Source organism: Triticum urartu, chromosome 5A (assembly GCF_056163025.1).
Source record: "Triticum urartu cultivar PI428250 chromosome 5A, HENAU_Tu73, whole genome shotgun sequence".
NCBI lineage: Eukaryota > Viridiplantae > Streptophyta > Magnoliopsida > Poales > Poaceae > Triticum > Triticum urartu.
The window spans coordinates 238,922,460-238,994,548 of NC_141877.1; the positions used below are offsets into that span (position 1 = coordinate 238,922,460).

Sequence of the window (72,089 nt, forward strand, 5' to 3'; positions counted from 1 at the left end):
CATGGAAAAGTCATCTCCGAAAGTGTACGAATTTACAGTGTCGCATCCAGTACCTCTACCGGCGTCTCCGGAATCGCCAAGGCCTGCAAGTCCATCAAGACCTCGACCACAGTACACGTGTATGACTACTACATGAACAAGCACCACGACGACCCTCGAAGAGTTCGGATTCGTCAAGTTCATCTACGTGCGTGCACGACTACATGTCCGGGATTCGTCTAGTACCTCTACGGGAGACCCGAACGTCTACGAACGGTGCATGATGCCCGGAGTCCTCGGATCCATCAAGTTTGACTACTTTCGTGTGTACCACTACCGTCGCCCTGAAGACGTTGGAGTCATCAAGTACCTCTCCGAACGAACGTGAACGACTACCGTCGCAAGAACGGGACCGGAAAGTCCGAAGACCCCAAGTACCACGACACTGATGACATGAACATCTACGGAAACTCATGCTATGATAAACATGTACCACTACCGTCATTGAGATCGCGAGAACCGCTACCCTCGACCCTAGAGCATGCGAGAACGACTACTTCCACTACAAACGTCCCGAGAACGTCTACTTACCCTACACCGCATCAAACTCGAACCCCTCCAATAATGCATGCTCCGAAGGTATAACCCCGAGACGATGCCCGTGGATGAATGCTTGCGATGTATGAGTTGGACTGTGTGTTGATCCGTGTCCGGGTTGTTCGTTGCACGAAGCCCCTCTTTTGCCTTGCCACCGTCATGTGGGAACCCGGAATCCGGGAGCACCCCATCTTCTTGCATGACACACTCGCACCCACTTCCTTTTGCACCGGTATCCCCGTGAGCTACCAGATCATCGGAATGTTGTCGCGGCATCATTTATGTTTCTTCGCCGTGGCACCCCTTTCTTTCTACCACGGTGACACAAATGCTCTCATCACGCTCATGTCAACTTTTAATAAAAATTGCATTAAACTTGCACATGTCATCCACATCATGTTAATAACATTTAAAATGTTTAAAATTGTTGTTTGCACTAAATTGCTAATGCATATGGGGAGTACCGGATTTTTTGCTTGTTATATCCGGCCCCATTTAAATTGTTTATATAATATAGTTTTGTTATGCTTCACCTCTTGCCATGTTTAACAACATTTAAATTTGTTGAGTACCTAACCGAGAGTGAACTAAATAATTGATGTGGTGTTCCGTCAATATGCAACCTATTGCATATTGAGCTCCACTTAACTTGTAGTTTTGTTTGTGCCCTTTGCCATGCCATGCCTCTTTAAACCGGACATGCATCATACTTGGTTGTGCATCATGCCATGTTTATGTGGTGGTTGTTTACTATGTTGTTTGCTTCTTTCCGGTGTTGCTTCTTCGGGTTAGTTCCGATAACGTCACGTTTGTGAGGATCCGTTCGGCTACGACCGTTTGTCTTCTTAATGCGCTCGTTCTTCTTCCTTGCGGGATCTCATGCAAGATGACCATACCCTCGAAATCACTTCTATCTTTCCTTGCTAGTTGCTCGCTCTATTGCTATGCCTATGCTACGATACCTACCACTTTCTTATCATGCCTCCCGTATTGCCATGTCAAACCTCTAACCCACCTTGTCCTAGCAAACCGTTGTTTGGCTATGTTACCGCTTTGCTCAGCCCCTTTTATAGCGTTGTTAGTTGCAGGTGAAGATTGGAGTTTGTTCCATGTTGGAACATGGATTGTTGTTGGGATATCACTATATCTCTTATTTTAATTAATGCACCTATATACTTGGTAAAGGGTGGAAGGCTCGGCCTTATGCCTGGTGTTTTGTTCCACTCTTGCCGCCCTAGTTTCCATCATACCGGTGGTATGTTCCTTGATTTTGCGTTCCTTACATGGTTGGATTATAATGGGAACCCCTTGACAGTTTGCTTTGAATAAAACTCCTCCAGCAAGGCCCAACCTTGGTTTTACCATTTGCACTAACAACCTATCACCTTCCCTTGGGTTCTGCAGACTCAAGGGTCATCTTTATTTTAACCCCCCCCCCCGGGCCAGTGCTTCTCTAAGTGTTGGTCCGAAACAGAGTCACTTGCGGCGCCACCTCGGGGAAACTTGAGGGCTGGTTTTAGCTGTACGTAGCACTCATCCGGCGTTGCCCTGAGAACGAGATATGTGCAGCTCCTATCAGGATGTCGGTGCATCGGGCGGCTTTGCTGGTTTAGTTTTACCATTGTCGAGATGTCTTGTAATCGGGATTCCGAGTCTGATCGGATTGTCTTGGGAGAAGGAATATCCTTCATTGACCGTGAGAGCTTGTGATGGGCTAAGTTGGGACACCCCTGCAGGGTTTTGAACTTTCGAAAGCCGTGCCCGTGGTTATGGGCAGACGGGAATTTGTTAATGTCCGGTTGTAGAAAACCTGAAAGCTTAACTTAATTAAAATGGATCAACCGCGTGTGTAGCCGTGATGGTCTCTTTTCGGCGGAGTCCGGGAAGTGAACATGGTGTTGGAGTTATGCTTGACGTAGGTTGTTCTAGGATCACTTCTTGATCATAGTTTATCGACCGTGCCTTTGCCTTCTCTTCTCGCTCTCATTTGCGTATGCTAGCCACCATATATGCTAATGCTTGCTGCAGCTCCACCTCATACCTTTTACCCTTCCTATAAGCTTAAATAGTCTTGATCGCGAGGGTGTGAGATTGCTGAGTCCCCGTGACTCGCAGATACTTCCAAAACCATCTTGCAGGTGTCGTTGTATCGTGCAGGTGACGAAACCGAGCTCAAGGAGGAGCTCGATGAAGACCTTGTTCGTTGTGATGTTTCGGTTTCTAGTTGATCAGTAGTGGAGCCCAGTTGGGGCGATTGGGGATCTGTAGCATTAGGGGTAGTCTTCTTTATTTTGGTTTCGTAGTCGGACCTTGATTGTATCTGGATGTTGTAATGCTTTATTCATGTATTGAGTGAAGTGGCGATTGTAAGCCAACTATGTATCTCTTTCCTTATTCAGTACATGGGTTGTGTGAAGATTACCCCACTTGCGACATTGCTTACAATGCGGTTATGCCTCTAAGTCGTGCTTCGACACGTGGGAGATATAGCCGCATCGTGGGCGTTACATGGTGATGACGAAGAACGAAGATACCCCTCTCTGGAGCCCCAAATGGACTCCAGATCTGGCCTCCCGATGAAGAACAGGAGGTGACGGCGGCTCCGTCTCGTGGATCGCGATAATTCTTTCTCCCTGATTTTTTCTGGAAAAATAGGATTTTATAGCGTCAGTTTCAGGGTCTGCGGGGCCACCAGGTGGGGACAACCCACCTGGGCGCGACAGGAGAGGGGGCGCGCCCTGCTGGGTTGTGCCCACCCAGGTGCCCCTCTCCGGTAGGTCTTGGCTCCAGAAATTCTTGTTTATTGTATAAAAATTCCTTGCAAAGTTTCGTTCCGTTCCGAGAACTTTTATTTCTGCACAAAAACAACATCATGGTAGTTCTGCTAAAAACAGCGTCAGTCCGGGGTTAGTTTCATTCAAATCATGCAAAGTAGAGTCCAAAACAAGAGGAAAAGCATTAGGAAAAGTAGATACGTTGGAGACGTATCATGTTACTTAACACACTTTTATGCTTTGGAGAGTTTATACTTTTTTGAAGAAAAAAACCCAACTTTACTCATTGGAAAGAAGGAATACATCGTTTATGAGGATCCATACAATTTCCATTAAGGGTTCCTCAAACCAATTAGATTAGAAGTCAAAAAAATCTAGCTAATCTAGAGAGCTCATGGGCAACTTTATTTGCTTCTCTCTTGTAGTGCTCAAATCTATTAATAGGAAAATCACAATAAATATTGAAAACAATCATCAAAAATTGTCGTCGCCGCTCCTGCAGACCGTCCTCCTTACTTCATGGTATGAATCACCTCCAGATTGTCTGAGTAGATAATAAGATGGTTGCATCCCGTCCTTTACGCAAGTGATAGACCAAACTTGAGAGACAAAGCTTCGGCCGTCAGGTCATCCATGCAGCAATCTATATTCCCATTCTCCCCAACGATAAATCTACCTTTGTCGTCTCTTAGTACCCCCCCCCCATCATTCCCCTAAGCAGGTCATGGTGAAAAGAAGCATCAACATTAAGTTTAACAAAACCCACTGGAGGGCACGGCTAGCTCCTCTTTTCATAGAAACCTTTGGAGAGTAGGCATTAACAAAGTTGGCATTAAGGGCTAGAATCCCCATAGACATTTGGGTTGCATTCTGGGTTGTCTCCTTGTGCACCAGTTTCTGCCTTTCCCACCACAAATACCAGGCTAAGATAGCAATCATTTCATGCATATTTTGATGACCCATAATACACAATTCATGTTCTAATAGAAGAAGTAAATACTCCAGCACCGCCTCATCACCACGATTGACTTCACTTGATCTTTCAATGATATCATCCAACCCCAACCTTTTCCAAACCTCCCTAGCTCTGTTGCTGAGACATAACAAGTGCTTCGTATCTTTTGGGCCAGCAGAGCAAGGACATATAGGCGAGATTTTCATATGTATGTTTGCAAGCGTAACAAGACATGTGAGAGTGTCATGTAGCGTACGCCAGATGAAGATTTTAACCTTTGTCGGGAAAGACAATTTCCATATCGGGCTCCAAATAGGATTAACTGTTTTTGTCCCATCACGTTCATGTGTCTCAGATTACTTCCATGTTGATAGTCCCATTCCACAAAATATGCAGACCGAATTGAAAACATAGCATTCTTGAAACAGTGAATACCGTGAAAACCCATACCGCCTTGATTTTTAGGGACACACATTATCCACCATGTCATCCAATGCATCCTTCTCTGGTTCTCCTTGTCTCTCCACTAGAAATGCACCATCACATCAATAATTCCTTTGCAATTTTTTAGGAATTATGGAAGAGCTTATACTCGGTGTACCTGTTGGGATCTACGGTAGGGTGTGTCGACTGCAAATTAAAATTTTCCTATGTGCGGAACAACCAAGAACATGCTACGGAGATGGATCACAGATCGTTATCACCACACGTGCAGTGACATGCAGCGAAAGAAGAGTTGGGACAGTGTGTCCGCATGTATCGTCTCCTCCTCGTCTGATCTCCCTCGAACAGCCGGTCGTCAGATCCCATGTTTGCCGGAGCGGCGCAAGTGCACCGCCGCTAACGGTATCCGCGTGTTCAAGAGGAACACTTTGCGGTGGTCTGCTAGGTCCGATCACATAGTTGGCGACGAGTGGAGGTGGCTAGTTGCAACACATGCAAAGCCCTAGTGTCAGCGCCGAAGCGATCAACCGAATGAGTATGCCACACCCCCACTTTATATAGGCATTCATCGCGGGCTCAACACTTGGGCCTCGCACGGATCCTAAAGCCCAAAGTCTGTTCGTCATGGATCCAAGTCCGAGTAGGATCACTTCTGACTGTGGAGTCGGATCGGGCCTCACAGGTTCCTTCCCTTAAGCGTGTGACCCCTTAGGTTCAAGTCAGCTTGGTCGCAGGTCGGATCATCTCCGACCTGCTCGGCTAATAGCGGCCTCTAGCAAGACGTGCCGACCACCAAGTAGACAATGAAGCTGGTTGGCGAACATGTACAACATCTCACACTTCTGTTCCCTTTGCCACACGATATATATTGTCGGGCTCAAGGCGAGTCTACCATCCTTGTGCTAGCTCGACCTCTTTCTCATTTCAGTGATGCCGACCACAAACCGAATTATCTCATAATCCTTATCGCATGGTCATGCTTATCTTGGTCGGGTCACACGAGGGATCCAGAGTATATCTCTCCTGATCGAAGGGGCAAATCACATCTTGCTCGACCATGTCTCGCAGCATGGGTCGGGACAAGTCCGAAACCTACCTTTGTAACTACTCAGTCACGGAGTAGCTTTTGGTCGGCCAAAGCAGGTCTATCACCATCCCGAGTACATGCGCCAGCTTAGGTCTTAGGACATAGAATTTATGTTGTACTAGAGACTCACAGATGACATATCGCTGTGTCTCATAGTTGGGTCTGTCCGACTTGGACCTTATCTCGACTCGGATCTGACCAGATCCTTCTGAGTCCATATTATCCGGCTAGCATCCAATGCTCCATGGATAGTGAGACCGAGCCATCCACCATGCCATATGCTAGTCTAGTCGGTTGCGCGTCCACACAACCCTTTCGACTATGGACCTTTTAGGACGGTCATCATACAATGTATAGTTCCACAAACAAGTCACGTACTTGCTGATACACATCATTGATAACATCCAAGGACTATCTTTATTCGTAAACACATAGGAATATCATCATACATGATTGCCTCTAGGGCATATCTCCAACAGTGCCTATGAACCCCGGTTCAGTTTTTAGCATAAGAAACACCTTCCAACACGTTTTACGTGTTTTTTATTTCGAAAATACAAAAAATAATATCTACCACATTATCTTTTAATTGCTTTGTGCAGCTAGCAAGACTCGCAAGTATTGACACCCCTTGTTCGGCTTGTTGAGGACACAGGTAAAGTTTTATTTGTGTTGCAAAGCGTTTAATTATTGCAAGATACCATATAAGATTGATAGCAAAATTAGGTTTGATATCTTGGTTTCTCACTGGAGGGAAAGCTTGTTGCTTGCTACAAACTCCTACAGTGGGGAATCCAACAAAGCTAACCACCGTTAGCACTCATCAGTTGTCTGGTCATGGATCCAATTGGCGCTTGGGGTGTTGGTGTAGGATCCATAGTGATATCCATACACTGGTCCGCACCATAGTACTTATCAGGATTATACTGCATTATGCAAGAACCCATGCATTATGGATTAGGGAATCTGGTTAGTGACAACTTATATATTTAATCTAAGCACAGAGATTCCGGCATCAGTCGCCAAAAAAAGGGAGATTCTGGCATCATTAACTCTTGAAGACCCAGGCTAGGGAATCTGACTTTATTTATTTATGATAGGCAACTGGGATAATTTTCTGAGTCTGGTCCTTCCTAAAGAAAAGTATAAATTTATATGATTGAGAGGATTCGTCTACGTACTAATGATCTTATATAAAGCAAAAGAAGCTTGACATGACTTAAGTGCGATCCATTAAGCATGGCACTATCTAAAAAAGGCTTTTATACCAACATAAAAAAAGGGGGGAGGGGGGATTGTCATCACATCATACAGGGAAGATCTCTTAATTACGCAACACAGAGTCATCACATCATACAGGGAAGATGTCTTACTTACGCAACACAGCAACTATGAACATTCTTTTCTACGCAAAAAAAAACTATGTATACTCTTTGACAAAATTCTGCACACCATATGTATGGGTGGCAAAATGTCCAAAATTCTAGCTGGAGTTGCAACACAGCATCATGTCCCGAGACAGAACCAATTTCCCAAAATGTCCACAGCTCTTGGCATGCCATTTAGGTAACTGCCTCAAGAAAGAACCGTTTTTTTTAATTCAGGGAGGAGTGCACAGCTGACATGGAAACCATTCAAGAAGTTAATCAGAGTAGGCTCCTTTGTAGCCTCATCATTATCTTATCGATTAGTAGTAGCTGCATGGCCTTAATCTTAAACTAGAAGTTTGTAGTAAGAAAAATAGGCCCGCTAACTAAAATTTGCAGCAAGTAAATAACCTCCTAAATTATCACAAAGAATCTTGTAAGTATTTGTGTAGATCTTCCCTAAAAAAAAGTATTGTGTAGATCCCCCTAAATTACTCAATTCTCTCAGGCGCCCGCGCAGCCCCGGGGGGCGGCTCGGGCGAACCCTAGCCGCCGCCGCCCCCAACCCACCCCGACCCACCCTCCCCCGCCACCGTCGGCGGAAGCCGGCCAGCAAAGCTCGTCTGGCGGACGGGGGTGGCGGGCTCGCCCTTCTTCCTAGGGGCGGACTCGGGCTGCGCGCGACGGCGACCTTGGGCGTCTGGCGTGGCGGCGGAGATAGGACGCTGGAGCGGCGGCTCCAGGGCTTGTCGGCGGGGCTGCGCCTCCATGGCTGCCGGGGCAGCGTGGTGGTCAGCCATGGTGGCCCAGATCCGTCCTGTTGTGGGTGGTGGCGGCCCGTGGTGTCGCTGGCGCTTGCCTGCGCGTCCGGGTGGTTCTTCACTCCGGCATGTGGAGGAGGTCATCGGCGCGGCGGGTGCGTCGGATCTGGGTGTGGCCAGATCTGTGGCCGGCATTGTTGGGGTCGGCTTGTTCGGCTGCCGGTATGCGCGGGCAGTGGGTTCTAGCGCCAGATCTGGCCGCAGTCATCCGGCCCTGATCAGTGGGCTTCTCTCCTGCGGGTTCCTGAGGTGCCAGCATGGTTGCCGGGACCCTGGCCGCGGGTGAAGCTGGTGGAGGAGATCCAGATTGGGGGAAACCCCTTGGGCGGTCCTGGTCGGCCGCGCCGACGACGACGCTCAAGGGCGCCGCTGTTCTTCTTGGAGACGTCGGTCTATGTCTGCTCCTGCATTTCCCCCCTCTCCACCTCTCGAGTGTAAACCCTAACTCCGGTGGGCGGCGGCGGCGTCCTTGACGTCGTCACCTTCCTGAAGGCGTCGCCTTCAGGGCTGAGGGATGGTGGGCACTGTGTGGGTCCTTGACGGTTGCTGGTGATGGGCACTGCTTCGGGGGAAACCCTAGGATCTGGTTCTCCAGATCGGACGATGGCGGTATTGCGGTGTCGTTTCTCTCCGAGGAGCATCGTTTGTGGAGCAGCGCTAGAAGACACAGGCAGGAGGTGGAGCGGCTCCGTCTTGCACGGAGCTTCGGTGGAGTTGTCAAGTCATGCCTGGCCGACAGGTGCTACGCTGAGTCATGCCTGGTTGGCAGGTGTTACGCACGATAGCTCTTCCAGAGTCTTCGCGGCTGGACGGACGAGCGCAGGGCGGTGGCATCGAGGGATGTCCGGACTGGCAAGGAGGATACGGATTTATCTTTTGAAGATGGGTCAGTGGTCCGATGAAGATGGCAGCTTCTAAAACGTGTGCAGGTGGTATGCGCTTTAGGTCTGCTGCACCGGTTGTTAGTCCCGATACGTTATGTGGATGGATCGGCGACGACACTGGTTGTAGATATGAGGAGTGAGAGCACTTTTCGTTATCGATTTTGTAGGTGTGAATGTTGGCTTCGAGTGATTTAATGTATATTTTTTGTTAGACCTTTGTGGAATAATTAATAAAAATGATTGCATACATCGATTGATGCAGAGGCCGAGGGCCGAACCTTCATTTCTAAGAAAATAAAAAAATAAAAAGATCTAAATCAAAAGCCAGCCAAAGGATTTGCTACTTGCTAATCCATATTTGTCTAAATCTACAACATGCATTAGTACATGTGTTTTTACAATATGCAAAGTACGCCAACTGATAATGAAAGGATAGAATATATATATACATACATATATATATATATATATATATATATATATATATATATATATATATCTTATTTTTCAGATTTAGCACAGGGCCAAAAAATAAGGTAAGAAGCCAAGCCTCAACGTTGGCTACAAGAACACGAGCCATTTTGTAAATCTGAGATGCTCCAAATGGGTGCAGTCCGCGCTGGAAACCTATACTGGGCAAACATCCTTTTTGGCCATATGTTGTTGAACCAATCCCTAAAACCGATCATGGATCCGGCAAATTTTCGTGTTTTAATTTTTTTCTGAACATATTCAAAATTTGACCCTAGTTTTTTTTTAAAAAAAATCGAGATCTAACCCTTTTCTATCGCCAGAGTCCATGACGGTAAAGTCTAACAGTCTATCGTCAGGGACTTTAGCGTAGGAAACATCGCTACCGCCAACCGGGCTGACGGTAGCCTACACAACCCTACCGTCAAGGTGTTTGGTGGCAGGCACAAGCATGCACTGTGGTCAATATTTGGGAGATTTTTAACGGTAGGGCATGCGATAGGTTGTTATATCCTACCGTCATGGTCCCTAACGATAGCAAAATGATCAGATCTCGAAAAAAATTCAAACCTTGTTCAAACACGAAATTTAGCCTCTATAGACTGCTAACTATACACACAGGTCATCATCGACACTTTGCGTAAACACACAGAGAACTTGGTACTTTGTTAGAAAAAGAAACGAGTCATCGTGGACTTACACCCCCCAAGAAAAAAGGTCTTCTATCTTTGGGATGGGATGATGATAACTTCATCATTCAGGAGACAGAAGCCAAGCCTCTATTTCCTAAGAGTAATTTCAATGGGGTGATCTAATTCATCCGCTGTCGTCTGTTTGGATCGGTGCGGATATAAAAAGCGGCCCAACACGTCGATCTAAATGCACGCGCGTTTGATTTTCGTCCGCGAGCGATTCATTCTCGATCCATTTTTAAGCCGGATTTGCATCAGTGCGGACACGCGACGGACGCGCGCACGCTCGTCTTCTCCTCTCCTCGGGTTCGCGAGTCGGTGGCACATTGGCCTCCCCCCTTCCAGCCAACAGCAACCCATGCCCGTCTTCTTCGTCGCCGACACCGCCGCCAATTTTTGCCGGCAACTCTGCCAGCTGTCGTCGCCTCCACATCCGCCCAGCAACGCCGCCCACTCCCCCGTCGCCCGCCGTCGCCGTCTTGCCGCCGGGGAGCAAACTGCTTCCCACCACCGCTTCCCCCACCGCACAGCCGCCCGCGACCAAGAAGCCGCCTCGCCGCCCCGGCCAGATCCGACCGGCACACTCGTCGAACACCGGCCCACTCGTCGGACGCCGGCAGGGCAGCTAGCTAGTCCGTGCGCGCCGTGACTCCCCTCGCCGGCCGTCTCCTTCGATGCTCGCAAGTTGTTCGACAGTTTGCCAAGGTACGAAATGGACTCCGCCGACGAGTTCTTTTTCCACAATTTCCTTTGCGACTCCGACGATTCGTCCTCCGACGAGGAGGAGGAGATATTGGCTGCCGTGTTGGTCCATCACCACCTTAACAGCCAGCGGCCTTTGTTTCGTGGCTCCATTCAGGGCCACCTTCCGGCGTTGAATCGCAACCGAGAGAGCGGGCATTTCCTTCTTTGAAAGGACTACGTTGATACAACAAACCCGTTGTTCAAACATCAAAAATTCCACCGACGTTTTCGTATGAGTAGGCATTCTTTCAACCGTATTAGAGAGGGGGTGGTCGGCTATGATGACTATTTCGAGTGCAAAGAGGATGCCGCCGGCAAGATCGGTTTCTCCTCTTATCAGAAATGCACTGCCGCCATCCGAATGCTTGCATACGAAGTGCCCAGTGATCTCATTGACGAGTATGTCCCTATGAAAGAGTCTACATGCCTAGAGTCCCTGTATAAGTTCTGCAAGGCTGTTATTGCTGTGTTTGGCCCTGAGTACTTGAGATAGCCGACAGCTGAAGATACAGTCCATTTATTGGCGATGAATGCCAAAAGGGGCTTCCCAGGGATGCTTGGCAGCATAGACTGCATCCACTGGGAGTGGAAGAACTGTCCTTCTGCTTGGCAAGGGCAGTATAAGGGACATGTCAGGGCTTGCACTGTCATACTAGAGGCCGTGACGTCTCAAGATCTCTGGATCTGGCACTCTTTCTTTAGTATGGCTGGATCACACAATGATATCAACGTGCTTCAGCGCTCGCCGGTGTTTGCTAGGCTTGCCGAAGGCAACAGCCCACCGGTGAACTTTACTGTCAATGTCCACAACTACGACAAAGGATACTACCTGGGTGACGGTATATATCCTCAGTGGACCACTATTGTCAAGACAATACCCAACCATGTCGGAGAGAAGAGGAAAAGATTTTTCCCAAAAGCAAGAGAGTGCTAGGAAGGATGTCGAGCGTGCCTTTGGTGTTTTGCAATCTCGATGGGGCATCGTTCGGTATCCTGCTAATACCTGGAGCACGCAAAAACTGTGGGAGGTGATGACTGCTTGTGTGATTATGCACAATATGATCGTAGAAGACGAGTGCCCGAAACGTCTATACGATCAAGGGTTTCAGTTTCAGGGTGAGAATGTTGTGCCTAAGCATGGAGTAGCGGCAACGTTTGAACAGCTCACCCAATTTCATCAAGACATGCGTGATTGAGAAACTCACGTGCAACTGCAAAATGATTTGGTTGAGCATATGTGGGCTCATGTTGGCAACCAATAGATGTATCTTTTTTTATTCATTTGCAAAACTACGTGAAACATTTTTATTTGTATTCGATTTATAAAACTATATTATTTTTATTTGGTTTATTTGACAACATGTTTGAATGCAAGTCATCAATGTAAGATTGGGCAGCCAGCACATATGGGTCGGGGCGTTGGGTGCGCTGCCGACCCATATCAAAAACAGGGCGGACGCCGGGCGGACGGTCGACCCAAACAGACAAAAAGCGGACGAAATCGCCGTCTGTTTGGGTCACCCGATTGAAGTTGCTCTAAGCTCTCTTTTGCATTGCATGCCTTTCTCATACATAAAAAATAGGTTTCCATGAGAATTTCATTTCATTTACTTTACTTATACTCCCTTCGTTCTCAAATATTTGTCTTTCTAAACATTTCAAATGGATTATAAATTATGGATGTGTGTAGACATATTTTAGAGTGTAGATTCACTCATTTTGCTTCATATGTAATCACTTATTGAAATTTTTAAAAAGACAAATATTTAGAAACGGAGGGAGTATAATATACTGTGCGTGACTTGAAAGGAAAGCGCAGTTTGCCGGGTGTGGGGCCCTGGGGACGCGCCAATGGGAGACCGTCCGGGTCCACTCCGATCTCGTGTGAAGATTGGCGCTGCTTTAATCCGAATCTCCTTTTTCTTTTTTGGTTGAAATGAATCTCCTTTGGCTTTTTTTATATAAGAGTGCAGCGTTCTGTCGTACGTAATTGTTTGAGGTGCCGGCCACTTGGTGGGTGCGTGGTGCGCACAGACGTCAAGGCACTGGCTGGCTCCTTGGTTGAGATTGGGGCAACTCCGCAGCTCAGCTTGTTGCGCATCGGTGCATGACGTTTTCATCCGTTTCCAAGTAGCCAAAGAGAAACGGAGTAGCACTGTTGTGCTTATTTGAGCTAGGGATCATGGTGTAGCCTACTACTAGATGGGAATCATGGCAGAGATGGCCATATCTCACCAGATTCGCTAAGACAAAATTTGCCTCGTCTACACCGTACCATTGCCTTCCCAAAGCGCGGCCTAGCTCCTCATGGCCAACTTGACTGTCTCATGGGAATCCTTACTGAGATGCAAAGAAATGACGAGCTCGGGTCATGTTTTCGTTAAGCATATATTGGATAAAGCAAAGTGGCCAAGAAAGCTAATGAATGAGATATGCAATGAGAGAAGTATTTCAGATCCAACTATTAAAGTCCAAAGAAAATGACCAATTAATTAAACAAATATACATACCCAAAAAGGGATTCACCATCATCAATCTCATAAATGCCAAATACTCCCTCCGTAAAAATATATAAGAACGTCTAGATCACTAAAGTAGTGATCTAAAGAAATATAAAAGCGTCTAGGTCGCTCTCTTATACTCCCTCCGTCCGGAAAAGCTTGTCCCAATCTTGTTTCTCAAATGGATGTATCTGGCACTAACTTAGTGCTAGATACATTCATTTGAGGGACAAACTTTTTCAGACGGAGGGAGTATTTCTTTACAGAGGGAGTAATTGTTAGTGCGCAAAAATTATTCCCGATATGGATAGTCATTCAACCCTCCATTCAGGTATCCAGAATGTTACTCGGCTAACTATCTGACCCTCTTGATGCAGAAACTCACTACAATAAGAAATGCATCTCACAAAAGTATATTATGGGAAACACATAATTCTGAACAAAAGATGACAAGCCAGGTTCCTTTGTGACATCTTCTTTCAACACTTCATTCATCCATTGATTCGAAAAACTTATCCTGCAGATAGAAAGGAAGCACATGTATGAATTTCCATATGCGGCTTAAGTGCTTAACATAAGGAAACTGAAAAAAAAAAACAATCCATTTGTAAACGAAAAGATCTCAATGTAATTAGTTAAGAAACATGACCCTTCTATTACTAAAAATTGACAAGTCGCTAGCAACCATACTAAACTGCATATTTTTGAGATCTCTAATAGAAAGAGAAACTAACTAAATTCCGATAACAGCGTACTTTCTAAAAGAAATCAAATTGTGCGTGTATACCAAAAGAAAATAGGGAAATGCATGTGTACATGCACACATGGGTATATAAGCCATCCCCACCATCCACTGTCATAAAGTTGCTTTCAGACTGAAGATCTAACCTAACTAAATTAGTGTGAACCGTTTTGTTTGAAGAGAAAATTCAAAACATGCAATATACTGAATGCTTGACCTGATGTGTGGCCGTATATAATTCTTGGTCCGATTGGATGGTAAAATGTACAATAAATGTCACATCTTGGTGTGTGACCACACAGTTGTGATGAAACTCTAAGCAGAACATTCACAGCTAGGTGACTTGTATCATTATTATTTCGCCATCACTGGGATAGTTTGGAAATTGGAATCATGCAGGTGTACAACAGTACCAATTTACATAAGCTGGATTAGGCATACCTACATATCCAATAGCTAACAAAACTCAAGCTCAAAATCACTTTAAACAGTTGGGTCATATTTCACGTTGTCAAGGTAAAGCCCGTAAGCAGGTGCCATAGGAGGTGCAGCAGTCATTGTCTTTGCATCCAGAATTCTCTCCACTGCATCAAATGTAGGTAGACATATCAAAATAAACATTTTAAAATTTCACTTCAATTCTTGGTCCATTAATCAAAAGACAATACTAGGTGAATGTTCAAACCATCAGCAGTTGTTAGATCTCCTATTCCAACAGCTTTCAGAAGACCGACCATCAATCTTACCTGCATTCGAAAATAATCAGTCATCAGGTTGCAGCAACATCTAATAATCAAGTACTAATGGCAACTATGACAGATACAAAGTTATCTAGTGATAACATTTTCCTCCCTAAGAAAAACATGTTCTTACACAACAACATGGTCATAGAGCACATTTTTGCTACCATGGAATAAAGTAGGAGCTGCAAATGCTTAATAGTACAACTGGCCTTAAACACCAAATGTGTTTATCAAGAAATGGCATGTGACCAGTTCGAGACAGTGTTTGGCTACTCCGAGGGAGCATAGCTGAGATATGCCTGTTTTTGGGACACTTCTTTAGTTGATTACACCTATGCACCTAAAGCTGGATTGCATTGTAGTTTCTCCTGAAGATACGTACAGTAGTAGATTTCATGCTTTACATCCAAATTTCTTCACGAAGCAATAATTATCAAGAAATCTGAACATGAGCACTTGTATCTGTTAGGCATTGGCACAGATCCCAAAAAAACAAATCTTGATAGCACTACGGAAATTAAGAACATTGTTACACTGAGAGTAACTCTCAAATATCCCTAAGAAAAAGAATAGCTCTCAAATATATCAATGGCACTTCTATATATGCTGCTTTTTAAAGATTTTCTAGGCTCTGAAAGTACCCTTCAAAGAAGATGACTTAACCTGGTGGTAAAGGAAAGACTGTGCCCTTGCAGTAACAACAAAGCAGCGGTGCCTTAATCTCTTCCCAAACTCTTGCCCATTCTCGCATACTGATTTCCCACTAGTAGTACTAGAAACATCAGATCCTTCTCCAGAAGATCCCATGAGTGATGCCCTTGAATAAACAAGAGACCCATCTGGTGATTCCATCTCTGATCGCTCTAAGCTTGAAGGAAAAAACATGACAGGAAATACTTCTGTAACAGTAAGCTCATCCAAAGTTCTCACTGGAGATTTTGCCTGTAACAATAATCCCTCCATATAAACACAGTGGATGGTCAAATCCAAGAAACACTGTGCCTTTCTGCACTAGTATTTCTTGATGAACTCTGCAACTGAGAGACAGTTAAGAAGCAAAACACCACCTGACATCCAAATGCTCGAAATGAACTGAAATCATGATGCCCAACAAGTATATTGCATGCTTTCTGAACAAAAACCATCATTAGTAAACCCAGAAACATAATTTCACATCAGAAAACAATTAAGTATGGCTGGAGACCTCACCTTCATAGCTTGTATATTTAGATCCTCAGGTATGTGCCAAGCCGAGTTTTTCTCAAAGATTGACGGTCGCTCAGGCCCAGAAAGTAAACGATAGTGATATCTTCAACAAAATTAGTAAAGCAATAACATCCTCATTACTTCGAAAGGACAAATGGAGTTGTTTATAATCAAGCTACCATTGCTCACACTTTGAAGATAAAGCATAATAGGAGGACTCAAAGTTACTAGCCTTTTAATAAATAGTTTAGACATACGAATGGAATAGTAACAAGATAAATTAGAAGAGTGCCTCATATTATATTGTAGATTTTGCTACCTACGTGCGCTCTAGAGCTTTGTATCTAGCATGGAAATCTGGTGCAACACAACGAACATCAGTCACCATTATGTCACCTTCATTCTTCTGCAGGAAAAATGTGGATCAGAAATAAATATCTACTGCATGAGACTGGTCAAATTATAAAATCTGGAGAACTACATAAATCATTAAGTATAGGTCAAATTATAAAATCTGGAGAACTACATAAATCATCAGCAGGCACGTGTATGTTTATTCAACTAAAGACCAGCTCAACCAAATGAGAAGCACTATAGCTAGATTAGGTCAAAACATACATGTAAAAAATGGTTCACCGCGCATTTTACAACTTCAGGGTCATGAGGTGGCAACTGCAAAAGGGGAAAAGTACATCAACAAACAGAACTAGAAGTGGTATAAGAGCTCTAAAGTGCATACACTTGTTTTAGGTAGTATTCATGGAGATTCTATATCTGACATCAAACCCATGAAGGACATAATTAACATGCAGCGGGCCAAAATGTGTTTTGATATAGACAAAGCATACAATTAATAGTTTATGCATATCCTCAATGTAAGCCAGTTAGAGAGAAAAGTGTATGCATACAAACCACTTCACCAGGCTTCCTTTTACTTATGCGCTCCACATCAACATGACAAACATTTGACAAAGCATGAACACCTGCATCCTGGATTAGCAGATAAATTTTTAGCTGCATATAACATAATGTTGTAAATGGTGAATTATAGATGGGCTTTAGGCCAATATAAACAATAATTCCTGGAAAATCTCAAAGACCCATGTGGGGTTTCATGACATGGTGGTAAGTTTAGTGCCATCCTGGATTTGGAGGAGTTCAGACCAACATATAAGGGATTCTCTTCCACATGCTATTGGAGCTTGAGAAGACGAGTGGTACACCCGCGCTCCTCCTCAGACGCCCGCCACGCCTCACCCATGTCGTGTTTCATGAACGAGCCGTGTTAGAAATAGGCTGAAGTAGAGAAGCAGAGAGGAGCTGGGGCTGAGCACAGAATAGTTTTATTTCTTGGAGTTGTGCCTTGTATTACAGCTGACATCCTGAACCAGTTCATGTGCTAGGCATACTTGTTGTTATCGTAGATGTTCCTGTTGTGTGCTTAGTACATGCTCATACTGCTATCATCATGATTTATTTATAAAATAAATTAATTGGAAAATTGCTATTATTCCCAACAGTAAATAACAATTATCGTGCTATCATGGTGATCTGCCCTACTATCTAGCCTTCCAAGCTCGATTCCCCTTTTGAGGTAGTAGATGGGTATTCACAGCTACCACCTTAACAGAAAGAAGAGGTTAGCCCGCAAGACAGGAAAACACCTGGGTATACACTGAGGCTATAATACAATGCGGATCTGCCGCCATTTTGAAATAAGTTAATTCTATTGATTTGCTGTACAAAATACACATAAATACAAATAACTTAAACAAACCAAGGGTATGCATGCAATGCAACTAAAGAAACAAACTTACATTCCTGGCACATACACTAAACTAAAGTTGCATAAAAATATAACTAAACTATGAAACTCTATAGTCAACTTAGAGCAACACACTGTAATGTTTACAAAACATAAAATAGAATTCAAATATACGTTATTGAGCATACCTTTATTCACATCGACTTATGATTTTGCAGATTATAAATATGTTCTTTAATTAAGCAGCATTATTAATTTTTAATTATATTCCCAACTTTGAATTTAAAATTAAAAAATGAGACATCATTTTTTGAATTATTAGTCTATGGTGCTAATTTTAGTTCAGTACATACCAAGTATACAGTATTCCAAAATAATTGTCCAAAGGCGTAAATAAAAAAATGAATGGCATGGCAGCCGCTATCTGGCTATCCGCAGATCAGGGGCGGAGGCAGAGGGTGCACAGGGTGGGCTGCGGCCCACCCTGAGATTTTGGTTTGACCCGTATACCATAGGAGAATAGAGATTGGTCCGAGAAAAAAATAAAACAGAGCCCAACTAACAGCTAGCAGACCTAACCAGCGTCGGACTGGACACTGGAGACCTGCAGAAGCCAGCCGCCCAGCCCATTATCTTCAGTACGCACTTCCCAATCCCCATTCCCAATTTCTAATTGAATCATTATTAATTAGGAGCTGCTGTGTTTATAAGTATATTTCCCTAAAAAAAGTATATTTGACTGAAAAAATTGCCACTGTATGGCTTATTTGTTGTAAAAATATCCAGCCCAATCTCTGTTTGCATGACATATTTGTTGTCAAATTTTTTTATAGGCAGACCACCCTGTTTTCGAAATCCTAGATCCGCCACTGCAGCAGACCATTATTATTGTGTTAGCTGTGATAGAGAGCGTTTGGGCTTATAGCAGAGTTGCAAGTGTAAAAGCCTAAAAGGACACCACAGTGTCACTACGGCCTCTATTTAGAAAATATATATAGATCTCCAAACGTAAGTAACTACCAAAGTATGAGAAAAGTATTCCAGCAAACTAAGGCTCAGTTTGGCATCGAGGTGAATTATGATAATTGGTAATTCCGTTTGTCTAACCAGCTTTTCCCTAATTACTGTTTATTTAACAAGCTTTTTCCTAATTCCATGGCTAATTTCTCAGCAAAGCACAGTTCACAGCAGTACACTGGACCTAAGAGTGTCATAGCATTTTGCAAAAGCATGATTTGAACTTGTTACGCAATCGGCCTAGACTCTCTAGTAACGATAGTCTTATGAAAAAATAGCCTAGATACCTAATAATTCCAACTGCACCATAATGTAGATCCAGACTTATAGAATAGCAAATGGCCCCTCATATATTATATGGCATGCAATGCAACATGCAACATTCATAAAAAGATTATCTCTGACTAACATATGCAACTAATTAACTCTACAACTACGACAGATTTCTAGGTATATAAAGTAAATTATTGCTTATTGCATCACTGCTTCTATTAAAAAAAACAAATGTGCAATTTGTTTAATCGCTATCAGAAAAAATGCAGATTCAACATTGTTACTAGAGAGTCTAGGCCGATTGCGTAACAAGTTCAAATCATGCTTTTGCAAAATGCTATGACACTCTTAGGTCCAGTGTACTGTTGTGAACTGTGCTTTGCTGAGAAATTAGCCATGGAATTAGGAAAAAGCTTGTTAAATAAACAGTAATTAGGGAAAAGCTGGTTAGACAAACGGAATTACCAATTATCATAATTCACCTCGATGCCAAACTGAGCCTTAGTTTGCTGGAATACTTTTCTCATACCTTGGTAGTTACTTACGTTTGGAGAAAATGCAGATGCAAGAAAAACAAAAGTGCAGAAAAATTTGTTAAATATTGCGTTAAAGCATTTTGTACAATACCGTTCGACTAGAACAGAAGATTGAGACTGGCTGCCCAATGAATTTGTGAAATGCCTCCTGAAATAATTCAAAAACATGAGCTGTCACCGAATCTATTATATGTTTACTACAGCTAAGCAAGCTATAGCAGTAGGGCAGGAAGAAGCAGATACTTTAATTCATAATTTGCTGCACATACATATACATGTATATAACAGTATTCAAATGATTATGTATGCCACCTACAAAATAATAAAATAAACCTCCTTATTCTTTACAATAATCTTATCAAGGAATATCGTACCATTCTTCACAATACTATGCCATCTTCTCCTTCATTCTATCCTTTTATTCAGCAACCTATAGGAACTTATTTCATCTAGTGATTTCTTCTCTTATCTATATCATGTTCTCCATCAAAACAAAGCATGAAATCAAAAAAAACTATTCATTTATTTTTGCTGCAACAGTCTCTAAGGCATTTTCCTTGTCAATGCTACCATCTAAAATGCTAATTTGCACTCGAACTGCTCTGCTACATACAAAGGAAAAGCACACCCATAGAAATGGAACACACATGCTTTTAATGGTATATTATGAATACTACTAAATCAGTTTGGTTCAGCCTCTCCTATGTCTTATGCACCCTATTATAGATATTGGGTCTCCAATAGCAATGCATCAGCAGCATCTTTGCACAGTTAACATGGTTTAAGAGCTAAGATCCTCAACTCCAACTGTAGCCACCACCCAGTACCCACCTGCTATTGGTTATGGGCTTATGGAACTGTCGCCAAATAACAGATCCATCCAATGACAGCTGCAGGCATGTACAGTGGAGAAAGGTAAAATCACAACATTTGATCTGCAAGTACAGATGGTGACAGGAAGAACTGTTCTTCATGACTAGAAGCATACCGACCGACAGCAGACTTGGCACTGCGTGGGGTAAACTACGGCTGGGGGGGGGGGGGGGGGGGGGGGGGAGGGTTGCCGGAAAGAGTTAGGCTTCGAGATGTCGGCTGTAACAGCATGTTAGAGGTGTATGAAAGACAACTGATGAGTTGGTCCTTGCTAATGTAGGCCCAAATGACCAATTAGTACATATGTTCAGTGTTGGGTGTGAGATACATATATACTATATAGTTTGTCTTGGCTATTGTGGCCTGTCCAGTATCAGTTTACCCCATGCCGCCCATTACTATCATGTATATATATGAATTTATGCACCCTTATTTCTGATACAATAGGATGAACCATGAATTACATTCAAGGCTGTAAATTTGCTAATTTTCATGCAAGGCTGTAATATCCATTCTTCCAGGAGAAAATATCTTTTAATATAAAAAACTTAAGGCATAACCAAAATAAATAAATAAAACAGTTCAAGTGTCATAGAATTTTCCTACTGTTACATTTGGAGTCCAACTATTCATCCTATGCACAGTTTACCCCATGTATCTCCAGTTCTACCTCTATAGCTTCCAGCCTTGTGTATTCAAACAAAGGTCTCAATAAGGACATACACCAGAGCAGCCATACTACTGTTTACTGTATACTACTCCCACCGATCCAACTTTAGTTCAAAACTGCGACACTTATTTTGGATAGGAGGGAGTACTGTCTAATGTATGTACCGATACTTATGCAGATACTAATCCATCAAAATGTGACAAATCTATACGCAAGTAAAATAAGGAATATATTATGTGTCCCTCTATAAACATTTACATTTTGATGTACTTATATGAGATTGCCGTTGAAAAAGAAAAACAGAAAGTTCAAACAACATATCTGTCAGGCCCAGCGTATCTCTGAACCTACACAACAATGAGCAACACTGAAGGTTCAGTTAATGGACAGCTCAGATATCGGCAGCGGCTTAAGTCAAGGTTAACAGCTCCCATTCATCCAGGAGTTACCGTTAAAACAGTTTACTTTCATTCACTTTAATACCGAGCTACTGTTTACAGCTCAGTCGCTTGTAATTTCAAACCCCTTTATATGCGGTGCTGGCCTAGCGTAGATGATCTTCTTCCGCTCTCCATCTCACCTACTTCACGAATCCTTCTCAGGGTATGACAAAGATATCCAGAGCAAGGCTATCCTTGGCGGCAAATCGAGTAGGGAGCAGCGGTGGTTCGTGATCTGGCAAAAAAATCCCACCCTCCTCTCCCTTCTCGCAGCGGCGGCAGCATTTGTGTGGGAACAGCGGCGTGGGCTCATTCGGGTACAGAGTGAGCGTCTGGAACAGGTTTGCGTACAAACAATTCGTTCACTCTGAAATCCCTGGTTCGATCTAACTCAGTGTGCTTTCCGAGACTAATACAACCTCCACATTTACTACGTATACTCACTCGTGACAGAGGATTCACCTTATGCTACAGCATTTGCCCACAACCTAAGGGATATCTCCCACAAAGACCTAACAAATGTTTCAAGTTACGCCTAGAGTCATGTACAGATGTGCCACCCGAATATCTCATGGTAAGCATCTCTAACGACATGAATTTAGGTTATCGTTATGATTTCCCAACTCAAATTATGAGAATTTTACCTTGAGGACGCCTACGACGGTGCGCTGGTTCGGCTGCTGCTGGGAACCAGAGAAGCGGGTGCCATCGTACTCCACGGCGACCAGGTATCGCTGCGTCCGGGAGAGCCGCGCGCCGGCCATCGCCTCGCTTTCGGCGCCCGCCTCTCCGCCGCTGTCTGCGTCCGCCGGCGAGATGTCTGACTGGGAGAACCGCTGAAGTTTGGAAGGCGGCGACGGGTCGGCAAGGTAGGGATCGAACGGGCGTTTGGAGGCAGTGGCGATTTCAGCGGAGTCCGAGCTGGCGGCGCTCATGGCTCTTGTGGCGTATGGAATAGCAAGCAAGGGTTTTGGGAGGGGACTTCGTTCTTCCGTCTGCAGCAGACCTGGCAGGCCGGCACGGCACGGCATGGACAACCCAAGAATACGCGGGCCGTGCCGGGCCGGCACTCGTGCCGAGAAAACGGGCAAATCCTAAACGGCGCTTAAGGAGTAAAATGCATGAACCGTCCTTGAAATTGGTGGCAAGGTCCAAAACGGTCCTTAAACTCTGAAACTGCTCCAGTACGGTCCTTAAACTTGCGAATACTAAGTCAATACAATCCTTGAACTCATGGAACCGGTCTCGGGATACGTATGCGCTTATGTTTTGTGTACGGCGCCTCCATCACGTCAGCGTTCATCGCGGGCAACTGATGCGAGGCCGTGGTGTGTGTGCATTCGGCCCCCCAAGATCATGATTTTGTGACTCATCCGCTTCCGCTCCCACCTGATCATCTCGTGAAACAGAAGCTATCGCCCCCGGGACAATGGCGGCGGCCTGATGATCGCCGACAGGTCTAACACGTGAACGCTCCAGGGACGGCGGAGGAAAGAAAGGGCTCGCAGCCGCATCCGCCGATGGGTGCCACGATAGGTGGCTTGATGAGGTGGCGGCGCCGACGTACGGTTGTTCAAATGGAGACGACAATGATGAAGAAACAGAGAGCATCGTCTATACTGTTTATGTTCAGAACTTATCATGTTCCCGTACGGGCAAGAGTTCAGTTAGGATCTATGTGTGAGTTCACTTCATATATGTTTGTGAAAAAGTGTTGCTGTGTTGGCAAAGGTTCAGTTATAACCTATGTGTGTTCAATTCATACATTGCATAAAATTACTGCTGTGCTGGCTAGAATTCAGTGCTAAAGTTCACTTCATATATGTGTTTTGTCAAAATTCAGTTATGCTCTAGCACTGAACAGGCACATTGGAATATATGTATACATTTCTGTCAGAAATCAGTGGAATATTTGTTGGCCAAACTGTACATGCACATTTTCAATCATACATTCAGTCATATTTCTTGGTCTCATTTGTTTTTCTCACTACACATGCATAATCTATCAAAATGCAGATACATTCAGTGATAATTTTTGGTCTCACTTCATATATTCAGTCAAATGCAGATACACGTTGAGCTCACTTCCATTAGAACAAAGGATAGTTCACAAACATTGGAACAAAGAATAGTTCACTTCCATTAGAACACAAGGATAGTTCACTTCATTAACATAATACTAGTGCATAGTTGAGATTACTTAACATCCAAAAGACGCTCAAACAAGCTGCTGCTGGAGCCATCGGCGGCAACGGGAAGGGGAGGCGCGACTGGGATGCCACGGCTGAAACGGGAGGGAGAGGAGCGACTGTGATGCCACCGGCGACGGGAGGGGGAGAGGCGCCAAGGTTGCCGCCATCGCGGTCCCCTTCGACCGAACTGTCTGAAGTGTGGTCTGGCGGAGAGCGATCTGGGAAGTTAAGGATTCAGGCTGTGTTCGAGGATTTTGACCAGGGAGACGACTAACTTTTTCTGACCACGGGCCCTCTATGGTGACGTGGCGGACATGGACGACGCGGCGTACGTGAGCCGTATGTTTATACATAGCCCAGGAATGGTTGCACGAGTTCAAGGACCGTATTGATGCCGTATTCACGAGTTTAGGGACTGTATTGGAGCAGTTTCGGAGTTTAAGGACCATCTTGGACCTTGCCAGCAACTTGAGGGACGGTTCATGCATTTTACTCGCGCTTAAGCGTCCGTTCTTTCCTTTCTCGCAAAGGGACGCACATCCCGGCGCTGGACTGGGCCATCTTCTGTTTCTTTTTCGGTTTTTGCACGCAAAAAACATGTGCCACAGGTAGATTTCTTTTTTTCGCGAATACACAAAGCTTGCATATCATTCATTGATAGAAGAAGAAGAAGATTGAATACAGGTGTGAACAACACATGCACAGACGACATGGTGCCCGAAGCAGAGGGACATGGGGTGCTCAGCCCAAAGAAAGGAAAAGAACAACACGGCAAACTCTCCTAGCCCTGAGAAGCAACTCGAACACAGTGAAGACAACCAGCGTCCAACTCCACCGTCGAGGACGCCGCGAGCGAGGAAGACGACGCCTTCAAGAAGGAGAACAGCGCCAAGACATCATCGTCGTCCGGTCCAGAAGCCCGGGCCTAGGGTTTCCCCTGATGCTTGAAGAGGGGCTAAGACAGAGACCATGGCAGCGCCTCCAAGAAGGGGACGGCACCCGCGGGTGTCGCCGCTACCAGCACCAGCAAGCCGAGCAGGGATTTCGCCCTGGTCTTTGTCCGAGCAATCTCAAGCCACTGGGGCGAAGTGGAGGAAGTTGAAACACATGTCGAAGTCGCCAATCACAGGGAGGGGAGCAACACCCGTTGCCGAAGCCGGTATCGGACGTCACCGGGAGAGCGAGCTACAAATCCGGCAGGAGTAAGAGCAACGCGAAGAGTTGAGCTGGGTTGGGCGACCGGGCGGAGGGGAATTCGGCGGCGAAGACGAAGGGGATGCAACGGTGGCCAGCAACGCGGATGGCCCAAGATCCGGAGATGAGCGCAGATCCGGGCCACCGGGGCCAAAACCACCGGGACCCCGGCAAGCCCAAGAAGCTGGAAGAGGAATGCAACTCCAGGAACATGTCGTGTCCAGAGCCGTGCTAGCGTCGACCACGGGCAGCCAGGAACACAGGAAGGGGACGCAAGTTCATGGCTGCCAGGGGTCAAAGCCAGAACACACTCGCGAGGGGGAAGAGGGCCGCCATGGAGAACAACACAGCCGCCGCGCAATCCGGCTGGCACACTTTGACGGACGCCATGTCGCTGCCATCAATGGAGCTCGGGGGTGGACGATGCGGGTGGGGGCGGGGCGCCGCGGCCAGAGGGCAGCCTAGACCCAGCCAGCGAGGGGCAGCCCACACGGGGAGCCGCAGCCACGCGCGTCCAAAGGAAGGCCGCGCAAGGAGCGAGCCCGATGCCGCACGCGGGGGCCTGGAGTCGCGCCGAGGGGCGGCCGACGAGGAGAGGTCGGATCCAGCCTCGCGGCACGGCTAGGGCATGACGCAGCCCACGCCGAAATAACCGGAGGCATCGAACGAGAGAGCCGCGGGACGAAGCGAGGTGGGACGGGCGAGGCAGGTCGAGCGAGATGGTGGCGAGGGAGAGCGCGAGGGGACAGATCCGCCCCGCCGCCGCCATCCCAGGGGCTGGTGCAACTTCGTCGGTCGTCCCTCCAGCGGCGGCGATGCAGGGGAGGGCGGCGAGGGTAGCTTCCTGTGACAGCGGTGGCGGCTAGGGTTTTCCCCGTGTCGCCAGATGTTGGCGACGCGGGGAGGCGGGGGGCCGGCCTGAGGTCTCAGGTAGATTTCGAACTTGAGACCTCCCGCTCTTACTTAAGCCGCACTAACCACCACGCCACCCACACATCATGTGATCAGTTCCATATTTTTCCTTCTTTTCATCTTTCTTCTTTTATCTTTCTTTTTTTTCTTGTTCCTTTTTTACTGGAATGGTTTGGTTCGTTTTTTACTTTTGCCAAGTTGAATGAACTTTTTTCAAAATTTAATGAACATTTTTCAAAATCGATGAACTTGTTTTTTCCAAATCGATGAACTTTTTTCAAAATCGATCAAGTCTTTTCAAAACCTATGAACTGTTTTCAAAATCGATGAATTTTTTTCAAAACCGATGAACTTTTTTCAAAATCGATGAACTCTTTTTCAAAGCCGATGAACGTTCAAAATCGATGAACTCTTCTTCAAAATTGATGAACTTTTTCTTCCAAATTGATGAATTTTTCTTAAAATTGATGAACTTTTTTTCCAAATCGATGAACTTTTTTCCAAAACCAAGTGAATTTTTAAAAAAATCGATAAACTCTTTTCAAAATCAATGAACTCTTTTTCAAATCCGATGAACATTTTCGAAATCGATGAACTCTTTTTCAAAATCGATGAACTCTTTTTCCAAATGGATGAACTTTTTTCAAACTCGATGAACTCTTTTCAAAATTGATGAACTCTTTTTCAAAACTGATGATTTTTTTTCAAAATCGATGAACTCTTTTCAAGATCGATGAACTTTCCCCAAATCGATGAACTTTTTTCAAAATCGACGAACTCTTTTTCAAAACCGATGAACTTTTTTTAGATCATGAATTTTGTTTTTAAAATTTGATGAGGATATGACTACCTTTGATAATATAAAAAATATTGCATAAATCCATATTTGTGAGGTGATTTCTAATGCAAACTATGCAATAATTTAATTATGTTATCCAGGACAAAAATACTTCACAGACTTTTGTGCCATGTCTAATTGCAGGTGTATGAGACATTTGTACAATCCACGTATGAAGACAAGGGGAAAAAGAAGTTTAGGTGTTGTTCAAAAAGTTCTATCATGTCACTTTTGGGCCAAGAGGAGATAGAGTCCAAGTCTCTCACGTTCTGAACTCAGATTCGGACTGTATAGACATACCTAACTCAAAACGCCAAGATTTCTTTCATCCGGACTCTGAATTGGGTGATTATTTTCTTGTTGGAAAGTAGATTTTGTGCTTTTTCTAACCCAATTGGATCCAGCTTCAAATTCGTCCGAAGTGTTGAGATATTGACGAAACAATCTGAGGCTGCAGCAGAATCCAAGTCAAACTATAAGTCCAAAGTTGTTGTATCACCTCCACTTGGACCCACGAGCCTTGTACGACCTATGGTTAGTTTTAGGCCGCCTTGGGACTGTTCGCACACGAACACGTCACATGTATGCTCGACGCCCAGGGTGATGCACCGTAGCTCACGTCAAAGGAGTCTCACTGGAAGCGCGATTTGCAAGTCGACCGGCGAGAGCTTTTGAAGACCCAAAACCCTACACTCCCGGTAGGGACCCCATCGAGGAGTGCGGCGGCTATGGGATGCCCTAGGTCGTCAAGCCGCCCCTAGAGCCTTGGTATTCGCAGCTCTCCAACATGAAGAACGACGAAGAACGAGGGAGCAAGAATGAGGGAGAGACAAAACGTAGATGAAAAAGTTGTAGATGCGTTTGCGATTGCGTGTTGTTGTTCAATTGGCCGTCACCTCTTGTCTATATAAGAGGCGGGTGGACTTCCCGTACAAGAAAAGGACTTGCCTAGCCATCTAAATCATCAAAACCTAACAAACGCGGACTATTCACGACCTCCGGCCCGGATGTCCGGCTCAAGGCCCGGATGATCCGTCCTAGCCCAGTTTTTTGGCAGCACCTTACTGTTTTGGCTCTAGAATCCACATACAGCCTTGGATTTGGATGATTTTTATATGAAAATCAACCGTCTCGGCGAGACGCACAACTTTCATGTTGAAAACGTTTCGATCTGAGGCCATCTTGATGGTGTTTATAGCCGTTCTAAAATCTATAGCAGAAAAAGTTGTCCAGACGTCCGGATTCCTTCCCGGATTGTCCGGCCTCCATTTGGATCATCCGGGACTGGATCCAGATCATCCGGCTTCATCAAAAAACTTATGGTGTCTTGGTGCTTCAATTTCCCGGATGATCCGGCCCCGGCCCGGATGATTCAGCCAAACATTGCTGCAGCGCACGGTTTTGCTGTAACTTTTGCATATGACCTTGAATGGGGATGATTTTTATATCAAAATCGTCCGTTCCGACAAGACGAAGAACTTCGCAGTTGAAAGTTTTTTCATCCAAGGTCATATTAATTAGGTTTTATGCCATTCTTTAATCTGGTGTCAATACGAGCATCTCTAAGATTGTCATAACTTTCGTATCTGAGCTCCGTTTTGGACCATCTCCATATCTATTTTGATCATCTTGAAAAGAGCCAGCAAATGGTGACACGAACTCATAATTTTAACATCATCTCATTATGGCCTCAAGTCACTCTTTATAATCATGCCATTTTGGAGCGTCAACAGGGACGTCCTCCCACCTCCTTGGTTGCCACCCCTTGCCCCTATATAAGTAGATCAATCTAGAAGCTTTTTACCTGGGTTTTGTTTAGATTAAAGTTCATCCAGCGGCGAGTTCACCAGGCAGGCTTCGATAGGCTTGAGCCTACCCTCCAAATTCGCGGAATTTTTTTTACTACTAGGCTTCAAAATATTTCTTAGGCCCAGCCCAGAAAAAACGGTCCAGCAGGCAGCCCATCTAAGAATCGGTGACTAACCCAGCCTCCCGCACGCTCGGACGCGCACGAAGCACATCAAGCGCACGAGCAGCGGCCACCAGCACTGGCGGCCACCCAATAACCTAGCCACCGGCCGCCAGACGCCACCTCCTAGTCCGGCGCCGCCTCCCCGCCTCCTCGCCGTCGCTGCGTCCTCGCCGAACGCCGCCTCCCCGCCGGACGCCGTCATCAGCCGAGCGCCCGAGCCTGCACGAGGGACGGGACCATGGGGGGAGCCGGGCTGCGCCTGCTGGGGAGCTCGTCGCCCACGACGCCCAGGGCTCTCTGCAGGTCGCCGGAGCCGCCGAATCCCCACTGGACGCCGGAGTAGGTTGTTAGAATCGCGATTTTGAATCGGATCGGAGCTCCGATGGTAAGATCGCAAATCATAGAATCTTCACTATCAGGATCGTAGAAACATAGATTCTATGAACTAAAATCGTAGAATCATAGGGGTTAGTTTGGATCGTAAAGTCGTAGAATCGTATAACAGAATCGCGATTCTGACAACCGGCCGGACGCCTCTCGGACGCCGGACACCAGAGTCCCGGTCCAGAGCAGTTCGAAATAGGTTCTTTGTTGTCTCTGTCTGACTCTGTTTGATTCTTCTTAGTTTAGTTGATGGCAGTTGCTAGTTTAGTTAATTCTAGTTAGTACGTAGTTTGGTTTTAGTCAGTACTGGTTCTAGTAACAATTAATTCATGAACTAATTTATGTCCTTGTTTATTTTTTTATAGAAATGAAGAGAAAGAGGACTCTGCATAGTTGGTTTGCAAGTAGTTCAAATACACTTCCTATTGTTCCTGAATCCAATGTTGCCCCAATTAATGTTATTGTTCAGCCTACCCTCATAGAGAACATAATCCCCGATGATCCGACAAATGAGAGCACTAATCCCTCGGTTGATGAGAGCACTAATCCCTCGGTTGATGAGAGCACCAATCCCACTTCAAATGAGCACCAATCCCACTTCAAATGAGAGAACCAATCCCCCAACTGATGAGAGCACAAACCAACCAGCACCACCAACATAATATATAGTAGAATTTCATCCAAGTCAGATTTTTGGTGATCCGGCGGATCGAATACCAATAGAAGATTATGCCCCTGAAATTCGAAGTGAAGTGAGAAGAGCTTATTTGTTGAAAGAGCGAAACAAAGCAAGTGGGCATAAATTTGAAGTCACACTGGACGGTAAAATTTGGAGATCTTTTCAACCACAATGGCTAGATAGGTTTGATTGGTTGGAATATAGTGTCGCAAAGGAGGCTGCCTTTTGCTTCCCTTGTTTTCTTTTCAAGAAACCATCACAGACTTCTACATTTGGAAATGATGCATTTACCATAGATGGTTACAAACGCTGGAAAACAGCTTTGGCAAGTTTTCAAAAACATGTTGGTGGTCCATCTAGTTACCACAACATTGCTAGAGGCTTGTGTGATGATTTCAAGAATCAAAGGGCCAATGTGGCTACCAAATTTCGAGCACATACTAAAGAATCTGAAATAAAATATAAAATCTGTTTGACCACATCATTAGATTGTGCAAGGTATCTCATAGCTCAAGGGGAAGCTTTTCGTGGACATGATGAGTCCTCCGATTCCGTAAACAAAGGCAATTTCAGGGAGTTCTTGGATTGGTACAAAGACAAGAACAAAGATGTGAAAGATGCATTTGACAATGGGCAAGGTAATGCACTTATGATATGTTCACAGATTCAAAAGGACCTTGCTACATGTTGTGCTTTGGAGGTAACCAAAGTCATCAAGAATGAGCTTGGAGATAAGAATTTTGCGATACTTGTTGATGAGGCTAGAGATTGCTCAATAAAGGAGCAAATGGCAATAATTTTGAGGTAGTTCAATGGTTTACAAAGGCTAATTCTTTTATTTTATGTTGTTATTTGTTTCTTTTCTTATAACTTGTAGCTCTCCAAATGTGCAGATTTTTGGATGATAATGGGGAGCTTCAGGAGAGATTTCTTGCTATTAAGCACATCACAGATTGCACATCTGCCGGAATTAAAGAAGCATCGTTTCATGTCTTAAAGTACCATGGCTTGTCTATTAATAGGCTACATGGACAAGGTTATGATGGGGCTTCAAATATGAGAGGAGAATTCAATGGTTTGCAAAAGCTAATTCGTGATGAGAGTCCATATGCTTTCTATGTTCACTGTTTTGCCCATCAGTTGCAACTAGTGGTTGTCACAGTGGCTCAATGTTGTCCGGTTATTGCTGATTTTTTCAACTTTCTTCCCTTGATAGTGACTCAGGTGGGTTCATCCTGCAAAAGAAAAGATGCATTGCTTGCAAAGCATCAAGATGACTTGATAGAGATGATGGAGAATGGTAAGATATCATCTGGAACTGGTTTACATCAAGAAACTAACCTAGCTAGACCAGGAGCTATTCGTTGGGGTTCACATCTTAGAACCTTGCTTCGTGTTTACACAATGTGGAATGCAGTGGTGGATGTGCTTGCAATTGTGATTGAGGATGCCCGGGAACACAGTTCTCAATGTGGAGCTTCAGGTTTGTTGGTACAGATGGAATGCTTCCAATTTGTGTTCATCATGATATTCTTGATAAACTTGTTGAACATCACAAATATGCTATCACAAGCTTTGCAAAGGAAGAATCAAGATGTTGTTGAAGCCATGCGTTTGATCTTGGATGTGAAAGAAGCTTTGCAAACTATGAGGGACAATGGGTATGATCCATTATGCGAGCAAGCAAAAAACTTTTGTGAGGAACATGGCATTGACGTGCCAAATATGGATGATCTTGTTGGAGCTATGGGGCAATCTGCTCGAAGCAAGAATAAGGTGACTCGAGATCATTATTTCAGGGTGAGCATATTCAATGTTGCGATTGATGCAACTCTCACTGAGATGAACCACCGATTCAATGAATTTAACACCGAGTTAGTGGATTGCATGTCTTGTCTTAATCCAGCTAACAACTTCTCAAAGTTTAATGATGAGAAACTTATTCGGCTTGCTGAAATTTATGTTGAAGATTTTACACAAGCTGAATGGTTGTTGCTAAGATACGAGCTTCCAACATTCCTTACAAATATTAGGAGAAGTGAGGAATTTAATGGATGTCCGGATATTTCTACTCTTGCTCGTTTGATGGTTCAAACAATGAAACATAGAACTTTCCAATTGGTATATCGCCTTATCGAGTTGACATTGATTCTTCCAGTGGCAACTTCGTCGGTCGAGCGAATAGTTTCAGCAATGAAGGTCATCAAAACCAATTTGCGCAATAAGATATCAGATGATTGGCTCAATGATTTAATGGTATGCTACTATGAGAAAAGGATATTCAAAAGTATTCCAGATGATCAAATTATGATACGATTTCAGAAAAAGAAAAATCGCAAAGGACATTTGCCTCTTGAGTATGATGTTATTTCTTAGAGGTATATCTCTGTTTTAGTACTAGTGTCGATAGTTAGTTGAGGGTACTTTACCATATCACTAACATTTGTGCCAATTTGGACAGATGGCTTGCAGTTTGTCACTTGCATTTTGGTGTGGAGGAGTTCTACAACTACAATATTGTTAGTAAGAAGCAACACCAGTATCTTGTCTTTGCCTTATTTTGGTTGATTCTCTAGTACTTGATGTATTGGTGTGCAGATTGTATGAAACTTTGTTGTTGGTCAATCATCCTACTAGTATTTGTCTTGAGAATCATGTCCATTTGAGCACTGTTTGGCACATATTGTCTCTATAAATTGGTAAAACCATTTTTCTTTCAAAATTCCAGAAAAAATCAGTAAATACTACATGCTTCCAGTAGTAGGCTGGGAAATTTTGAGCTTATTTGGCCAAGAGGATTAGGAGATAATGGCCATTTTAGTCACCTGATTCAAAAATTGGTTCAAAATTTGATATTTTCTAAAAAATCCAAAAAAATTCTAGTATATAGTGCGTGTTTCCAGTATTAATCTGGGAAAGTTTCAGTTTATTTATACAAAAGGACTAGGAGATAAGCAGCTTTTTCTTCAAAAGAGCGTTCGATTTTCTCGGCTTAAACTTTGAGCCCACCCTCCGTTTTTTCTCTAGATTCGCCACTGAGTTCATCATAGCTGCAACTTCGCGTACTTCGTTTGTGTTCAACGAACAGACCAAGACGTCACAGAACCCCACTTTCATCAATAAAGCTTTCCTCTTATATTCGCAATATCGAGATTGCAATCTCAGTTTTTTGCTTGTTCTTCGTTTGATCACAGGAAATAGACCCTCGTGGTCAGGTTGATCGTGCTCCAGCGTAGTCAACAACCCTCGGAAGTTGGTTTAGCGATTGCTAAGGCGCGACGTCTCGCATGTTCGTACTCGGATTGCCAAAGTGTACTCCCACAGACAACAACAACCACCCGCTCATCGAAAGACAAAACACCTTTGCCTCTATCAAGTGGTATCAGTTTTCAAGTTACTCACTGAGAATTTCCAATTATCCATAGATTAGATTTATTTTCTTACCTATTCTCCAAGAAAAAGCCATAACAAAAGTTAGATTTGTTCATCCTTCGTCCAACCCGGTCTGAGCCTTTGCAATTTTATTTTCATTGCTTGCATATTGAATTATCGATTGCATCATCGTGTCGAGTTGCTGGTCTTAGTGTCTAGTTCGTTTAGAGTTTCGAGTTCTATTCACATTAGCCATGCCGCCGCTGCATCGTTATCCCTTTCGTTGTCCACCACCCCTTCCATCAATTTCCACCACGTGCTACCCACCATTCATTGTCATAATCATAGTTGAGGTCGTTCACATCTTTGCTTGATCCAATCTGCATCTTATCCAGTTTGTTTTGGAGAGAGGGAGAGAGAAAAAAAGACAAAAAAGAGAGAAAAAAGTCAAAGCAAAAAGGAGATAAAGAAAAAGAAAAAAGTGTGAGAAAAAAAGAGAGAAGAAAAAAAAACAAAATTTGGATCTATCTAGACTCAATCTCGTAGCTGAATTCGGATTGGAAACTGTTTTGTGCATTGTTCAGTAAAACATGCATATCTTCCTCATACGAAGTCCGCTTTGGCTCCGCGAGTACTCAAATTAAAGTTAGCGATGAGACACATCTGAATAGTTGCAGAAGCTAGTTCAATATTTAACACCTCAAAATCGTTTTCTAAATACGTGTTTTTGCCCTCCGAAGTTCGCGAACACAACTTGTTCCGATTTTTCAGTCCAACTTTAGAATTTTTTTGACCGCTCATACCAAATAAGAATTGAGTGATTCTTTTTGCGTTTGAAAGCTTGAGTCAGTGCCATTCTTGAGAAAAAGTATCATAAAATTAGCACAATCTTTTGCAGAGCAAAGTTGGAGAGACAGTTGTTGGTATATCACTTGGCAGATGTTTATCATCATTATCTTTATTGCCATTGTGATCTTCATTTATACTCCCTACGTTCCTTTTGTCTTAGATGCATTTTTTTACTAAAATTTCACAATGTAAGGTGTATGTGTTGTAATCCCATATAATCCCTCTTTTACCCCTCCACCACCACATATACATGGTAAGTTATCCTCGTGACGCTAAAATGAAGTGAATCACTCAATTAATGCATTTGTTAGGAAAAAAGGCCCATCGTTAGTTAGGAAAATGTATCCCATGCAATCCCATTTTTAGTATTTCCTCTTTAAGAGCGTACCCACCATCTTTCTCTACCTGATCGAAGCCTCCTCTAGAGAAGAGAAACATTTGATGAACAAAAATTCTCAACCGACGCCCTTTCTCTTCCACCATGGGTCCGTTCAAGGTAGAGGAAGATAGGTTCAACTCGGTGTTGCATGTTTTCAGCCAAGAGGATGGTCCGGCTATGGAATTGTTCAGTCGGCTGGAAAAATAGAAGAGTCCTTGAGCATGTTTAGTGAGGTCGAAGACTACGACCAGTGTCTCGCCGAGGACTCCTCGCCTGCGTTGTCGGACATGAAGCTCGCCAACCAGATTTTCCATGATGCGGCCACGACCGACATCGGCGATGTTCGACGTGCCGGATTATTGTGCACACATGGTGCTCGACATCCGGTCTGCAAATTCTTCCATGGAGGGAATCACCACCGTCAATGAGGTCGTGAATTGCACGTTGTCGGACTCATACGCAACATCGGCCTCTTCAAGCATGTGATGGCCTCTTCAAGCATGTGATGTCAAGCAATGCTCGACGCACTGACCTTTGCCGTATCTACGGAATACCCATCATGTCAAACAACTAAATAGTTTAGTTACTTAATTAAGTTAACTAAGTTAGTTAATTAAAATTAATTAAGTTAATTATATCACTAATTAATTAATTAATATATTTTTAATTTCAATTTTCTTTTAAGAAAAAACATTTTCTGTTTACAAGGGTGGGGGCGAGTTGTCATTGGCCCATAGGGCGAAACGGGTGCGGGCGCAACGGGTAGGCGGGTGCGTGTGCCGCGACACCAAGAGTGGCGCCGACAGGCACGGTGCCGGCAGGGAGGGGGAGGCGAGGCCACGCGGGGCAGGGGCGACGTAGCTGGGCGAGGGCGGCTGCCGGCGTGTGAGCACGCAGCGGAGGCGGGCGGTGACGCGGTGTAGGCTCGGGGTCGGGGCGCGTATGGGGCACACGGGGCGCAGCTAGGCGTGGCACAGGCGCGCGGGCAACGACAAGCACAATGGCAGAGGGAAGAGGAGGCCGGTGGGGTTCCTCACCCGCGTTGCAGGGGCACGGGGGCGAGGAGGCGCGAAGAAGCGAGCCGAGGAGGAGGTCGGGGATGGCGAGCGACAAGCGGCGCAGGGGACGACGGGGCGACGCTGGGTCGACGATGAGATGGTGCCGGCGATGTCGAGCGGCGGGGCGATCGGTGAGGTGAGGCGACGGGGGCGTGATGAGGACATCAGTACCATTGTTACACCCACAACCCCTGCTGCTATATATACTGGACCAATTATTAGAGCTCGCGCACGCCAATTAAATTACCAGGTACTTTCGTTTCTTGGTAACGATTCTAATGTTCATGAGAATATGATGCTGCCTAAATTGGATACATTTGTTTTGCTTACAAATGAAGGGCCTAGCTTGGACAAGAAAGATGAACCTTGGAGCAATTTCAAGCATGGAGATGATGGCGTGCACAAGGGGAACAAGAACGGAGTTACAAGTGATGATTCCAGGACTTTGAAGCCACCATAATGAGCGCATGAAGCCTTGGAAGAAATATACAGGATGCCACTTCATAATTTTCGTCCATAGGCTATACTAGGTGCTGCATCACCTTATTTTTTGGGCCTGGCCCACATAATTTCGAAATACTTGATTATAGGCTGTTTTTAGAGTCTGTATGTGTGGGGAAACAAGATTTAGGGTTGGTTTCGGACCCCTCCTCAAAGGGCCATGAAATTCCCCCCTCTCTCCTCCAATATACAACCCTCAGGGCATCATTTAGACTTTGGATTTTGTTTAGATTAAAAGTTTGCCATAGCTGCAACTTCACGTACTTCGTTTGTGTTCAACGACCAGACCAAGATGTCACAGAACCCCACCTTGATCAATAAAGCTTTCATCTTATATTTGCAATATCCAGATTGCAATCTCGGTTTCTTGCTTGTTCTTCGTTTGCTCGCAGGAAACAAACCCTCGTTGTCAGGTTGTTCGTGCTCCGGCGTGGTCAATAACCCCTCGGAAGTTGGTTTAGCGATTGCTAAGGCGCGACGTCTCGCACGTTCATAGTCGGATTGTCAAGGTCGACTCCCACAAAACACGATAGCCACCATCTCATCGAAACATCGGGACACCTTCGCCTCTATCAATTGGTATCAGATTTTCAGGTTGCTCGGTGAGATTTTGCAGTTTTTCTAGTTTAGATTGAGTCTGTTCTTCATACCTACAGTCCACGAAAAAGCCAACAAAATTTTTTTAGGGTTAGTTCATTATATCCGAACCAATCTGAGCCTTTGCATAATCTTTTTAGGGTTTTGCATTGTTGAATTTGCGGTTGCATCGTCGTGTCTAGTTGCTGGTCTTAGTGTCTAGTCCTTTAGAGTTTCGAGTTCTGTTCACAATTTGTCACGCCGTCGCCGCATCATCATCATCACCACTGCCATATACCACCATCATCGTCATCGCTACCATATACCACCATCGTCATCACCACTGCCATATACCACCATCGTCATCACCGTTGCCATATACCACATATCCACCGCCATCACGATAATCCGAGTCCACCTCCATCACCGATTCACCACCAGTCTGAGTTCCACCACCCTACATATATCGCCACTAGTCCGAGTTTCCACCAGATTCATGTCCGCCACCAGTCCTAGTCTGAGTCCAGTATTTGTTGCTTTGTTTTGGACTTCCAGATCACGCCATACTCCGAGTCGTGACACAGTAGGACTCCCCAACTTCCGTGCTACCCGCAGTTAAAAAATAGTTCCAGACTAAAAAAAATTGGCTAGGCAGTTTTTAGACCATTTGTAGACTTTTTCGAAAAAAATTTGTTGCGGAGCAAAAAAAAGAGGAAAAAAGTGAAAAAAAAATTCAGAGTGTGCTCCTCCCTTGTTTACGTGCAGCGTCGTGATTTTGTTAGTGTTCTAGGCTCGCGTCTCTAGCCCGGTCTAGCCTAGGACCAGCACAGTACCGACGTTGAGCGTTTATTCAACTTTCCATCTCTGAATTGATTATTGCTGACCCTTTTTGCTACCATATTATAAGCCTTCCCAACTCCACATACATCTACGTCGTGCGTTTGACTCTCCCTTGTAATCGCTCTATCCAAGCTTTGAGAGTTTTGACTACAACGGTTGCCGATCACCGCCTGCTGCTGGGTAAGAACTGGTAAGAATTTAAGATTTTCTTGACGGATTTGTGACACCCACCACCACCTCTTGTTAGTAGTCTATAGGATCATATTCTTGTGTGTTTCTATTGCTGCTAACCATGGCAGGATCACAAGCCGACGAGACTAACTGGGAGAACATGACGAATAAGGAGTTGCATGATAAATTTCAGCAAATGATGAGTGGACGGGTGCAAGATGTGCTAAACAGATGTGAAGAGGCCATGGAGAAGATATATGGCATGGAGAAGACGTTTGAAACAAAGCTAGATACCAAGTTTAATGAATTGCTTGCACGTCTTCCGCCACCACCGGCTGCACCTAACGCACCTCTACAACAACAACAACAACAACAACAACAACAACGACGACGACTACCTCCACATCACGAAACAACCCTCCGCCGAGCGAGCCGTGTCCCTCTTGCGCCTGGCCAAACTGTTGGTGCTGCTGTTGATACTTCTATGGCTCCTGCTGCTGATGCGGAGGAGGATGATTATGCGGGGGATTACGAGGATGATGTTGATCAAAATCAGAACTACATCCAACCACCAGCAGCACAACCACCAGGTCGTCCACATGCAAATAATGGCAACGGTAGGGCTCCCCTTTAGGTACGAGATCATGACCATCTCCCTAAACTAAAATTGAATATTCCACCATTTGAGGGTAGATATGTTCCTGATATATATCTTACTTGGGAGTTAGAAACTGAACAACGATTTACATGTTTACAATATCCTGAGGAGAGACGTGTTCCTGCTGCTGTTTGTGCTTTCACTAGCTTTGCATGTGTTTGGTGGTCTAAACATTGTAGATTATATCCTATTCCAGCTACTTGGGCTGCTTTGAAAACTGCTATCGTACTCGTTCGGTTCCACCATATTATCAACGTGAATTAATTCAAAAATTGCAGCGTTTAAGACAAGGAAAAAAATTCTATAGAAGAATATTATCAAGAATTACAAACTGGCATGATTAGATATGGTATTGTTGAGGAGAATAAAGCTATGTTTGCACGTTTTATGGGTGGATTAAATAGAGAGATTCAGACCATTCTAGAGTATAAGGAGTATAATAATATCACTCGTTTATTCCATCTTGCTTGTAAAGCTGAACGTGAAGTGCAGGATCGACATGCATTGGTGCGAACTAACTTCTCTGCAGGTCGATCTTCATCATGGACACCACGTGCATCCTCTACTTCCACTACACCAGCACCTCCATCAGGTGCCACCTCCAGCCGTGATACAAGAAAGTAGGCACAACCACCACTATCTGCCAAGAGCACACCTGTCGGGCCTGCGTAGAGCTCTTCTTCTTCCATGGCATCAACAGGGCACACAAGTGATATTATTTGTCATCGTTGTAAGAGAAGAGGACATTTTGCGAGAGAATGCAAATCTCAGCTTGTGATGATTGTTACTGAGGATGGTGGGTATGAGTCCGCTAGTGACTATGATGAGGAGACTTTGGCTCTTATTACACATGAAGAACACGGTGGAGATGATTCTGATCATGAGACGCAATACATGACCGCTGAAGATGCTGACATGTATGAATGTTTGGTTGATCAATGTGTTTTGAGTGTGCAGGTTACACAAGCTGAGCAAAATCAGAGGCATAATTTGTTCCATACAAAGGGAGTTGTGAAGGAACGTTCTATTCCGTCATCATAGATGGAGGGAGCTGCAAAAACTTGGCTAGCATGGAGATGGTGGAGAAGCTCTCTCTCACCACAAGACCGTATCCACATCCTTATTACATCCAATGGTTCAAGAACAATGGCAAGGTTAAGGTAACACGTACCGTTCGTGTGCATTTTAGTATCTCTACATATGCTTATTATGTTGATTGTGATGTGGTACCTATGCAAGCATGTTCCTTATTACTTGGTAGACCATGGCAATTTGATAAAAAATCTGTACACCATGGTTGAAACAACAAGTATACTCTTGTTCATAAGGACAAAAATATTACTTTGCTTCCTATGACTCCTGATTCCATTTTGAAATATGATATTAATAGAGCTAACAAAGCAAAACAGGAGAAACATAAGAGTGAAAATCAGATTGTGGCTAAATAATTTGAGCAACAAATGAAGCCTAATAATAAACCATCTAGTGTTGCTTCTAAAATTAAATTGAGAAGTGCATGTTTACTTGCCACCAAATCTGATATTGATGATCTAGATTTTAGCAAATCTGTTTGCTATGCTTTTGTGTGCAAAGAGGCATTATTTTATTTTGAGGATGTACCTTCCTCTTTGCCTCCTGCTGTTACTAACATTTTTCAGGAGTTCGCTGACGTCTTTCCACAAGACGTGCCACCGGGATTACCACCTATTCGAGGGATTGAGCATTAGATTGACTTAATTCCTGGTGCTTCATTGCCTAACTGTGCGCCATACCGTACCAATCTAGAGGAGACGAAGGAGATTATGCGTCAAGTACAGGAGCTGCTCGACAAAGGTTATATACGTGAATCTCTTAGTCCTTGTGTTGTTCCTATTATACTAGTGCCCAAAAAGGATGGTACGTCGCGTATGTGTGTTGATTGTAGAGGCATTAATAATATTACTATTCACTATCGTCATCCTATTCCTAGGCTAGACGACATGCTTGATGAATTGAGTGGTTCTACAATATTCTCCAAAGTTGATTTGCATAGTGGATACCATCAAATTCGTATGAAATTGCGAGATGAATGGAAAACAACATTTCTTAGTCCTTGTGTTGTTCCTATTATACTAGTGCCCAAAAAGGATGGTACGTCGCGTATGTGTGTTGATTGTAGAGGCATTAATAATATTACTATTCACTATCGTCATCCTATTCCTAGGCTAGACGGCATGCTGGATGAATTGAGTGGCTCTACAATATTCTCCAAAGTTGATTTGCGTAGTGGATACCATCAAATTCGTATGAAATTGCGAGATGAATGGAAAACAATATTTAAAACTAAGTTTGGATTATATGAGTGGTTAGTCATGCCTTTTGGGTTAACTAATGCACCTAGTACTTTCATGAGATTAATGAACGAAGTTTTACGTGCTTTCATTGGACAATTTGTGGTAGTCTATTTTGATGATATACTGATTTATAGCAGATCTTTGGAGGAACATTTGGAACATTTATGTGCTGTTTTTATTGCTCTACGTGATGCACGTTTGTTTGGTAACCTTGTGAAGTGCACCTTTTGCACCGACCGAGTATCTTTTCTTGGCTATGTTGCTACTCCACAAGGAATTGAAGTTGATAAAGCCAAGATTGAAGCTATTGAGAGTTGGCCGCAGCCCAAAACGGTCACAGAAGTGAGGAGTTTTCTTGGCCTCGCTGGATTCTATAGGCGTTTTGTGAGAGATTTCAGCACCATTGCTGCACCTCTCAATGATCTTACAAAGAAGGACGTACCTTTTGTTTGGGGTACCGCACAGGAAGAAGCCTTCACGGTATTGAAAGATAAGTTGACACATGCTCCTTTACTCCAACTTCCTGATTTTAATAAGACTTTTGAGCTTGAATGTGATGCTAGTGGAATTGGATTAGGAGGTGTGTTATTACAAGATGGCAAACCTGTTGCATACTTTTCTGAAAAATTGAGTGGGCCTAGTCTGAATTATTCTACTTATGATAAAGAATTATATGCTCTTATTCGGACTTTAGAAACATGGCAACATTATTTATGGCTCAAAGAATTTGTTATACATTCTGATCATGAATCGTTGAAACATATTAAAAGTCAAGCTAAACTGAATCATAGACATGCTAAATGGGTTGAATTCATTGAGACTTTCCCTTATGTCATTAAACACAAGAAGGGTAAAGAAAATGTTATTGCTGATGCATTGTCTCATCGCTATACTATGCTTTCACAACTTGACTTCAAAATATTTGGTTTGGAGACCATCAAAGATCAATATGTGCATGATGCTGATTTTAAAGATGTAATGCAGAATTGTAAAGAAGGAAGAACGTGGAACAAGTTTGTCATTAATGATGGATTTGTGTTCCATGCTAACAAGCTATGCATTCCAGCTAGCTCCTTTTGTCTTTTGTTGTTGCAGGAGGCGCATGGAGGAGGATTAACGTGACACTTTGGCATGAAGAAGACGGAGGACATACTTGCTACACATTTCTTTTGGCCAAAGATGAGACGGGATGTTGAGCATTTTGTTGCTCGCTGCACTACATGTCAAAAAGCTAAGTCACGACTCAATCCTTATGGTTTATATATGCCTTTGTCTGTACCTAGTGTTCCTTGGTGGGACATATCTATGGACTTTGTTTTAGGTTTACCTCGAACAAAGAAGGGGAGGGATAGCATATTTGTTGTCGTGGATAGATTCTCGAAAATGGCACACTTTATACCATGTCATAAAAGCGATGATGTTGTTAATGTTGCTGATTTGTTCTTTCGTGAAATTATTCGCTTGCATGGTGTGCCAAATACTATTGTTTCAGATCGTGATACTAAATTTCTTAGCCAGTTTTGGAGATGTTTATGGGCTAAATTGGGGACTAAACTTCTTTTTAGTACTACTTATCACCCCCAAACTGATGGACAAACTGAAGTAGTCAATAGAACATTGTCTATTATGCATAGGGTTGTTTTGAAGAATAATAAGAAAATGTGGGAAGAATGCTTGCCTCATATTGAATTTGCTTATAATCGTTCATTGCATTCTACTACTAAGATGTGCCCTTTTGAAATTGTGTATGGTTTCCTACCTCGTGCACCTATTGATTTGTTGCCTCTTCCATCTTCGGAGAAGGTTAATTTTGATGCTAAAGAACATGATGAATTGATTTTAAAAATGCATGAGTTAACTAAGGAAAACATTGAGCGTATGAATGCTAAATATAAACTTGCTGGAGATAAGGGTAGAAAACATCTTGTGTTTGCACCTAGAGATCTTGTTGGGTTACATTTGCGTAAGGATAGATTTCCTAATTTGCACAAATCAAAGCTAATGCCACGTGCTGATGGTCCTTTTAAGGTCTTAGAGAAAATAAATGACAATGCATATAAACTTGAGCTCCTGCAGATTTTGGGGTTAGTCCCACTTTTAACATTGCATATTTGAAGACTTATTTGGGTGAGGAAGATGAGCTTCCGTTGAGGACGACTTCATTTCAAGAAGGGGAGGATGATGAGGACATCAATACCATTGTTACACCCACAGCCCCTGCTGATATGCATACTGGACCAATTACTAGAGCTCGCGCATGCCAATTAAGTTACCAGGTACTTTCGTTTCTTGGTAACAATTCTAATGTTCATGACAATATGATGCTGCCCAAATTGGATACATTTGTTTTGCTTACAAATGAAGGGCCTAGCTTGGACAAGAAAGATGAACCTTGGAGCAAGTTCAAGCATGGAGATGATGGCGTGCGCAAGGGGAACAAGAACGGAGTTACAAGTGATGATTCCAGGACTTTGAAGCTACCATAATGAGCGCATGAAGCCTTGGACGAAATATACAAGATGCCACTTCATAAATTTCGTCCAGAGGATATCCTAGGTGCTGCGTCACCTTATTTTTGGGCCAGGCCCTTGTAATTTCGAAATACTTGATTATAGGCTATTTTTAGAGTCCGTATGTGTGGGGAAACAAGAGTTAGGGTTGGTTTCGGACCCCTCCTCCAAGGGCCACAAAATTCCCCCCTCTCTCCTCCATATATACAGCCCTTAGGGCACCATTTAGACTTTGGGTTTTGTTTAGATTAAAAGTTCGCCATAGCTGCAACTTCACGTACTTCGTTTGTGTTCAACGACCAGACCAAGACGTCACAGAACCCCACCTTGATCAATAAAGCTTTCATCTTATATTCGCAATATCTAGATTGCAATCCCAGTTTCTTGCTTGTTCTTTGTTTGCTCAAAGGAAACAGACCCTCGTGGTCAGGTTGATCGTGCTCCGGCGTGGTCAACAACCCCTCAGAAGTTGGTTTAGCGATTTCTAAGACGCGATGTCTCGCACGTTCGAAGTCGGATCGTCAAGGTCGACTCCCACAGAAAACGATAGCCACCATCTCATCGAAATATCAGGACACCTTCGCCTCTATCAGGGCGTTGGCTAGCGGGCGGCTCCGGGAAGGAGGCGAGACATCGACGGTGGGGTGATGCCGGGGGTGGGCACCGGCTTCGGGGCGCGGGGTGACGGGTCGCCAAGGTCGGGGGGGGGGGGGCGATCCAGATAGGGTCGTGGGGGAGAGAGGAGCAAGGGGATCGGGAGGAGTGGGGGTGTTTAGGGTTTGCGGGGGGGGGGGGGGGGAGGGGGGTTGGACTAGGGTATGTAGGCCGGGGGTAGTGGGTGGCCCGGCCTGCTAGTGGCCACGTGGGCCAAACGGCTCAGGGAGGGTTCTTCTCCTTTTTGTTTTATTGTTAGTTTTTTCTTTTAAGTTAACCTTTTCTTTTAGAACTTTTCCATTTCCAATTCCATTTAAAGCATAATAGCTTTATTAAAAACAAAACTTAAACCTAAATTATTAATAGAAATTAGGCTACTGCCACGATTAGTTTGGTTGTTAAATAAGTTAGTCTAGTATTTTTATAGATCAAAAGGCATTTAATTTATTGCTTTGGTCACTGCTTTATTTATTGAAGGGCATTTATATACTTACAAAAAAAAGTTGGCTCCACCACCAATATTAGTTAGGGATTGCCACATGACGAACTTTTTAGTTTTAACATTTGAAAACTTTTAAAGTTTGAGTTGATTTTAAATTTGAATTTGAACGAGGTTTGAATCAACGCGAGTTTATCAACAGTAACCATGGTGACGTGGCATTAGTAGTAGAGGGTTACTGTAGCTTAATTATTCGGGCGTCACATAGAGGAAGAATGTCCAATGGGGACAACAGGTTGAAACCGTAGACGACCTCGAAGGGGGACTTGCCGGTAGTCGAATGTCTTGCGCAATCGTAGGCGTACTTGGCGATGGGTGGGCACTCTTCCCATTCCTTGATGTTCTTCTTGATTGATGTCTACTGCGCAACTTTATTCTTGTAGACACATGTTGGGCCTCCAAGCGCAGAGTTTTGTAGGACAATAGCAAATTTCCCTCAAGTGGATGACCTAAGGTTTATCAATCTGTGAGAGGTGTAGGATGAAGATGGTCTCTCTCAAACGACCCTGCAACCAAATACAAGAAATATCTTGTGTCCCCAACACACCCAATACAATGGCAAATTGTATAGGTGCACTAGTTCGGCGAAGAGATGGTGATAAAAGTGTAATATGGATGGTAGAAATATATTTTTACAATCTGAATAAATAAAAGCAGCAAGGTAGCAAATAGTAAACGGGCTCAAAAACGATATTGCAATGCTTGAAAATGAAGCCTAGGGTCCGTACTTTCGCTAGTGCAATCTCCCAACAGTGCTAATATAATTGGATCATATAACCACCCCTCAAAGTGCGATGAAGAGTCACTCCAAAGTTCCTATCTAGCAGATAACATAAGAATAAATTGTTTGTAGCGTATGAAACCACCTCAAAGCTATTCTTTCCATTCGATCTATTCAAGAGTTCGTACTAAAATAACACAAAGCTATTCTTTCCATTCGATCTATCCTAGAGTTCGTACTAAAATAACAGCAAAGAAAATTCATATTCATAATACTCAATGCAACACGAAGAACTTCAAAGACTGCCCCAAGATTTCTACCAGAGAAACAAAGACAAGAATGTGCATCAACCCCTATGCATAGATTACCCCAATGTCACCTCGGGAATCCGCGAGTTGAGTGCCAAAACATATGTCAAGTGAATCAATACGATACCCCATTGTCACCATGAGTATTCATTTGCAAGCAATATATCAAGTGTTCTCAAATCCATGAAAGTATTCAATCCGATAACAGCGAAATCTCAAAGGGAAAAACTCAATTCATCACTACAAGATAGAGAGGGGAAAACACCATATGATCCCACTATATTAATAAATCCCGCGATACATCAAGATCGTGACATCTCAAGGACACAAGAGAGAGAGAGATTAAACACATAGCTACTGGTACAAACCCTCAGCCCCGAGGGTGGATTACTCCCTCCTCATCGTGGTGGCCGCCGGGATGATGAAGATGGCCATCGGTGATGATTACCCCCTCCGACAGGGTGCCAGAAAGGGTCTAGATTGGTTTTGGGTGGCTACAGAGCCTTGCGGTGGGGGAACTTCTGATCTAGGTTAACCCCAAGGGTTTTTGGAATATTTGTGAATTTATAGGGTAAAGAGGGGGTGCGGGAGGCCACCGAGGTGGGCACAACCCAACTGGGTGCGCCTGGGCCCCCAGGCACGCCCTGGTGGGTTGTGCCCCTCTCAGGGCACCCCCAGGTGCTGCTCTGGCCCATCCAGGGTGTTCTAGTCCATAAAAATTCTCCAAAAAGTTTCGCGGTGTTTGGACTCCATTTGATATTGATTTTCTGCTATGTAAAAAAACATGCAAAAAACAACAACTAGCACTTGGCACTATGTCAATAGGTTAGTCCCAAAAAATTGATATAAAATGATCATAAAACATCCAAGAATGATAATTTGGCAGCATGGAACAATAAAAAATTATAGATACGTTGGAGACGTATCAGCATCCCCAAGCTTAATTCATGCTCGTCCTCGAGTAGGTAAATGATAAAAACAGAATTTTTGATGTGGAATGCTGCCAAACATGTCATCTCATATTCTTTTCTTTATAGCATGGACATTTGGACTTTTATATTGTTCGAAGCAATAGTCTAGTTTTGACATGATAACTTAAATACTCAAGCATATCAGCAACCAACCATATTTTTCAAAATATCAACGCTAAAATAAGTTATCCCTATCCCATCATGCTCAATCGTTGATCCATTCATGAAACACACTCGTATATTAGCTACACCCAATGCTCAAGTACGATCATAGTGCCTCCTAGTTGGTGCTTTATAACAAAAGATGGAGACTCAAATTAAAAATAAAAATTGCATAAAGTAAAAGAAAGGCCCTTCGCAGAGGGAAGTAGGGATTTGTAGAGGTGTCAGAGCTCAAAGCGAAAATTGAGAGATAAAAACATTTTGAGAGGCATACTTTTCCTACCAATGAAAACGACTTAGAGCTCCCAACACTTTCCATGCTAGATATATCATAGGCGGTTCCCAAACAGAAAATAAAGTTTATTCCTTTTTCCACCATACTTTCACTTTCCATGGCTAACCGTATCCATGGGTGCACTCTGTCGGTGTCAAAACCGGCGGATCTCGGGTAGGGGGTCCCGAACTGTGCATCTAGGATCGATGGTAACAAGAGACAGGGGACACAATGTTTACCCAGTTTCGGACCCTCTCTATGGAGGTAATACCCTACTTCCTGCTTGATTGATCTTGATGAATATGAGTATTACAAGACTTGATCTACCACGAGATCGTAATGACTAAACCCTAGAAGTCTAGCCTATGGTAACGAGTATGTGTGTTGTCCTTTCCGGACTATCCCCTTCGGTTTATATAGACACCGAGGGGATCTAGGGTTTACATGGAGCCGGTTACATAAGAAGGAATCTTCAATTGCCAAGCTTGCCTTCCACGCCAAGTTGAGTCCAATCCAGACACGATGCAGTCTTCAGCCTTCATGTCTTCATAGCCCATCAGTCCAGCCCAAAGGATAATGGGCCGGACGCCCGAGGACCCCTTAGTCCAGGACTCCCTCAGTAGCCCCTGAACCTGGCTTTCAATGACGAGGAGTCTGACGTGTAGATTGTCTTCGGAATTGCAAGGCGGGTTCCCCTTCTCTCCGAACTCCAAGATAGTCTTCGGATGTAATGATAGTATCCCGACCTGTTATGTACACCATACACAACCGCAGAGAGAATATAATATTTGCACAAATCTAATTTGTTGACAGCTTTCTTCCAACACGACATCACGTCTATCCGGTTATAATTTCGAACCGTTTTTCTTCAGCCAATCCACGCTACGAGGCGTGGTTGCTACTGGCATGTCTTGTCAAAACAGAGACTGTGCCCCCTTATTGTGGGATTCTCATCAATGCGGGCATGTGTAACTCAACCGTGCCGTTTATACAGCCCTAGGGAACAAGCGAATCCTAAGGCGAACGAGGAGGCGTTTAATATTTGTTGCCTTTATAAGGGGATAAGGATTCCGTCTTCCTCTCCTCATGCTCTCTCTCTCTTTGTCTCCGCCTTTCCGATCTCAAGCTCCAACGCCCAAGCTCTCATCTCCTTTCCACTTAAGCCACCATGTCCGGATCTGGTGGTCACGACAAGTGGATGGTCTCCTCCGTCAAGGAGGAGGACATTACTAGGCTCCGGGCGGCCGGATATTTGGCGAAGGAGATCGCCCATCGTCTGCCAGCTAAGGGACAAGTTGTCCCCACGCCGGAGCCCACAGAGAGGGTGGTATTCATCCCCCATTTCTTCCGTGAGCTAGGGTTTCCACTTCACCCTTTCGTCCGCGGGCTGATGTACTACTACGGGATATATTTCCATGATATGTCCCCGAATTCCTTCCTCAACATTTCGGCGTTCATCGTTGTGTGCGAGTCCTTCCTCCGCGTCCATCCCTACTTCGGGCTGTGGCTCAAAGTCTTCAACGTGAAGCCGAAGGTGGTGGAGGGACAACACGCGGAGTGCGGAGGGGCCATGGTGAGAAAGCTATCCAATGTCTCATGGCCTAAAGGCACCTTTATTGAGACAGTAAAGGAATGACAGAAGCAGTGGTTCTATATCACAGAACCTCGCGGCACCACCTGGGCCGCTGCTGCTGAATTCCGCTCCAGCGCTCCCATGCGACTCACCTCCTAGGCCGAGAAGAGTCCGGACTGGTGTGCACCTGACGAGCTGATAGCGCTGTAGACGCGCGTTCAAAGAATGGTGACCAAGGACATCAAGCTCGTCGACGTTATCTAGGTGATGCTAATCCGCCGGATTCTTCCGTGCCAGCGCCGCAGCCGCCCTTTATGGGAATTCAATTTGAAGAAGCACCAGACCCTGAAAAGGCTCTTCGATACTTCTCACGAAGGGCCTTGGAAGTTGCTCTTTCAGGGCAACGAGAGGCCACCGGCCACGGACTCAGACCGTGGTCACAATTGTAACTGCCCTGCCAGCGAGGTATGTTAATTTTGATGTACTCCCAACTTAAATGTTTCGAGGATGATGTCTGAGACTTTAGTATTGCTTCCTCAGGACTGGGTGGAGAGGGCAAAGTGGATCCAGTGTCCGGCTCCATTGCCCGAAGAACTAGTCATCCCGCGCCTGGCGAAGATGCTGGTGCCGGCGCCATATACGGCGCCGGAGAAGAAGGCTAAGAAGAAAGCCAAGGGGGCCAAGAGCGGCCCCCGTCGCAAGGGTACTACAGATGCGGCGTCCGAAGACGACGAGGCCCATTCCTCTGTCCCTGAGGACAACAACGAGGAGGAGGAGGAGGAAAACAACCCTCCTCCCAAGGAGAAGAATAAGAAAAGGGGGGCCTCGACACATCTGGAGGCGCAAGCGCCCAAAAAGGGGAAGGGCACCCTAGCGGTCAACACCGCGTGGGATGCTGATAGTAGTCCGGAACGTCACCCCCGTACTAGGCCCCAGGCCACATCGTAAGTGACATGGCTTATTTATGTGCATATCTAGCCCTTTCTTTTTATCATTCTAACATGGTTAATCCACACTATTGCAATCCGGCCCGTGACCTTATCCAGTGATCCTCATCTGGAGGTTCATTGGCTCCGTCGGAGATGGGGATCATGTCGCCACCGCCTGCTTACTCCCCGGGGGCCAGGGATGACACCGAAGTGTTATCCCAGAGGACCGCTCCGAAGGGAGGAGCCCAGGACGTTGTCCGGGAGGCGCCACAAGGCGGGACCTTCACTGCAGGACACATGGGGGAGTCAATCCCCATGGAGACTGGCGAAGAGGACTGTATCCAGTTCGGCCCTCAGCCGAATACGATTCTGGAGACCCATATGGCTCTGGAATCGGGCGAGTAGCCCCCTTTTAAGGAGGGGGGGTGCTTCTCTTCCACCGGTGGCTCCTGTCCATCCAGGAGCGCCAGATGACCTGATGGGGGCGCTACAAAGCGCCTCCATCATGGACGAGCACCGTATCCTTATGGGTGCGGTGGTCGAGAAGGTTCAGTCCACCAAGAGTGGACTGAATGAAGCCTGCAGCAGCCTATTAACAGGTTTCGAGGTAAGAAAAGAGAAAAACCCCGTATAGTCCGTAGCCCCTGAGGCGCTGTCCGGTGTTCGGGGAGGAGGACCAGACAGGGGATCAATCCTTAATTATAAGAGGCTGACTGAATATGTATTGATAAGCAGGCGTCCCTGTTGGCTGCGACCTCGCATGCTGCCGAGGTCTCCGAGCTGAAGTGGAGGTTGGAGCGGACCGAGAATGAGCTCGGCGAGGTTAAGGTTCGGCTCCAGGAGAAGCAAGGTCAGGAACGACTTGCTATATGTTCGGGAAGGGATAATTGCTGTATATTGACAGCGGTATTGTGATATGTGCAGAAGCCGCGACCGAAGTCGAGGCCCTGAGGACGGCCTTGGGCGAGGCCAAGGAGCAGGCTGTCCAGCAGCAAGCCACCCGTAAGAAGCTAAATGCCCGGGTCAAAGAAGTCCACCAGGAGCTCCAAGATGCGGTGAAAAAAATGGGAGGCCTTGGAGCATGATGCGTCGGTTCGAGGGACCGAACTCACCAGGGCTCATCAGAGCACCGAGACCGCTCGGAATGAGACCCAGGCTGCCCTCCAGGAGATCCAGGAGGCCAAGAAGATCGCATCGGGTCAGCCATTTAAGATGCAAAGCAAGTATGCAGAGAAGCAGTACCTTTTACTAACCCGGGTTCGGAGTTCCCCAGGGGCTTTTGCGGATTTTCCACGCAGTGTATCAGACGCCGTGGATTTCTATCGGGCCGAAGGAGGGGGTTCTTCGAAGAGGCTCTTCTGGTCGCAGTATGCACCACCAGAGCATCCCGTGTCCTTCACCAATCAGCTGAAACAACTGGTGGAGCTGCATAGGGTGGCCGAATTAGCCATTAAGGATGTGATAACCCGGCTGTGGCCAGCCGAAGCTATGCCTAGTAGCTACTTCGGACTCGTGAAGTGGATGGTGGATGCCTGTCCTTGGCTGGACGTTATCAAGCACTCCATCTATATTGAAGGTGCCCGTATGGCCTTCGCTCGCTGCAAAATGTGGTGGGCAAAGATGAACATTGTTGAAGTCGCCAGAGGGCCGCCGGAGGGCAAGGAGCACCGCACACCCGAGCGATATTTCGAGGATGTCATAGAAGGGTCTCGACTTGTGGCGGTGCAATGTTCGCAGGACATTGTATTTGAATAAATGTATTCATGTTTCCTTTGTCTTGTATTATGGGAATAAGGCCAGTTTTTGTAAAGTAATTTTATTATGCTTTGAATTGTTTCCTCCTGTGCGGCCGTGTTGTGTATAATCTGAGGGTTGTCCAGTCATCGGCTTCTACCCTCACGTAGATAGTATGGAGGTGTTCAGGATGGAGTCTAAACAATCTTGATCCAATTACATGGTCCTTGAAGGAGTTGTTTACCTCAACGAACAAGGCAATCAGACTTTATGGCTTTAACGCCCTCACTTAGCCATATGAGTTTTATAATAAAGCATGGGCGTAGCCCCTGGTTTAATCCAAGGCACTGTCAGCATATGATCGGGAAGTTCCATTCTCTCGCGTAACACGGAAAAAATCTCCAACGACTTGTAACCCTCGAGTAGCTGACCGGCTCTCGCCACATCATGACAGTCAGTTTTCGGCTTTCTCTACTGAGGTGCTCGTCTGGTCAAAGCCAGGGCACAATCGCAGTAGTTCTCCCTTTACTACCCTAGCCGATGGAGCAGAACGTAGGGTAGCAAGCACAGGAGCCGGGCAACCCAACTATTGACCAAAGACATGATTCAGAGCCAATGCATATAATGCTAAATTCGGGGTGCCGAACATATATAAAAAGTGTTCGGACTGTGCTGCCGTATTGTGGGGCGACAGGTAGCCCCTGGCGAATATAAAACATAAAAGAGTGTCGATGCAGCAAATAAGAAGATCGAAATAAAAACGAAGTAAGAAGCGAAAACCGCAGGAACTGGGCCACGAACCATTTTATTATAACTGGATGGATACGTCAAGGCGTATCTTGTACAGATGGTGCTAGAAGTATCCGACCATTTAACATGCCGGCATCAATAGGACGCAGCATATGGGTCCTGAGAGATAAGTATGAATACCGTCAAGAAGAACGTATAAAGGTTACCCTACACACCTGTGTTGCTTGCCTCCGTTGTATTTCAGTCCTTCTAAAGGACTTGACACCAGGCCCGCGGAAAAGGGTGCCTGAAACAAGAAAAAGAAGTAAAAGTATGTGTGTCCGGGATCGGTCAGGCCGGATTGTAGTCCCCGGGTTATCTTGTGCCTCCGTCGATGTCCATGGGATTTTGAGTGCGTAATTGTGTACGCGTGGTACGAATGCCACTATCTTATTGGGGCTAGGACGGAGGCCGAATTGCTAGTCGAGCTCTTGACGAGCCGCGCTGTCCTATTGCAGTGTAGTCCGGACCCGCTTGATGGTGTCTAGGGGCTCGGCAGCTGGGTTGTAATGCTGCTTGAGAAGGCCGCTCTGTGCTTCAGCTGCTAGGGCGGCGGTCTGCTCCTCTGTTTAGAGGGAGCATTCCGTATTGCCATTGACTGTTATGACGCCGCGTGGACCGGGCATCTTGAGCTTGAGATAAGCATAGTGTGGCACTGTGTTAAATCTAGCAAACGCGGTTCATCCGAGCAGTGCATGGTAGCCCCTGCGGAAGGGGACGATATCGAAGATTAACTCTTCGCTTCGGAAGTTGTCCGGATAACCGAAGACCACCTCCAGCATGATTGAGCTCGTACAACGGGCCTCTACACCTGGTATGACTCATTTAAAGGTAGTCTTTGTTGGTTTGATTTGCAAGGGATTAATGCCCATCTTCCGTGCTGTATCCTGATACAGCAGGTTGAGGCTGCTTCCGCCATCCATCAGGACTCGTGTTAGGTCGAATCCGTCGATGATTGGGTCTAGGACTAGTGCGGCCGAACCGCCATGGAGGATACTAGTCGGATGATCCCGTCGATCGAAGGTGATCGGAAATGATGACCACAGATTGAACTTTGGGCGACTGGCTCTACCGCATAGACGTCCCCGAGTGCTTGTTTGCGCTCCTTTCTGTGGATGTACATGGTGTATATTGTTGGGTAACATAGTAATTTCAAAATTTTCCTACGCACACGCAAGATCATGGTGATGCATAGCAACGAGAGGGGAGAGTGTTGTCTATGTACCCTCGTAGAACGTTCGCGGAAGTGTTATATCAACGCGGTTGATGTAGTCATACGTCTTCACGATCCGACCGATCCAAGTACCAAAAGCACGACACCTCCGAGTTCTGCACACGTTCGGCTCGGTGACGTCCTCGCCTTCTCAATCCAGCAAGAGGGGCGAAGTAGTAGATGAGTTCCGGCAGCACGACGGCGTGGTGACGGTGTTGGTGAAGAACAATCTCCGCAGGGCTTCGCCTAAGCACTACGAAAACTAGGACGGAGGATAAACTAGAGGGGACGGGGTTGCCGGCACACGGCTTGGTGTTTCTTGATGTGTCTTGGGTGCTAGCCCTACCCCTCTATTTATATGTTGAGCCTTGGGGTCGAAACTTGGAGTAAAAGCCTCCACAAAGTAGGTTTCACTCGAAAGGCAGGAGTCCTTCTCGGACTCCAGGGCCAGACGCCAGGGACCCTGGTGTCTGGCCCCTGGACTCCGCAAAACTTCCTTTTGCGCTTTCCAAAAACCTTGTGGGCTTTCCCCTTTGGCACAAATAAAGTGTTCTCGTACCCAAACATTTCGGGAAACATCCGGAACCCCTTCCAGTAAATTCTGGAACCCTTCCGGTGACCAAACACTATTATCCCATATATCAAACTTTATCTCCGGACCATTCCGGAGTTCCTCGTCATGTCCGTGATCTCATCCCGGACTCCGAACAACATTCGGTCACCGACATACATAACTCATATAGTACTATATCGTCAACGAACGTTAAGCGTGCGGACCCTACGGGTTCGAGAACTATGTAGACATGACCGAGACACCCCTCTGGTCAATAACCAATAGCGGGACCTGGATGCCCATATTGGCTCCTACATATTCTACGAAGATCTTTATCAGTCAGATCGCATAACAACATACGTTGTTCCCTTTGTCATCGGTATGTTACTTGCCCGAGATTCGATCGTTGGTATCTCAATACCTAGTTCAATCTCGTTACCGGCAAGTCTCTTTACTCGTTCCGTAATACATCATCCCGCAACTAACTCATTAGTTGCAATGCTTGCAAGGCTTATAGTGATGTGCATTACCGAGTGGGCCCAGAGATACCTCTCCGACAATCGGAGTGACAAATCCTAATCTCGAAATACGCCAACCCAACAAGTACCTTTGGAGACACCCGTAGAGAACCTTTATAATCACCCAGTTACGTTGTGACGTTTGGTGGCACACAAAGTGTTCCTCCGGTAAACGGGAGTTGCATAATCTCACAGTCATAGGAACATGTATAAGTCTTGAAGAAAGCAATAGCAACAAACTAAACGATCAAGTGCTAAGCTAACGGAATGGGTCAAGTCAATCACATCATTCTCCTAATGATGTGATCCCGTTAATCAAATGACAACTCATGTCTATGGTTAGGAAACTTAACCATCTTTGATCAATGAGCTAGTCAAGTAGAGGCATACTAGTGACACTCTGTTTGTCTATGTATTCACACATGTATTATGTTTTCGGTTAATACAATTCTAGCATGAATAATAAACATTTATCATGAAATAAGGAAATAAATAATAACTTTATTATTGCCTCTAGGGCATATTTCCTTCAGTCTCCCACTTGCACTAGAGTCAATAATCTAGATTACACAGTAATGATTCTAACACCCATGGAGCCTTGGTGCTGATCATGTTTTGCTCGTGGAAGAGGCTTAGTGAACGGGTCTGCAACATTCAGATCCGTATGTATCTTGCAAATTTCTATGTCTCCCACCTGGACTAAATCCCGGATGGAATTGAAGCGTCTCTTGATGTGCTTGGTTCTCTTGTGAAATCTGGATTCCTTCGCCAAGGAAATTGCACCAGTATTGTCACAAAAGATTTTCATTGGACCTAGTGCACTAGGTATGACACCTAGATCGGATATGAACTCCTTCATCCAGACTCCTTCATTTGCTGCTTCCGGAGCAGCTATGTACTCCGCTTCACACGTAGATCCCGCCACGACGCTTTGTTTACAACTGCACCAACTGAGAGCTCCACCGTTTAATATAAACACGTATCCGGTTTGCGATTTAGAATTGTCCGGATCAGTGTCAAAGCTTGCGTCATCGTAACCATTTACGATGAGCTCTTTGTCACCTCCATAAACGAGAAACATATCCTTAGTCCTTTTCAGGTATTTCTGGATGTTCTTGACCGCTGTCCAGTCATCCACTCCTGGATTACTTTGGTACCTCCCTACTAGACTTATAGCAAGGCACACATCAGGTCTGGTACACAACATTGCATACATGATAGAGCCTATGGCTGAAGCATAGGGAACATCTTTCATATTCTCTCTATCTTCTGCAGTGGTCGGGCATTGAGTCTTACTCAACTTCACACCTTGTAACACAGGCAAGAACCCTTTCTTTGCTTGATCCATTTTGAACTTTTTCAAAACTTTGTCAAGGTATGTGCTTTGTGAAAGTCCAATTAAGCGTCTTGATCTATCTCTATAGATCTTGATGCCCAATATGTAAGCAGCTTCACCGAGGTCTTTCATAGAAAAACTTTTATTCAAGTATCCCTTTATGCTATCCAGAAATTCTATATCATTTACAATCAGCAATATGTCATCCACATGTAATATCAGAAATGCTACAGAGCTCCCACTCACTTTCTTGTAAATACATGCTTCTCCAGAAGTCTGTATAAAACCAAATGCTTTGATCACACTATCAAAGCGTTTATTCCAACTCCGAGAGGCTTGCACCAGTCCATAAATGGATCGCTAGAGCTTGCACACTTTGTTAGCTCCCTTTGGATCGACAAAACCTTCTGGTTGCATCATATACAACTCTTCTTCCAGAAATCCATTCAGGAATGCAGTTTTGACATCCATTTGCCAAATTTCATAATCATAAAATGCGGCAATTGCTAACATGATTCGGACAGACTTAAGCATCGCTACGGGTGAGAAGGTCTCATCGTAGTCAATCCCTTGAACTTGTCGAAAACCTTTTGCAACAAGTCGAGCTTTATAGACAGTAACATTACCGTTAGCGTCAGTCTTCTTCTTGAATATCCATTTATTCTCAATTGCTTGCCGATCAACGGGCAAGTCAACCAAAGTCCACACTTTGTTCTCATACATGGATCCCATCTCAGATTTCATGGCCTCAAGCCATTTTGCGGAATCTGGGCTCACCATCGCTTCTTCATAGTTCGTAGGTTCGTCATGGTCTAGTAACGTAACTTCCAAAATAGGATTACCGTACCACTCTGGTGCGGATCTTACTCTGGTTGACCTACGAGGTTCAGTAACAACTTGATCTAAAGTTTCATGATCATCATCATTAAATTCCTCACTAATTGGTGTAGGTGTCGCAGAAACCGTTTTCTGTGATGAACCACTTTCCAATAAGGGAGTAGGTACAGTTACCTCATCAAGTTCTACTTTCCTCCCACTCACTTCTTTCGAGAGAAACTCCTTCTCTAGAAAAACTCCGAATTTAGCAACAGAAGTCTTGCCTTCGGATCTGTGATAGAAGGTGTACTCAACAGTCTCCTTTGGGTATCCTATGAAGACACATTTCTCTGATTTGGGTTCGAGCTTATCAGGTTGAAGCTTTTTCACATAAGCATCGCAGCCCCAAACTTGTAGAAATGACAACTTTGGTTTCTTACCAAACCATAGTTCATAAGGCGTCGTCTCAACGGATTTCGATGGTGCCCTATTTAAGGTGAATGCGGCCGTCTCTAAAGCATATCCCCAAAATGATAGTGGTAAATCAGTAAGAGACATCATAGATCGCACCATATCTAGTAAAGTACGATTACGACGTTCGGACACACCATTACGCTGTGGTGTTCCGGGTGGCGTGAGTTGCGAAACTATTCCGCATTGTTTCAAATGAAGACCAAACTCATAACTCAAATATTCTCCTCCACGATCAGATCGTAGATACTTTATTTTCTTGTTACGATGATTTTCAACTTCACTCTGAAATTCTTTGAACTTTTTAAATGTTTCAGACTTATGTTTCATTAAGTAGATATACCCATATCTGCTTAAATCATCTGTGAAGGTGAGAAAATAATGATATCCGCCATGAGCCTCAACATTCATTGGACCACATACATCTGTATGTATGATCTCCAACAAATCTGTTGCTCTCTCCATAGTTCCGAAGAACGGCGTTTTAGTCATCTTGCCCATGAGGCACGGTTCGCAAGTACCAAGTGATTCATAATCAAGTGGTTCCAAAAGTCCATCAGTATGGAGTTTCTTCATGCGCTTTACTCCGATATGACCTAAACGGCAGTGCCACAAATAAGTTGCACTATCATTATCAACTCTGCATCTTTTGGCTTCAATATTATGAATATGTGTATCACCACTATCGAGATTTAGCAAAAATAGACCACTCTTCAAGGGTGCATGACCATAAAAGATATTACTCATATAAATAGAACAACTATTATTCTCTGATTTAAATGAATAACCGTCTCGCATCAAACAAGATCCAGATATAATGTTCATGCTCAATGCTGGCACCAAATAACAATTATTTAGGTCTAATACTAATCCCGAAGGTTGATGTAGAGGTAGCGTGCCGACCGCGATCACATCGACTTTGGAACCATTTCCCATGCGCATCGTCACCTCGTCCTTAGCCAATCTTTGCTTAATCTATAGCCCCTGTTTCGAGTTGAAAATGTTAGCAACAGAACCAGTATTAAATACCCAGGTGCTACTGCGAGCATTAGTAAGGTACACATCAATAACATGTATATCACATATACCTTTGTTCACTTTGCCATCCTTATCCGCCAAATACTTGGGGCAGTTCCGCTTCCAGTGACCAGTCTGCTTGCAGTAGAAGCACTCAGTCTCAGGCTTAGGTCTAGACTTGGGTTTCTTCTCCTGAGCAGCAACTTGTTTGCTGTTCTTCTTGAAGTTCCCCTTCTTCTCCCCTTTGCCCTTTTTCTTGAAACTAGTGGTCTTATTGACCATCAACACTTGATGCTCCTTCTTGATTTCTACCTCCGCGGCTTTAAGCATCGCGAAGAGCTCGGGAATAGTCTTATTCATCCCTTGCATATTATAGTTCATCATGAAGCTTTTGTAGCTTGGTGGCAGTGATTGAAGAACTCCGTCAATGACACTATCAACAGGAAGATTAACTCCCAGTTGAGTCAAGTGATTATGATACCCAGACATTTTGAGTATATGTTCACTAACAGAACTATTCTCCTCCATCTTGCAGCTATAGAACTTATTGGAGACTTCATATCTCTCAATCCGGGCATTTGCTTGAAATATTAACTTCAACTCCTGGAACATCTCATATGCTCCATGACGTTCAAAACGTTGTTGAAGACCTGGTTCTAAGCCGTAAAGCATGGCACACTGAACTATCGAGTAGTCATCAGCTTTGCTCTGCCAGACGTTCATAACATCTGGTGTTGCTCCTGCAGCAGGCTTGGCACTTAGCGGTGCTTCCAGGACGTAATTCTTCTGTGCAGCAATGAGGATAATCCTCAAGTTACGGACCCAGTCCGTGTAATTGCTACCATCATCTTTCAACTTTGCTTTCTCAAGGAACGCATTAAAATTCAACGGAACAACAGCATGGGCCATCTATCTACAATCAACATAGACAAGCAAGATACTATCAGGTACTAAGTTCATGATAAATTTAAGTTCAATTTAATCATATTATTTAAGAACTCCCACTTAGATAGACATCCCTCTAATCCTCTAAGTGATCACGTGATCCATATCAACTAAACCATGTCCGATCATCACGCGAGATGGAGTAGTATCAACGGTGAACATCACTATGTTGATCATATCTACTATATGATTCACGCTCGACCTTTCGGTCTCCGTGTTCCGAGGCCATATCTGTTATATGCTAGGCTCATCAAGTTTAACCTGAGTATTCCGCGTGTGCAACTGTTTTGCACCCGTTGTATTTGAACGTAGAGCCTATCACACCCGATCATCACATGGTGTCTCAGCACGAAGAACTTTCGCAACGGTGCATACTCAGGGAGAACACTTATACTTTGATAATTTAGTGAGGGATCATCTTATAATGCTACCGTCAATCAAAGCAAGATAAGATGCATAAAAGATAAACATCACATGCAATCAATATAAGTGATATGATATGGCCATCATCATCTTGTGCTTGTGATCTCCATCTCCAAAGCACCTTCATGACCACCATCGTCACTAGCGCGACACCTTGATCTCCATCGTAGCATCATTGTCGTCTCGCTAATCTTATGCTTCCACGACTATCGCTACCGCTTAGTGATAAAGTAAAGCATTACAGGGCGATTGCATTGCATACAATAAAGCGACAACCATATGGCTCCTGCCAGTTGCCGACAACTCGGTTACAAAACATGATCATCTCACACAATAAAATTTAGCATCATGTCTTGACCATATCACATCACAACATGCCCTGCAAAAACAAGTTAGACGTCCTCTACTTTGTTGTTGCAAATTTTACGTGGCTGCTACAGGCTTAGCAAGAACCGTTCTTACCTACGCATCAAAGCCATAACGATAGTTTGTCAAGTTGGTGCTGTTTTAACCTTCGCAAGGACCGGGCGTAGCCACACTCGGTTCAACTAAAGTTGGAGAAACTGACACCCGCCAGCCACCTGTGTGCAAAGCACGTCGGTAGAACCAGTCTCGCGTAAGCGTACGCGTAATGTCGGTCCGGGCCGCTTCATCCAACAATACCGCCGAACCAAAGTATGACATGCTGGTAAGCAGTATGACTTATATCGCCCACAACTCACTTGTGTTCTACTCGTGCATATGACATCTACGCATAAAACCTGGCTCGGATGCCACTGTTGGGTAACGTCGTATTTTCAAAATTTTCCTACGCACACACAAGATCATGGTGATGCATAGCAACGAGAGGGGAGAGTGTTGTCTACGTACCCTCGTAGACCGTTCGCGGAAGCATTATATCAACGCGGTTGATGTAGTCATACGTCTTCACGATCCGACCGATCCAAGTACCGAAAGCACGGCACCTCCGAGTTCTGCACACGTTCGGCTCAGTGACGTCCTCGCCTTCTCGATCCAGCAAGAGGGGCGAAGTAGTAGATGAGTTCCGGCAGCACGACGGCATGGTGATGGCGTTGGTGAAGAACAATCTCCGCAGGGCTTCGCCTAAGCACTACGAAAACTAGGACGGAGGATAAACTAGAGGGGACGGGGTTGCCGGCACACGGCTTGGTGTTTCTTGATGTGTCTTGGGTGCTAGCCCTACCCCTCTATTTATATGTTGAACCTTGGGGTCGAAACTTGGAGTAAAAGCCTCCACAAAGTCGGTTTCACCCGAAAGGCAAGAGTCCTTCTCGGACTCCAGGGCCAGATGCCAGGGTTCCCGGCGTCTGGACCCAGACGCCAGGGACCCTGGTGTCTGGCCCCTCGACTCCGCAAAACTTCCTTTTGCGCTTTCCAAAAACCTTGTGGGCTTTCCCCTTTGGCACAAATAAAGTGTTCTCGTACCCAAATATTTCGAGAAACATCCGGAACCCCTTCCGGTAAATTCCGGAACCCTTTCGGTGACCAAACACTATTATCCCATATATCAAACTTTATCTCTGGGCCATTCCGTAGTTCCTCGTCATGTCCGTGATCTCATCCCGGACCCCGAACAACATTCGGTCACCAACATACATAACTCATATAGTACTATATCATCAATGAACGTTAAGCGTGCGGACCCTACGGGTTCGAGAACTATGTAGACATGACCGAGACACCTCTCTGGTCAATAACCAATAGCGGGGCCTAGATGCCCATATTGGCTCCTACATATTCTACGAAGATCTTTATCGGTCAGAACGCATAACAACATACATTGTTCCCTTTGTCATCGGTATGTTACTTGCCTGATAGAGGCTAAGGTGTCCCGATGTTTTGATGAGATGGTGGCTATCGTTTTCTGTGGGAGTCGACCTTGACAATCCGACTACGAACATGCGAGACGTCGCGCCTTAGCAATCGCTAAACCAACTTCCGAGGGTTATTGACCACGCCGGAGCACGATCAACCTGACCACGAGGGTCTGTTTCCTGCGAGCAAACGAAGAACAAGCAAGAAACTGAGATTGCAATCGGGATATTGCGAATATAAGTTGAAAGCTTTATTGATCAAGGTGGGGTTCTGTGACGTCTTGGTCTGGTCGTTGGACACAAACGAAGTACGCGAAGTTGCAGCTATGGCGAACTTTTAATCTAAACAAAACCCAAAGTCTAAACGACGCCCTAAGGGTTGTATATATGGAGGAAGAGGGGGGAATTTCGTGGCCCTTGAGGGTGGGGTCCGAAACCAACCCTAACTCTTGTTTCCCCACACATACGGACTCTAAAAATAGCCTATACTTAAGTATTTCGAAATTACATGGGCCTGGCCCATAAATAAGGTGACGCAGCACCTAGAATAGCCTATGGACGAATATTATGAAGTGGCATCTTGTATATTTCGTCCAAGGCTTCATGCACTCCTTATGGCGGCTTCAAAGTCCTGAAATCATCACTTGTAACTCCGTTCTTGATCCCCTTGCGCATGCCATCAACTCCATGCGTGTTCTTGCTCCAATGTTCATCCTTCTCCAAGCTAGGCCCTTCATTTGTAAGCAAAACAAATGTATCCAATTTAGGCAGCATCATAATCTCATGAACATTAGAATCATTACCAAGAAACGAAAGTACCTGGTAATTTAATTGGCGTGCGCGAGCTCTAGTAATTGGTCCAGTATATGTAACAGTAGGGGCTGTGGATGTAACAATGGTATTGATGTCCTCATCATCCTCCCCTTCTTGAAATGAAGTCGTCCTCGACGGAAGCGCATCTTCCTCACCCAAATAAGGCTTCAAATCTGCAATGTTAAAAGTGGGACTAACCCCAAAATCTACAGGTAGCTCAAGTTTATATGCATTATCATTTATTTTCTCTAACACCTTAAAAGGACCATCAACACGTGGCATTAGCTTTGATTTGCGCAGATTAGGGAATCTATCTTTACGCAAATGTAACCAAACAAGATCTCCAGGCGCAAACACAACATGTTTTCTACCCTTATCTCCAGCAAGTTTATATTTAGCATTCATACGCTCAATGTTTTCCTTAGTTAACTCATGCATTTTTAAAATCAATTCAGAACGTTCTTTAGCATCAAAATTAACCTTCTCTAAAGATGGAAGAGGCAACAAATCAATAGGTGCACGAGGTAGGAAACCATACACAATTTCAAAAGGGCACATCTTAGTAGTAGAATGCAATGAGCGATTATAAGCAAATTCAATATGAGGCAAGCATTCTTCCCACATTTTCTTGTTATTCTTCAAAACAGCCGTAAGCATAGTAGACAATGTTCTATTGACTACTTCAGTTTGTCCATCAGTTTGGGGGTGATAAGTAGTACTAAAAAGCAGCTTAGTCCCCAACTTAGCCCATAAACATCTCCAAAAGTGGCTAAGAAATTTAGTATCACGATCTGAAACAATAGTATTTGGCACACCATGTAAGCGAATAATTTCACGAAAGAACAAATCAGCAACATTAACAGCATCATCGCTTTTATGACATGGTATAAAGTGTGCCATTTTCGAGAACCTATCCACGACAACAAATATGCTATCCCTCCCCTTCTTTGTTCGAGGTAAACCTAAAACAAAGTCCATAGATATATCCTCCCAAGGAACACTAGGTACTGGCAAAGGCATATATAAACCATGAGGATTGAGTCGTGACTTAGCTCTTTGACATGTAGTGCAGCGAGCAACAAAACGCTCAACATCCCGTCTCATCTTTGGCCAAAAGAAATGTGTAGCAAGTATATCCTCCGTCTTCTTGACGCCAAAGTGTCCCATTAATCCTCCTCCATGCGCCTCCTGCAACAACAAAAGACGAACGGAGCTAGCTGGAATGCATAGCTTGTTAGCACGAAACACAAATCCATCGTTAAGAACGAACTTGTTCCAAGTTCTCCCTTCCTTACAATTCTGCAATACATCTTTAAATTCAACATCATGAACATATTGATCTTTGATGGTCTCCAAACCAAATATTTTAAAGTCAAGTTGTGAAAGCATAGTATAACGATGAGACAAGGCATCAGCAATAACATTTTCTTTACCCTTCTTGTGTTTAATGACATAAGGGAAAGTCTCAATGAATTCAACCCATTTAGCATGTCTACGGTTCAGTTTTGCTTGACTTTTAATGTGTTTCAAAGATTCATGATCAGAATGTATAACAAATTCCTTGGGCCATAAATAATGTTGCCATGTTTCTAAGGTCCGAACAAGAGCATATAATTCTTTATCATAAGTAGAATAGTTCAGACTAGGCCCACTCAATTTTTCAGAAAAGTATGCAACAGGTTTTCCATCTTGTAATAACACACCTCCTAATCCAATTCCACTAGCATCACATTCAAGCTCAAAAGTCTTATTGAAATTAGGAAGTTGGAGTAAAGGAGCATGTGTCAACTTATCTTTCAATACCGTGAAGGCTTCTTCCTGTGCGGTACCCCAAACAAAAGGCACATCCTTCTTTGTAAGCTCGTTGAGAGGTGCAGCAATGGTGCTGAAATCTCTCACAAAACGCCTATAGAAACCAGCGAGGCCAAGGAAACTCCTCACTTGTGTGACCGTTTTGGGCTGCGGCCAACTCTCAATAGCTTCAATCTTGGCTTTATCAACTTCAATTCCCTGTGGAGTAACAACATAGCCAAGAAAAGATACTCGGTCGGTGCAAAAGGTGCATTTTCCAAGGTTTCCAAACAAACGTGCATCACGTAGAGCAATAAAAACAGCACGTGAATGTTCCAAATGTTCCTCCAAAGATTTGCTATAAATCAATATGTCATCAAAGTAAACTACCACAAATTGTCCAATGAAAGCACGTAAAACTTCGTTCATTAACCTCATGAAAGTACTAGGTGCATTAGTTAACCCAAAAGGCATGACTAACCACTCATATAATCCAAACTTAGTTTTAAATGCTGTTTTCCATTCATCACCCAATTTCATACGAATTTGATGGTATCCACTACGCAAATCAACTTTGGAGAATATTCTAGAGCCACTCAATTCATCAAGCATATCATCTAGCCTAGGAATAGGATGACGATAACGAATAGTAATATTATTAATGCCTCTACAATCAACGCACATACGCGACGTACCATCCTTTTTCGGCACTAAAATGATAGGAACAGCACAAGGACTAAGGGATTCGCGTATATAACCTTTGTCGAGCAGTTCTTGTACTTGACGCATAATCTCCTTCGTCTCCTCTGGATTGGTACGGTATGGTGCACGGTTGGGTAGCGAAGCACCGGGAATTAAGTCAATTTGATGCTCAATCCCTCGAATAGGTGGTAATCCCGGTGGCACGTCTTGTGGAAAGACGTCAGCGAACTCCTGCAAAATGTTAGTGACAGCAGGGGGCAAAGAGGAAGGCACGTCCTCGAATGAAAATAATGCCTCTTTGCACACAAAAGCATAGCAAACAGATTTGCTGAAATCTAGCTCATCAATATCAGATTTGGTGGCAAGTAAACATGCACTTTTCAATTTAATTTCAGAAACAACAGTAGATGGTTTATTATTAGGCTTCATTTGGTGCTCAAATTCTTTTGCCACAATCTGATTTTCACTCTTATTTGTCTCCTGTTTTGCTTTATTAGCTCTATTAATATCATCTTTCAAAATGGAATCAGGAGTCATAGGAAGCAAAGTAATATTTTTATCGTTATGAACAAGAGTATACTGATTGTTTCTACCATGGTGTACAGAATTTTTATCAAATTGCCATGGTCTACCAAGTAATAAGGAACATGCTTGCATAGGTACCACATCACAATCAACATAATCAACATATGTAGAGATACTAAAATGCACACGAACAGTACGTGTTACCTTAACCTTGCCACTGTTGTTGAACCATTGGATGTAGTAAGGATGTGGATGTGGTCTTGTGGTGAGAGATAGCTTCTCCACCATCTCCATGCTAGCCAAGTTATTGCAGCTCCCTCCATCTATGATCACGCGAACAGAACGTTCCTTCACAACTCCCTTTGTATGGAACAAATTATGCCTCTGATTTTGCTCAGCTTGTGTAACCTGCACACTCAAAACACGTTGAGCAACTAAACATTCATACCTGTCAGCATCTTCAGGAGCCATGTATTGCGTCTCATGATCAGAATCGTCTCCACCGTGTTCGTCACGTGTAATAAGAGCCAAAGTCTCCTCATCATAGTCACTAGCGGACTCATACCCACCATCCTCAGTAACAATCATCACACGCTTAGATGGGCATTCTCTCGCATAATGACCTCCACCCTTGCAACATCGACAAATAATATCATGTGTTTGCCCTGTTGATGCCATGGATGAAGAAGAGCTCTTTGCAGGCCCAGAAGGTGTGCTCTTGGCAGATAGTGGTGATTGTGCCTGCTTTATTGTATCACGGTTGGAGGTGGTAGCCGACGGAGGCGCCGGTGTAGCAGAACGTGTGGAAGTAGATGATGCACGTGGTGTCCATGATGAAGGTCGACCTGCAGAAAAGTTAGTCCGCGCCAATGCCTGTCGATCCTGCACTTCACGTTCAGCTTTACAAGCAAGATGGAATAAACGAGTGATATTAGTATACTCCTTATACTCTAGAATCGTCTGAATCTCTCTATTTAATCCACCCATAAAACGTGCAAGCATAGCTTCATTCTCCTCAACAATACCACATCTAATCATGCCAGTTTGTAATTCCTGATAATATTCTTCTACAGAATTTTTTCCCTGTCTTAAGCGCTGCAATTTTTGAAGTAATTCACGTTGATAATATGGTGGAACCCAACGAGTACGCATAGCAGTTTTCAAAGCAGCCCAAGTAGCCGGAATAGGATATAATCTACAATGCTCAGACCACCAAACACATGCAAAACTAGTGAAAGCACAAACAGCAGCAGGAACACGTCTCTCCTCGGGATATTGTAAACATGTAAATCGTTGTTCAGTTTCTAACTCCCAAGTAAGATATATATCAGGAACATATCTACCCTCAAATGGTGGAATATTCAATTTTAGTTTAGGGAGATGGTCATGATCTCGTACCTGAGGGTGAGCCCTACCATTGCCATTATTTGCATGTGGACGACCTGGTGGTTGCTGTGCTGTTGGTGGCACGTAGTTCTGATTTTGATCAACCTCATCCTCATAATCTCCCACATAAGCATCCTCCTCCACATCAGCAGTAGGAGCCACAGAAGTATCAACAGCAGCACCAGCAGTTTGGCCCGACTGAAGAGGGACACGGCTCGCTCGGCGGAGGGCTGTTTCCCGACGTGGAGGTAGTCAGTGTTGTTGCTGTTGTTGCAGAGGTGCGGCAGGAGCAGCCGGTGGTGGTGGTGGAAAACGCGAAAGCAATTCAGCAAACTTGTTATCGAGCTTTGTTTCAAACGTCTTCTCCATGCCATCTATCTTCTCCATGGCCTCTTCAAATCAGTTTATCACATCTTGCACCTGTCCATTCATCATTTGCTGAAACGTATCATGAAGCTCCTTGTTCGTCAAGTTCTCCCAGTCAGTCTCATCGGCTTGTGATCCTGGCATGGTTAGCAGCAATAGAAACACACAAGAATATGATCCTACAGACTACTAACAAGTGGTGGTGGTGGCGGGTGTCACAAATCCTTCAAGCAAATCTCAAATTCTTACCAGTTCTTACCCAGCAGCAGGCGGTGATCGGCAACCGTTGTAGTCAAAAACTCTCAAAAGCTTGGATAGAGCGATTGCCAGGGAGAGTCAAACGCACGACGTAGATGTATGTGGAGCTGGGAAGGCTTATAGTATGGTAGCAAAAAGGGTCAGCAATAATCAATTCAGAGATGCAAAGTTGAATAAACGCTCAACGACGATACTGTGCTGGTCCTAGGCTAGACCGTGCTAGAGACGCGAGCCTAGAACACTAACAAAATCACGGCGCTGCACGTAAATAAGGGAAAAGCACACTGGACCTTTTTTTTTTGCTCTTTTTTTTGCGCTCCTTTTTTTGCGCTCCTCTTTTTTTTGCGAAAAATCACTATAATGGCGAGTGTCTCAAAACTCTTCCCTCGTCAAACTGATAGGATGGGCACGAAATTTTTTTTTTCACTTTTTTTTTCGGAAATCAGGGCAGCGACGACGAAAAAGTGCGACAAAAAATCACTATGATGGCACGTGGCTCAAAAGACTCAGAAAAGCCTAAAAATAGGATAGGGAAAAAAAATTTGCCCGTGAAAATTTTGGCCTAAAAACTGCCCGGGGGTCTCCAGACTCTTTTTTTTCCGAGACCTACGCAGGCAAGGAAACACGACTCGGAATTTAGATTGATCTCAAGAACAAACCTAATATGAGAAGAACTCGGATTGGTGGTGGATATATAGTTGTGGTATATGGCAGCGGTGGTGGTATATGGTAGTGGTAGTGGTATATGGATACGGATTGGTGGTGGTATATGGATATGGATTCAGAGCGATGGCGGATAAGCAAAAGTGGTAGATGGGCGATGATGATGGTGCGGCAGCGGCGTGACAACTTATGACCAGAACTCGAAACTCTAAAAGACTAGACTCTAAGACCAGCAACTTGACACGACGATGCAACCGCAAATTCAACAAAGCAAAAACCCTAAAAAGATTATGCAAAGGCTCAGATTGGTTCGGATATGATGAACTAACCCTAATTTTTTTGTGTGGCTTTTTTTTCGTGGACTGTAGGTATGAAGAACAGACTCGATCTAATCTACGAAAAACTGTAAAAATCTCACCGAGCAACCTGGAAATCTGATACCACTTGATAGAGGCTAAGGTGTCCCGATGTTTCGATGAGATGGTGGCTATCGTTTTCTGTGGGAGTCGACCTTGACGATCCGACTACGAACGTGCGAGACGTCGCGCCTTAGCAATCGCTAAACCAACTTCCGAGGGTTATTGACCACGTCGGAGCAGGATCAACCTGACCACGAGGGTCTGTTTCCTGCGAGCAAACGAAGAACAAGCAAGAAACTGATATTGCAATCGGGATATTGCGAATATAAGTTGAAAGCTTTATTGATCAAGGTGGGGTTCTGTGACGTCTTGGTCTGGTCGTTGGACACAAACGAAGTACGCGAAGTTGCAGCTATGGCGAACTTTTAATCTAAACAAAACCCAAAGTCTAAACGACGCCCTAAGGGCTGTATATATGGAGGAAGAGGGGGGAATTTCGTGGCCCTTGAGTGTGGGGTCCGAAACCAACCCTAACTCTTGTTTCCCCACACATACGGACTCTAAAAATAGCCTATACTTAAGTATTTTGAAATTACATGGGCCTGGCCCATAAATAAGGTGACGCAGCACCTAGAATAGCCTATGGACAAATATTATGAAGTGGCATCTTGTATATTTCGTCCAAGGCTTCATGCACTCCTTATGGCGGCTTCAAAGTCCTGAAATCATCACTTGTAACTCCGTTCTTGATCCCCTTGCGCATGCTATCAACTCCATGCGTGTTCTTGCTCCAATGTTCATCCTTCTCCAAGCTAGGCCCTTCATTTGTAAGCAAAACAAATGTATCCAATTTAGGCAGCATCATAATCTCATGAACATTAGAATCATTACCAAGAAATGAAAGTACCTCATAATTTAATTGGCGTGCGCGAGCTCTAGTAATTGGTCCAGTATATGTAACAGTAGGGGCTGTGGATGTAACAATGGTATTGATGTCCTCATCATTGCGCGAGATTCGATCGTCGGTATCTCAATACCTAGTTCAATCTCGTTACCGGCAAGTCTCTTTACTCGTTCCGTAATACATCATCCTGCAACTAACTCATTAGTTGCAATGCTTGCAAGGCTTATAGTGATGTGCATTACCGAGTGGGCCCAGAGATACCTCTCCGACAATCGGAGTGACAAACCCAAATCTCGAAATACGCCAACCCAACAAGTACCTTTGGAGACACCTGTAGAGCACCTTTATAATCACCCAGATACGTTGTGACGTTTGGTGGCACACAAAGTGTTCCTCTGGTAAACGGGAGTTGCATAATCTCATAGTCATAGGAACATTATAAGTCATGAAGAAAGCAATAGCAACAAACTAAATGATCAAGTGCTAAGCTAACGGAATGGGTCAAGTCAATCACATCATTCTCCTAATGATGTGATCCCGTTAATCAAATGACAACTCATGTCTATGGTTAGGAAACTTAACCATCTTTGATCAACGAGCTAGTCAAGTAGAGGCATACTAGTGACACTATGTTTGTCTATGTATTCACGCATGTATTATGTTTCCGGTTAATACAATTCTAGCATGAATAATAAACATTTATCATGAAATAAGGAAATAAATAATAACTTTATTATTGCCTCTAGGGCATATTTCCTTCATATATCAGGGTCACCATTTTGACTTGGGGGGGGGGGGGATTTCTTCTGTCCCCTGGTGTTCGGCTGCCGGGGCTCTTCATCCTCGTCCTCGCTTTGTGATCCTTTTTCTTTGTTTTCGTCATTTAACTTGCCAGCCTGCTTGAAGACCCAACAATCCCTGTTGGTATGATTGGTTTGTTTATCCAGGGTGAGGGAGTCCTGGATTAGGGGGTCTCCGGACAGCCGGACTATATCCTTTGACCGGATTGTTGGACTATGAAGATACAAGATTGAAGACTTCGTCTCGTGTCCGGATGGGACTCTACTTGGCGTGGAAGGCAAGCTAGGCAATACAGATATGTATATCTCCTCCTTTGTAACCGACCTTGTGTAACCCTAGCCCCCTCCGGTGTCTATATAAACTGGAGGGTTTTAGTCTGTAGGACAACAGACAATCATACCATAGGCTAGCTTCTAGGGTTTAGCCTCTCCGATCTCGTGGTAGATCAACTCTTGTAATACGCATATCATCAAGAATAAATCAAGTAGGACATAGGGTTTTACCTCCATCAAGAGGGCCCAAACCTGGGTAAAACATCGTGTCCCCTGCCTCCTGTTACCATCCGCCTTAGACGCACAGTTTGGGACCCCCTACCCGAGATCCGCCGGTTTTGACACCGACATTGGTGCTTTCATTGAGAGTTCCTCTGTGTCGTCGCCGTTAGGTTTGATGGCTCCTACGATCATCGATAGCGATGCAGTCCAGGGTGAGACTTTTCTCCCCGGACAGATCTTTGTGTTCGGCGGCTTCGCACTGCGGGCCAACTCGCTTGGCCATCTAGAGCAGATCGAAAGTTACGCCCCTGGCCACCAGGTCAGGTTTGGAAGCTTAAACTACACGACCGATATCCGCGGAGACTTGATCTTCGACGGATTCGAGCCCCTGCCTTGTGCGCCACGCGGTCACGATGAGTATGATTTAGCTCTACCATTGGACAATGTTCAAGAAATCGCACCAGCAGCCGCTCCGACCCTTAATTCGGAGCCAGTTGCGCCATCCATGAACGGGTGGATAGACCCCGCCACGGAGGCCGTATCCTCAGCGGCGACCGAGCCGAATATCGACCTTACCCTTCACGAGAGCCGTGTTTCCAAACTGCCGGATCCTTCTCCAGCCACGGACTTCGAACCGCCTGCGCCCGTTCCTGTCGAATCCGATTGGGCGCCGATCATGGAGTTTACCTCCGCGGATATTTTTCAGCACTCGCCCTTCGGCGACATACTAAACTCATTAAGGTCTCTCTCCTTGTCAGGAGGGTCCTGGCCGAACTATGTCCGGCAGGATTGGGATGCGGATGACGAAGAAATTCGCCGCCCACCCACCACCCACTTAGTAGCCACTGTCGATGACTTAACCGACATGCTCGACTTCGACTCTGAAGACATCGACGGTATGGACGACGATGCAGGAGACGAACAGGAACCACTGCCCACAGGGCACTGGACGCCCACTTCATCACATGACGTATACATGGTGGACACACCCAAAGAAAACAACGACGAGGAACGGAAGGACGCAACAAAGGGTTGTTCCCTCGAGAAGCAGTCAAAGCGGCAGCGTAAACGCCGCTCCAAATCCCGCCTCGGCAGAAATAACGATCATATAGACCCAGCGATAGAGCAGGGTGAACCATCGCCCGGCCAGGGCAACACGGGGAATCAAACCGAACAACCCGACTCCGTCGAAGATAACAGTCCGGACGACACCACATTGGACAGGCGCCAGGAGCAACATAACGCCCACCAAAGGCTTGTGGCCACAGCAAGGAGCCTAAAAAAACAGAAGCAAAGGCTCAAGGCTGCACAAGACACACTCAAAATCAAATGGAGTCAAGTACTCAACACTGCAGCAAAGTACGGCAGTAATCGCCACACCAAGAGCAATCCGAAGCGAAATTTGCTACCTGAATTTGATGAGGAGGCCTTAGATCCTCCACAATTAAAAATAAAACGGCCATCCGGTCGGATAGACGACCTCATAGCCAACATAAAGCGGCAAACGACGCCACACATAAACCAGTATGCGATCCGCGTAAGGGCTCGCATCAAAAGGATGACACAACCAGATCCATCTATGGACCACGCAAGCACGCTCCAACATACAATGCAACACAGCAAACATCCGAACACCACGATACACCCAAATACAGGGGTGCCGCACACCCTCTATGTTTCACCGACGAGGTGCTGGATCATGAATTTCCAGAGGGATTCAAACCCGTAAACATAGAGGCGTACGACGGAACAACAGACCCTGGGGTCTGGATTGAGGACTACATCCTCTATATCCATATGGTTCGAGGAGATGATCTCCACGCCATCAAGTACTTACCCCTCAAGCTCAAAGGGCCAGCTCGGCACTGGCTTAAAAGCCTCCCCGAAAACTCCATCGGAAGCTGGGAAGAGCTCGAAGACGCCTTTCGGGCAAATTTTCAAGGGACATATGTCCGACCACCGGATGCAGACAATTTAAGTCATATAACTCAACAGCCCGGTGAGTCAGCCCGAAAACTTTGGAACAGGTTCCCCAAAAGAACCAAATAGTCCATTGTCCGGACGCTGAAACCTTAGCAGCTTTCAAGCATAGCGTTCGAGACGAATGGCTTGCCAGACACCTCGGTCAAGAAAAGCCGAGAACAATGGCAGCATTAACAAGCCTCATGACCCGTTTTTGCGTGGGCGAGGACAGCTGGTTAGCCCGATGCAGCACCAGCGACCCAAGTACATCCGAAGTCAGGGATGGAAATGGGAAATCACGACGCAGCAAGAATAAGCGCCGGAA

At 44.8% G+C, this 72,089-nt stretch overlaps 2 protein-coding genes and 1 pseudogene across 3 annotated transcripts; 2 read left to right on the forward strand and 1 right to left on the reverse strand.

Annotated features, from left to right (window-relative positions):
* Positions 1–13,279: 13,279 nt before the first annotated feature.
* Positions 13,280–22,635, reverse strand: LOC125508557 (Pseudouridine synthase family protein). 2 transcript variants are annotated; one of them, XM_048673298.2, is made up of 11 exons: positions 22,226–22,635; positions 19,690–19,746; positions 16,920–16,997; positions 16,626–16,679; positions 16,331–16,413; positions 16,011–16,110; positions 15,869–15,931; positions 15,465–15,743; positions 14,744–14,804; positions 14,504–14,642; positions 13,280–13,833 (listed from the first exon to the last, which is right to left on the reverse strand). In XM_048673298.2, the coding sequence occupies exons 1-10, from the start codon at positions 22,610–22,612 to the stop codon at positions 14,542–14,544; spliced, it is 1,263 nt and encodes a 420-aa protein (XP_048529255.1). In that variant the 5' UTR covers positions 22,613–22,635; the 3' UTR covers positions 13,280–13,833; positions 14,504–14,541. The 2 variants fall into 2 exon arrangements, with proteins under 2 accessions (XP_048529255.1, XP_048529254.1); XM_048673297.2 differs by having other exon boundaries at positions 14,500–14,642.
* Positions 22,636–30,153: 7,518 nt separating this feature from the next.
* On the forward strand, positions 30,154–32,128 carry LOC147970914 (uncharacterized). Its single transcript, XM_087522715.1, has 2 exons — positions 30,154–30,556; positions 30,646–32,128. The coding sequence occupies exons 1-2, from the start codon at positions 30,402–30,404 to the stop codon at positions 32,126–32,128; spliced, it is 1,638 nt and encodes a 545-aa protein (XP_087378841.1). The 5' UTR covers positions 30,154–30,401.
* A 2,326-nt stretch (positions 32,129–34,454) lies between these two features.
* On the forward strand, positions 34,455–34,926 carry LOC147970915 (uncharacterized; annotated as a pseudogene).
* The last annotated feature ends 37,163 nt before the right edge of the window (positions 34,927–72,089 follow it).

Bases quoted from the DNA above. Each gene is read 5' to 3' on its own strand.
- LOC147970914 (XM_087522715.1), top strand. From the start codon at position 30,402: ATGATATGTTCACAGATTCAAAAGGACCTTGCTACATGTTGTGCTTTG. The intron at 30,557-30,645 runs GTAGTTCAATGG...CCAAATGTGCAG, and splicing joins CAAATGGCAATAATTTTGAG to ATTTTTGGATGATAATGGGG.
- LOC125508557 (XM_048673298.2), bottom strand. From the start codon at position 22,612: ATGCCGTGCCGTGCCGGCCTGCCAGGTCTGCTGCAGACGGAAGAACGA. The intron at 16,414-16,625 runs GTATGTTTTGAC...TTTTTCCTGCAG, and splicing joins CGGTGAACCATTTTTTACAT to AAGAATGAAGGTGACATAAT. The intron at 15,932-16,010 runs GTGAGGTCTCCA...GTTTTTGTTCAG, and splicing joins TAAATATACAAGCTATGAAG to AAAGCATGCAATATACTTGT.